Below are 72089 nucleotides of genomic sequence, written 5' to 3' on the forward strand. Positions count from 1 at the left end.
TCCTTCTTCATATATCCTATTATATAATTTCAAGACCACTTCTTTGCCAATCCTACTTAAGTTTATGATCATCTGATAACTCACCTGGTCTTTTCCTGGTGTTGTATTTTTAACCTTTTTCAATATTCAAACCATTTCATTCAAAGAAAATGTCATATCTATAGTGTTGACCTATTATCGTTGTCTTCCATCATTTCCCCAATATTTAAACTAATTGTTTCTTCTCTCTTTTGTTTTTCTACATTTCTCAAATTATCATTACTGTGCACTTTAACAAATGTTTTTGCTAAAAGTTCTGCTTTTTCTTTATTTTCTACCACACACCATGTCCCATCTTTCATTACATGATTTTTAGGTTCATTTCTGATCCCTGACATTTTCTTGATCATTCCCCACACTTGGCCTAAAGGAGTAGTTCTATTTAATGATTCACAAAACTTTCTCCAATAGTGTTTTATTGTCTTTTTAATAACGTACCTTACTTTAGCTTGGTGCCTTTTATATTGGATCATATCTTGGAAATTATGTGTTCTTCTCAATATTCTAAATGCTCTATTCCGTTCTTTTATTGCGTCTGTGCACGCTTGTGTCCACCACGGCATCTTCCTTCTTTTCCCTATACTACTCCTTGGTATGCCCTTTTTGGCTGCTTCCATTATGCACTTTGTAATATCTGTATTCAGTTGTTCAATATCTTGATTTATATCCACTTCCTTTAATGTCATGTTGGTACTTTCTCTAAATTGTCCCCAATCACCGTGATTATACTTCCATCTTCCTTCTATTTTAGTGCTTTCTGTCCTTTGGTTTATGTTTATGTGAATGAAGATTGGGTAGTGATCACTTCCTATAGTGCTGTCTTTATTTACTTCCCACTCTACCTTTCCTGATAACCCTTGTGACACTAGTGTTAAATCTATTGCTGTTTCTTTACCCGTAACTACATCTAACCTTGTTCCCGACCCATCATTCACACACACCAGTTCTTTTTCCTCCAAAAATGCTTCCAATGTTTCCCCATTTCAGTCATCCCTTTCACCCCACATTGTGCTATGTGCATTAAAGTCACCACACCAAATGATATTGCCACTCCAGTGCTCGACTATTGTTTCTAGTTGATGAATTTGTAATGTCTTGCACGGATTATAGAAGTTTAGCACTTTGTATCTTTCTTTATTATTCCATACTTCTACCCCTACTATTTCTAGTTCTTGTTTTTCTTTTAATATTGTATAATGCATGTCTTCTTTAATAAATATGACACATCCTCCTCCTTGCCCATCATTCCTATCTTTACGTATTGTTATGTATCCTTTTATTATAAAGCTCAATTTTGGCTTCAGCCAGGTTTCTTGAATACATAGTATATGTGTTCCTTGTTGTTTATTCCATAGACATCTTATAATAGGCCTTAAGATGAACCCGTTTTCGTTTTATCTCGTTCCCATGTCTAGGCTCTAAATCATTTTTGGTTCTTAAAAACTATATTTTGGTTTTCAAAGAGAAAAAAAAAGTTCTCCACTGGACATCCAGGCAAATGTTGTATATTAGTGTTAAAGTCGGGACTATTTCTTGCTTGGCGTAACAATATTTTCGTCCCAAGAGGTGACGTTTTTGTCACGTGCTTCACATTCGACCAATCAGATAGCCGCGCAGATCCAAGATGGCGATGTCAACAACGTTTAGTGATGAAGAGGAAAAACTCTAAAACAGCTGAAACACCTTAAAAAAGTTCGAAAAAAGAACAACAAAATATGCTACATGCATGTTACGTCTGTAGGAATGAAAAGGTGAATGATTTCACTATCACAAGGTGGGATACTTACAGGAATTGTTTAAAACGGTGGCTTTGCTGTGATGGCGAGTCTCATAAAGTAGCCGAGACATTCAAATCCTATATCGATGTTGAATTTAAAGACATTCCTGATGACGCTGGGCTTCACCCGACTTGTTACCGGCGGTTCATTGATAAGAAGCGTTTGAATTCTGCAGAAAAACTGGCCAAACGGCTGGATGTGGGTCAAGATGAGTTTGTGGCATCGGACAACGCTCAGGCTCGACAAGTGACATTCCAAAGAAAAAACTAAGATCGAAGACGGGCCTGCCTATCGGTTCTGCTGGCCCTGTGCTCCCTGACATTTGGATCATTTGCAAGAAAACGGACAAGAGAGTTACTGTGGGAGGCTAACGGCAGAAGGACCATCTTTCACAGGCACAAACGCTTTCAGCAGGTAAACACACACACTACACGTTGCACTTACACACATACAAACCATTTAATCATCTTTTATGTTTAGGCCAGTTGATGAACGCTGCCAGGATAAAGCAAGACAGTAGCATTCTCTTGCATATTGAAGACAAAGACTGTGTGGCCATGGAGGTGCGGTACCACAAGTCCTGCTACAGACAGTACACCAGGTTCATGACAAAGTCTGATGTAACAGTTACTGGAACCGCAGATGAAGTGTGAGTTATTAAATTGCATTATCAATTATATACACATTATAAATTACAATTCATATTATAGATGCATGACAGATACAGTGTCAATAATTATGAAATGAATATAGAATAAATACAAGTTTAACTTTTTGAATGGACTTTTCTATAATATTACATTTGTTTTAGATGCACTTGTAAAGGCTATGTAGTAGTGATGGGATCGGCAGTTCTTTTGACTGTACTGAATCACTAGAATCAGTTCCTTAAATTGAGTCGTTCAAAAAATGTGTTCAACGAAACCCCCCCCCCCCCCCCCCCCCAAAAAAAAAAAGAGGGGGAAAAAGGAGAGGGGCGGGGGGCGTGCGTAGTACAGTACAGTGCAGACATTCGCGGGAGAAGCAGCAAATAGGGTGAACGCGAGTCCTTACACAGCTCTGTGCATGCAGTACACCAGGCAGTACAGCGCCACAGTTCAGTACGTGAACCTGAATCACTTCTGCAGCAGCAGTTCTGTGTGCAGGTCGGCGAATCATGAGTCAGTCAATAACAGCTTCCCCAGCGGCAGATCTCGGTGTGTGTCAGTTCGCGAACGACACAAGCCCTCAGCACCCAATGAACGTCGCGCACAGTGACTGAACGAGAGCCTCAATGTGACGTCCTCCTCCGCGACACAGTCAGTTCTCTGTGTCAGTAGGTTCGCGAGTCCTGATTCTGAATGAGTGACTGAGTGCAACGCGAACCTGAATCACGTCCTCAGCGACAACCAGTCAGTTCTTTAGGTTCGTGAAGCGAACCTGAATCACTCAGCTACAGTTCTGTGGGCCAGAGGGCGACAGACGTGAATCGCTCTCAGCCCTGACAGACTCCCCTTGACGTTCGCAAACAGACATTGCAGCTGTAGTAGAGATTCTGTTACTTTTAAAAACACTGTGTGTGCGTTTCCGGCCTGTCCAATAAACAAAGTGTGACTAAATGTCTTGGTTGTTAAATATGTTTTATTGCACTGAAATTAAAATAAGAAATATATAAAAGTGGGAAATAAAAAAAATAGTAATAGCCTATACTAAAATGCTTGCATTCAACAGTTAAATAAATAGGCCTCGTTTGTTTAGTGCAAAAATAAACATTAAATTAAGAAACCCTTAACATATGCCAACATAAAAACTAAATGTTCTGTAGCAAAGAAAATGTAAACTTAAATATGCAAACAAAAAGAAAATAAATACCTTCAAAATAAAACAAATAAATTAAGAGCCAGAAATGCCAACATAAAAACTAAATGTTCTGTAGCCTACGTTTAAAAATATAACAAAGAAAATATCAACTTAAATGTGCAAACAAAAAGAAAACAAATAGGCTACCTTAAATAAAACAAAACAAATATTAAACCAAGTGCCAGAAATGCCAACATTAAAACTAAAATTTCTGTAGCTTACATTTAAAAATATAAAAATGGAAATATAAACTTAAATATGCAATAAAAAAGAAAATAGCTTAAATAATATAAAAAGTCAAAATGATAAATATAGTATATATTATAAAATAGTACATACATTAGTTATTATTTTTATTTTAAATCTTCTCAAACAGCCTGCCCTACACTTTACCCCCCGCCCCTCCCCCTCAGCCTTGCCCTGCTTGCACTGACTTTCTTTCTGTCTCCTCTACTCTCATAACTTTATGTGTTGAGATAATGGGGACGGGGCGCGTGTGTGTGTTTGTTTTCAATGTGGCTTGAGTCAACATTAGCCGTTAGCTTGGAGAATGAATGGAGAACGGATGCCAATGGCATGGAACATATCCCCGCGACAGGAGGAGAATCACTCGCGGCATTGGGGCAAGCAGAGCAGAGAGCGAGAGCGTTGTCGTTCACTGAGTGATTCATGTCGTTAATCCGCGGTGAACGAATCGTTCGCTCAGTCCCTCCCCCCGCCCCCATGATGAGTAGCTGGCTGCGTCGTTCGCCGACGTCGAGGGTTCAGTGAGTCACAGAATGCGCCAGTTCCACTCATACCGGCATGGTCGCGGCGGAGCTCAACTGAACTGAGAAAGGAATGAATCAGTTCATGAAGTGATTCGGTTCAGTACGTTCACTCAAAAGATTTGTTCGTTTGAACGAATCGTTTGCGAACGACACAACATTACTATGTAGCAACAATCTTGACTGCATACCCTTTGGCACATATTAAATGTGTGTGTGTGTGTGTGTGTGTGTGTGTGTGTGTGTGTGTGTGTGTGTGTGTGTGTGTGTGTGTGTGTGTGTGTGTGTGTTTCTTTTCAGAAGTGAACCAACCTTTGATGCCAGCTAATACATATTCTGCCAAAGAGTAATTGTTAATCAGGAGGTGCTGAGAATGAACCAGCTACGACAAATGTTTTTAAATACGGTGCAAAAACATGAAGATTGTGATGCTTCAAACTACAGGTAACAACAGAAGCTTTTTTTGTCAGCGATTTAAAACACGTTTATGCTGGAAAATATCAAAAGAATAATAAATAATTTAAAAAAAGGCTTTGATAGTATATTTAAACTACTAATACTTTTCAGTATGAATATATCTTTATTTACACCCTTGTGCTCCTCTTTCCCTGTGTTTTTATGTTGCAGGCAGGATCAATTAAAGAGAAGGCTGACTCTGGACTTTCCCCAACTGATCAGGAAAGCGCAACATCTGCGAACTGGTTTTTGTTGAGACATTGTCTGCAAAGCTGATAGACAGGCTACCTCATCCATCAGGTACAGACACAACTGAGTCAACTGAAGTAAGCCAAGGTGAAAGTGACACTAAACACATGGCAAGAACAACAGCTGGTCCGCAAACTACTGAGAACACAAGGACACTTAATAGTGCAGCGCTGATTTTGAAGCAGCTACTATGTGACTCTCCCGGTATGACGTGCCCCTGGCCACCCACATCAGATGAATTAAATGTGTCCGATGCAAAATCTGTTGTGCCACTTGAACTGTACAATGTTATTGCTTGGATTGTAGGTGCAACAGAAGAACCAACTGTATGTTGATATTCCAGAAGATGTGAACCTAAAAGTGATATCTGTTTGTCAAGACATTATGTATCTTGCATCTAGAGGTCGGAGGCAAATCATTATGTCTTGGTCTAAGTATTCGGCATTTAACAGGTTCCTCACAAGTGGTGTTACTGCTGAGTGGACTAGGACATTGTGCTTCATGGGACACAGTTCTCAGTCTAGACACTAGCCTTGCCCAACTACAACTACTAGAGGGCAGAGACAAAAATCCCGATTGGATTCTCGAAGAAGACTCCTACAATACTGGTGTGGGACAATATTGACTTTGGGGAGGAGACACTGTCAGGTTGTGGAACTACTCACCATTCACCCAATGGCAATGGATGGCCCATTGAGGATGGGGAGTTAAAAGTTACATGGATGACTACAAATCCTGCCCCTGATAGTGTGTTAAAGGTAATCCACTGCAGCTGCAAGCAGAGCAAATGTGAGACAGGAAGATGTTCTTGTATGTCTGCAAGACTGTCCTGTACTGATTTGTGTCAGTGCCAAAATTGTGCCAATATTTCCATGGAAACAGAGGATAAAAGCACATGAAAAGATGGCTCTGATGATAGTGATAACTAAGAGATGAACAATGTCTCCCTCTTTCAGAATACGCAAAGTCACACTTAATCAGTTAGTCCTCTAATAAAAATTTTAGTTTTTGCCACATTTGAGAAAAATCCCTCAGAGTATTTTACTATTTCTTTTTTTTTAGTTACTTAAGTTAAATACTTTAAAAATAGAATGTGAGGTTACAGTGCACTTGACCTTAAAACAATTATAATAATCATAGTTTGAGTTTGTGCCAAATTTGAGGAAAATCTAATCTAAGAATTCTTGAGATATGGCTTTTACAATGTGCAAAGTTAAGACAAAATAATTAAAAAAAAATATTTAAAAAAATACCTCAGACCTGCTGTGACATCATCGCATTGTTTTGTTCACGTAAATATTGTTTTATACCATATTGTGTACAGATTCTAAACTGTAATACAGTTTTTGTTGTATTTCCATTTTTCGGCAATATTCGATATTTTGATTGATGTCAGCCATTTTGGGCCTAAGTGTTATTTATTTTATTTTATTTTTTACTTCCTCTTATCAGTATCTACTGAAATTTTTATTGTATAAAACATAATTGTTTAGCAAAATGTACCATGTGTATGGTACAGGTTGTATTCACTTATTTTGAAGCGTTTTTTCATTTTTTTCGTATGTTTCATGGTTTAAATTAAAATTAAAGTATACCAATGCTAAAATACTTGTCTCAAATGTTAGGTATATGTATTAATGTCAATTTGTGAGAGAGATTCTGTTTCCAGAATGAATGTAAATACATTTACAAGAAAAATCAGCTGCATAAGATTTTCGTTTTTTTGTAATTCCTATTTTTATACATTTATGGCTCTAAAAAAAACGCCAGGATATTTTGCGGAGAACTTTTAACATAATGTCCACAATGGCATTGTCTATGCAAAAATGCAAAAAAAAGAGTTGTGCCCAGACGTGGGAACGAAAATCACTTTCTAGCCACTTTTTCCTGGTTCACCTCATGGCCTATAAGTAGACGCAGCATCGACCGCTACTGCCTACGTGGACGCATGTGAAAAAGTGCAATATATTTATCTGTACAGTAATCTATTTATTTATTTATATATATGTATATATATTTATTTATTTTATATATATATATTATATATATTATTTATATATATTTATTTATTTATATCCATCCATCCATTTTCTACCGTTTATTCCCTTTGGGGTCGCGGGGGGCGCTGGAGCCTATCTCAGCTACAATCGGGCGGAAGGCAGTGTACACCCTGGACAAGTCGCCACCTCATCGCAGGGCCAACACAGATAGACAGACAACATTCACACTCACATCCACACACTAGGGCCAATTTAGTGTTGCCAATCAACTTATCCCCAGGTGCATGTCTTTGGAGGTGGGAGGAAGCCGGAGTACCCGGAGGGAACCCACGCAGTCACGGGGAGAACATGCAAACTCCACACAGAAAGATCCCGAGCCCGGGATTGAACCCAAGACTACTCAGGACCTTCGTATTGTGAGGCAGATGCACTAACCCCTCTGCCACCGTGAAGCCTTATTTATTTATATATGCATCTTATTGCTTTTTTATCCTGCACTACCATGAGCTTATGTAACAAAATTTCGTTCTTATCTGTGCTGTAAAGTTCAAACTTGAATGACAATAAAAAGGAAGTCTAAGTCTAAGTCTAAGATCCACTATGGACTGGACTTTCACTAATATGTTAGATCCACTATAGACTGGACTTTCACAAAATTATGTCAGACCCACTGGACATCCATTGCTTTCGGTCTCCCCTAGAGAGGGGGGGGGGGGGTTCTCTCCAAGGTTTATCATAGTCATTCACATCGACGTCCCACTGGGGTGAGTTTTCCTTGCCGTTATGTGGGCTCTGTACCGAGGATGTCGTGTGGCTTGTGCAGCCCTTTGAGACACTTGTGATTTAGGGCTATATAAATAAATGTTGATTGATTGATTGATTGATTGATTTCAACTTTATTTTATTCAAGTATGACATTTTTACATTTAATTAATTTCATTGACAAGCAATTCTATTATGGTCATACTCGTGTTTGCTTGCGGCTACGATTTCAGTACTATTGAAGATCTTTGCTCCTTCTCAACTCTGTGGTAATATTATTTTCACAAAATACAACCAATAGTACGTTAATGTTAAATCTTACTTGTGAAAAGTAATCCCCCGATTTCTATTTTCAACAGTCTGCTCATTTGAGCAGGAAAACGCTGAACACCAGCCCGGCATCTTTGTTTTCTACCTGTCAACTGTCAGTTTAGGCTGCTCGCCGGCTCCTCATCACCACTTCAAAATGGCGGCCGAATTTCTCGCGTCACAGCAGCCAATGCTTGATTGATTGATTGAAACTTTTATTAGTAGATTGCGAATACGTTTTTTAACTTGTTTAAATCGGGGTCCACGTTAGTCAATTCATGCTGCGTCTACTTATAAGATGTCTATTGTTTATTCCCCTAAAAATCGAAATTATGAGATCAGAAAGTCGAAATTGTAAGATAAAAATCATAATCATGAGATAAAAAGTCGAATTTATGAGATAAAGTTATTATTTTTAGTTTATTATTTTCTTCAGTCAGTGGTCAACAAAATACATAAACAGTTGTACATTCATAAATTGACGATGTTACAGACCGAAAAGCTGAAGTTGAACACTTATTGCGCCTAACCCTATAAACAATGTCAAATACAAAAAAATTATGAGATTAAAAAAAAAAAGTAATAAGTATGAAATTAAAAATCGAAATTATGAGATGAGGAAAACGAAATTGTGAGGTAAAACAGTCAATATTATGAGCTAAAAAAAAAAAATCGAAATTAAGATATAAAAGTCGTGAGGAATAAAAATGTATATATCGGATTTTTATTACTTTTAAACTAATGATTTTGACTTTTTATCTCATAATTATGACTTTATATCTCATAATTTCTGTATTCTTCTCATAACTTTTCATCCGATAATTTTGACGTTTTATATCATAATTTCGACGTTTATCTCTTAATTATGACTTTTTATCTGACAATTTCGACGTTTTATATCATAATTACGACTTACCATTGGGGTATTTTTTAGTGGCGGAAACGGGCTTCCGTACTTTCAACTTAAAAGTCTAATAAAAATATTTATGTACACGTTTTAAAAAAATAGTTTTTTTGTTTATATTGTTGTCATTCTGAATGACGTTGCTTGTTTTGTATCATACTGTTAAAATTAAGCTCTGTAAAAAAAAAATATTTCTACTGTACATCGCAACAAAACGAAAGTCAGTTAAATTCACACATTTTAGTAAAAATACCCATCAAGGAGAGCTTTAAGTAACTGTTATGTTTTCCTTTTTTCTAGCGTGTATTTTCTTTTAATCAGATTTTCACAAATATTGCCACTAAAACCCATTTAAACATAAACAGCTACATTGTATATAATAAAATGTGCACAATATTTAAAAACTGGTTTCAGAAAGCTGAATTTATACAAAAGGACAATTTTTTTTACAATTGTAATACTTTGTATTGTAAGCTTCCAACTTTTCTAGAATGCCCACATAAAGCTCCGTCCGTAACAAAAAGCCAACCAACTTTTTGGATGAACCGCCTTCCTTTCTTCTATATATATACCCAAATACTTTTGTCTATATATTTAATGCACACATATTAAGATCCTTTTTTAAATGAAAACACATGCTTATTGTTGTTGCCAGCAGGCGACATACTCCAACAGGTTGTCAGATGTCACAGGGAAAAGAAACCAAAACAAGTCCTGCACAACATCTACAAAGCTACATTTTTAATGAAGTCTGACCTCTCCAGTCTGCTCTTAACGGACAAATCAAAAGCGTCGTAATTTACAGTATAAAACAGAAGAGGAGCAACATTTAGCAAAAGGGAGATATAAACGAATGCCACACTATTCAAATGTTAGGACTGTCCGGTAACTGATTTACATAACCAATAAATTCTAGTGAATAATTTATTGTCATAGAAAAACTGGCGTATACCGAAACATTTTGGTGACTTTTAGCTGGTAAACCTGAATGACGTCCACACCTTTGAGTGACAAACACTTCCTGTTTAGGTGCATTTCACATAGTGGTGCCCGTTTTTAGTAATTAAAAATACCAAATATAACCAATTTAAACCAAATGTGTTGATTTGAGGAGGAAAACGAAAACAAAAACTGGTCCATCTTGCAAACTAACAGTTGAATGACATCACAACAAGCAAAACAGATGATTGAATATCCATATTTCATCACTTTAGAGTAGAAATGTTCAGTGTGTAAAATCCTTTTTCTGTGAGCGTGTGGATCGGCCTCTGACCAGATGGAAACCACAGAGGATGCAGGGGGACGTTTCAAGCGCGGTACCAGACTGGACCTAAATCTTGATGCGGAAGGCGGTGGACTGCGAGCTGGCGGGCTCGGTGCTGGAGGTGGACTGCGCCGTGGACTTGAACAGGGCTTTGAGGATGGTCTGGGGGTCCACCTCGGCGGTCGGCTGAGACGTTCGCTGGCTGGCGGAACGTGACAGGGAGGCGGGCAGGCCGTCCTTCTTGGGCGCGCTGCCGGCACCTGGGGTGTCGCTGAGCCGTCTGGAGGCAAAAAGGCAGAAAATATTTTGTCACGTTTGCTGTAAATTCCAGACTATAAGCCGCTGCTTTTTTCCTGCGGCTTATGAAATGGTGCGGCTAATTTATGGATTTTTCTTTAAAAAAACATTTTGTATTAAACACGTGCAAAGACACTGAAATGGTGTGTTATTGTTTGTGCTAGGGCAGTGGTCCCCAACCACCGATTGGCACCAGACCAAAAAAAAATAAAAAAAATTTTTTTAGTTAAAGCAACATAAAAAACACAAGATACACTTACAATTAGTGCACCAACCCAAAAAAACCTCCCTACCCCATTTACACTCATTCACACAAAAGGGTTGTTTCCCTCTGTTATTAATATTTCTGGTTCCTACAATATATATAAGTATAGATCAATACAGTCTGCAGGGATACAGTCCGTAAGCACACATGATTGTATTTTTTTATGACAAAAATAAATCAAATTTTCAAGCGTTGACCGGTCCGCAGTTACAAAATGGTTGGGGACCACTGTGCTAGAGCACCATCTTCTGGACGAGTTCGCTCACTGCAGATGGAGCTGGGTGAATGCCGACAAGTGTTTCCTGCTGTTTAAAGCTTTGAACAGTCTATAGCAGACCTGGGCATTCTGCGGCCCGCGGGCTACATCCGGCCCTTTGTACGTCCCTGTCCGGCCCGTGTGAGGCCAATCATAAATTACAAAATACATTTAAAAAAGTATTTATTTCGAGTGTGCAGTACAACGGTGCTGCTTTTGTTTTGAAAAGCGTTATTTGTATTACTTCCGTGTGGACGTATGCGCGTGTGTGAGTGAGTGAATATGAACAGCGGCAATCACAAATTACAAAATAAATGTAAAAAAAACATCTATGTCGTGCGTGCAATACAACTGTGCTGCTTTTATTTTGAAAAGTGTTATTTATGGGCATATGTCCGTGTGTAACCTGTGAGTGAAAGTGCCCAGCGACAAGTGATGCCCGGTTACCCCCGAGACGCTAAAAAGAGAAAAGTTGATGACGAATGGCGTGTTTTCAACAAGACATGGACTGCCAAGTATTTATTTACAGAAATTAAAGGTAAAGCCGTGTGCTTAATTTGTGTACACATGTTGCTGTGTTTAAAGAATATAGTGTAACGACCTGCTGAAGTTGATGTTGTGTTCTTGAGTTGCGGAAATGAGGAGTGAGGATAGACGTGCGTGTGGAAGGAACGAGATAAGTTGAGCTGTGTTAGTATAGGTTGTTCAATAAAAGTTTAAAATGAGCGTCAGACTTGGTGTGCACTTCTTCTGGACGCTACAATTGGTGTCAGAAGTAAAACTTTGCGCATACTGCCGCTGCTTGTGTGAGCATACTGTGCTGCTTGTGTGCTCAGCCTGCTACGTCATCGGGAGGTACGTGCCACGATGTTTCCTGGCGACTTTGTCAAGATTGAACGGGAGGGGAAGGACACTGAGTGGGGACTTAAGGTGCCGTGTCTGTGTGAATCCCGGACGTGAGGAGCTCGTCGCAAAGAGAGAGAGGGGGTGGAAGGAGAGAGGCAGCGTCTACAGGTGCAGCGCATGCTGCTTGACATGGGGGAATTCCACCCTCAATGATGACTCCCAGGTTTGATGGCAAGGCGAACTGGGAGGCATTTCATCCCACTTCTGACACCAATTGTAGCGTCCAGAAGAAGTGCACACCAAGTCTGACGCTCTTTTTAAACTTTTATTGAGCAACCTATACTAACACAGCTCAACTTATCTCGTTCTTTCCACACGCACGTCTATCCTCACTCCTCATTTCCGCAACAGCAACGCTTCCTCCTTCTTTGCCAATCACTTTACAGGCGTGATATGTTCACAACAAAGAGGATGCAGGATAAAGTGACAGAAATTGAAATTTTTGCATTTTGCATACACCAGGAAGTGTTGTGGAAGAAAGTGTTTAAAATAAAAACATCAAAAGCCATCTGCTTTTTTATAAAGATAAGTTAGGTTAAATGAAAATATTATTATTAGTATTATTTATCTTACAGTATATCAAAAATTAATTAGAGCAACATTTAATTGAAATATTGTCGGTGTGGCCCTCCAGCAGTGCTCGAGTTGCTCATGCGGCTCCCGGTAAAAATGAATTGCCCACACCTAGTCTATAGCGTATCTACTCGGATGGATTCTTCATTCATCACTCCAAGTAACGTTTGTAAGTTTTACAATATAACTAAAACAATTCACACTTACTAAAGCGTCCATGTCTGTAGGAGTGTTTTCATGCATATAACGTAATCAAGCTAGCGCTGTTAACATTAGCTAATATGCTAACACGTTTATGAGTGTCTATGTTAGTATTATTAACTTACAACGGCATTCTTTTTGTATTGTTTCAGTTCCACAAATTCCTCAGTAAATTCACCAAAACGTCACGGTGGAGTTATTGAGTCTGTTTAGCTGATTGGAGAGCTGGCTTGCGCAGCTAGTGGGTCCTTGACGATGACTTCTGTTTTGTTTGATCAGCCGTTTTTCTGCCGTGTTACAGAAACTGTTTGGAAACAATTAAGTTATGTAAATAAACATTTACAGAATATTTCTGTGTAAATAACTCATTACACAACGTATATATCTGCGACTTTAAGTCCGGTGCGGCTAATATATGGAAAAATGTTTTTCTTCTAAAATTTAGTGGATGTGGCTTATATATTTGTGCGCTCTATAGTCCAGAAAATAAAAGGTACTTCAAGCATTTATTATTTACCATTTGGACACAATTAAGGTATGTAAATAAACATTTACAGAATATTTCTGTGTAAATAACTAATTTTACAACGTATATATCTGCGGCTTATATATGGAAAAATATGTTTTTCTTCTGAAATTTTTATATATTTGTGCGCTCTATAATCCAGAAAACACGGTACTTCAAGCATTTTTTATTCACCTTTTCACTTAATGTTTATTAAGTTAATGAACATTAACAAAATATTTGTGTAAAAAATTAATTTCGCAACGTATACAGAGTGAGAAGGGGATTCATATGGCCACATTCATCACGGTTTATCTGACTCATTAAACGTGACGAATCTACTTTAGCCACCAGAGGGCAGTGGAGTGTTGAACATCTTAAAATGTGTTTGGTGGCAATTCAAACTTGACTACCGTGTCAGTTGCTAAGTAGCGTGGCGCTTTCCATCATTTAAGCAGATTCAAGGATGACGTTGGTTAGTGTTTACTTACAAGAGAATAGGCTGATCAGAAGTGATGACATTTCCCTGAATATGAAGGTTGCACTTCATGGGCTGACCTGTGTGTGGGTGAAAAACAACGTGATTAGGCTTGTCCCCATACCAATATTTTAGTACCGGTACCAAAATGTATTTCCATACATTTCTAAATAAAGGGGACCACAAAAAACATTATTGGCTTTATTCTAACAAAAAAAATCTTACGGTACATTAAACAGATGTTTATTATTGCAAGTTAAAATAATTAAATAAAATAGTGAACATACTAGACAACTTGTCTTTTAGTAGCTAGACAACTTGTCTTTTAGTAGTAAGTAAACAAACAAAGGCTCCTAATTAGTCTGCTGACATATGCAGTAACATATTGTCATTTTCCATTCTATTATTTTGTCAACATTATGAGGGACAAACTGTAAAAATGTATGATCTACTTGTTCATTTCCTGTTAATATCTGGTAATTTGTTTTAAAATGTTCCATCTACACATCTGTTAAAATGTAATAATCACTTTCTGTTGTTTGGATACTTTACCGGTACATTAGTTTTGGATGATACCACAAATGTAGGTATCAATCCAATACCAAGTAGTTACAGGATCATACATTGGTCATATTCAAAGTCCTCATGTGTCCAGGGATGAATTTACTGAGTTTATAAACCCATCCATCCATCTTCTTCCGCTTATCCGAGGTCTGGTCGCGGGGGCAGCAGCCTAAGCAGGGAAGCCCAGACTTCCCTCTCCCCAGCCACTTCGTCCAGCTCTTCCCGAGGGATCCCGAGGCGTTCCTAGGCCAGCCGGGAGACATAGTCTTCCCAACGTGTCCTGGGTCTTCCCCGTGGCCTCCTATCTGTTGGACGTGCCCTAAACACCTCCCTAGTGAGGCGTTCGGGTGGCATCCTGACCAGATGCCCGAACCACCTCATCTGGCTCCTCTCGAAGTGGAGGAGCAGCGGCTATAAACATAATATGAATTTAAAAAAAGGAAAAAAGATTTTGTGATGCTAAAAAATATCGATGTTATCATAGTAGTATCGACTAGATACACTACTGGACTTGGTATCCTTACAGTGGATGTTAGGTGGAGATCCACCCATAATACCTGGGATTTATATAGCGCTTTTCTAAGTACCCAAAGTCGCTTTACATGTAGAACCCATAAATCATTCACACCTGGTGGTGGTAAGCTACTTTCATAGCCACAGCTGCCCTGGGGTAGACTGACGGAAGCGTGGCTGCAATTTGCGCCAACGGCCCCTCCGACCACCACCATCATTCATCATTCTATTCACCGGTGTGAGTGGCACCGGGGGCAAAGGGTGAAGTGTCCCGCCCAAGGACACAACGGCAGCGATTTTTGGATAGTAAGAGGCGAGGAGCGAACCTGCAACCCTCAGGTTTCTGGCACGGTTGCTCTACCCACTACGCCCATGGCATTTGTTTACATTCAGGAGTGCTAGCTTGTTAGCGGTGAGCTATTGTGTCCTCCTACAGTGTGTAGTGAAGCAGGTTTAGCTATTCCTCGTCCTCCAGTGACAATGGTGCTTGTAAGAAACTTACTTTATTTGTCGCCATGGAGGCGAGGATTAGTCATTTAGAAGTAGCTAAAACACTGCCGACTGTGGATGATTGTTAGCTGCTAGCTAGCTAGCCATGTTTTAAAGCACCTCTTCCTGAGGGGGTTTCAGTGTTATAGCTTCACCTTTATCTTTAGTTTTTAGGCCAAAATGCGTCCGTTCACCCTTTTCTGTCTACACACTGTGTCTGCTTGTAAGTACTCCGTACGTGTGCTCTGCCGAACATGCTCCTCTACTCGTAAAACCAGCAATGTTACGACGTGCCGTAATGCTCGTTTAAAAAAATAAATAAATAGAGCAACCGGTGCTTTTCAAACAGAGTATAGTACCGTTTTTGATTCATTAGTACCGCGATACTATACTAGTACCGGTATACCGTACGACCCTAAACGTGAAGATGGATTGTGTTTCCATACACCCGCAATCTATAAACAACACCCACCATCCAGGCAGCGGTTGTTGTACTTCCTGTACGCGCTCACGGCGTCCTCTTTGCGGACAAACACCACTTCAGCGACGCCCACCTTCACCAGGCGCGCCCGCTTCAAGGCACCGCACACGCAGAACAGCTCCTGAGAGGACAAAGTACACAGTGAGTCACTAAACAGCAGCGTGGAACGCCGAACGCGCGGATGTGTGGTGTTTACTCACCACGATGTCTTCCTCCGTCACCCGAGGATGCAAGTTATTCACCGTTATTTTGGTTCCCTCCAGAGGGCTGAACACGGGCTGCAAATGATACAAACACAGCATGCCACTTAAAGGGGTGTCAGAAAGAAAGAAACAAAGTGACATGAGCAGGTTGCTAATCAGGACGGCGTCGCTAGTTTCAAGAAGGCCATTGAGGAGTGTGTAGTTTCCGAATGAAGCCTTAGCTTGACACTCCGTTTTGTGACACATTTACTTGTAAACTTCATCATTCCAAGATGTCAGACGACGACAATGTGACATGAAAAATGTATCGAGAAAAATAAGACAAAGATGAAAAAACTGTGTGGCTCCATTCTGCTATACCCATAATTCAATGTCCAAAACCATATCACTACACAGATCCTTCCGCCATAAACGCAATTAAACAGTTGCATGTCCTTCACTATAATACAAATGATAAAATTAATTAAAAATTATAAAAAATATAATTGTAAAAAAAAAGGACATTGGTCATATTCAAAGTCCTTATGTGTCCAGGGACAAATTTACTGAGTTTATAAACCCATCCATCTTCTCACTTCTCATTTGCGTTATTCACGCAAATGTAATAATTACAAATAATTAAAGAGTCCCTTATAATTACTCTGAACATGCGATATGTACAGTTTCATATTATTCAAATTAAGTAAATCAAGTCAGCTTAAAGATCAGAACAGCCGCACTCTTTGCCCTTTCACAACAACATTTGGTCTGACTGCACTGACAAAATAAAGGTTTCAAAAAAGTAACTTACACTAGCATTATATACTGTAAACGCCAGACTACGAGCTACTACTTTTTTCCTACACTTTGAATCCTACGGCTTATAAAAAAAAGCGCTGCAAATTTAAGAATTTCCCCCCCGCTAATTGCTACAATATTTTGTGTTCAATAGTTTTCATAAAACCCAAACAGAGGACTGAAATAGTGTGTGGCGCCATCATTTAGACGAGTTCACTCACTGCAGGTGCTGTGAGTTGAAAATGTACCTCCTGATTTGCCTTAAACCGAAAGTAAAACCGTCCATAGTGTTTCTGCTTGAAATGATTCTTCAGTCATCACTCCAAACGTTTGTAAGTTTTACAATTTAACTAAAACCGTTTTTACTTACTAAACCGTCCCGTGTGTGATGTCTGTAGGAGTGTTTTCCTGCATATTTGTACATGCTGTTGTAATGTAATCAAGCTAGCGTCATTAGCATTATCTATAATGCTAACACGTTTACAAGTGTCTGTGTTAGTATTATTAACTTACAATGGCATTCTTTTTGCATTGTCTCAGTTTCACAAATTCCTCAGTAAATTCACCAAAACGTCACGGTGGAGTTATTGAGTCTGTTTAGCTGATTGGAGAGCTAGCTTGCGCAGCTAGTGTCCATGACGATGACTTCTGTTTTGTTTGATCGGCCGTTTTACTGACGTGTTATTTGGAAACAATTAAGGTATGTAAATAAACATTTACAAAATATTTCAGTGTAAATAACTAATTTCACAACATATATATCTGCGACTTATAGACCGGCACGGCTAACATAAGGAAAACATTTCTTTCTTCTAAAATTTAGTGGGTGTGGTTTATATACCAGTGCGCTCTATAGTCCAGCAAATACAGTACTTAAAACATTTATTGATACAATTACAAAAAAGATTAGGTTTTGAATTAAAATACTGGTGAACATTGTTGAAAAAGATGTTTTGAACCAATGAACGTGAGAATTTTTGCATTTAATTAAACATTTGTGAGTTTGTAAATCCCTTTAAATAAATTATGATATGTTTGATAAATATTGCAAGTATGACACAAAAGCACAGATAAAGACAGACAAGCACAAGATAAAAAAATCAAAATGGAAAAATTAATTTTATTATGTTTTCTTATTGCTAATGTTATTTTAATTTATTGTTGTTACTCTTATTTCAGCTGCTTGTTATTCATTCATACCTAGTTGTTCTTTAAAATTATATTTAAAGTTGAGTTTTGGTGGTACAATAAACGTTTTCACATTAATGAATAATCGTGATATTAATATCAACTAAAATAATCGTGATTATAATTTTTGCCATTACGGTCCGCCCATAATGGGACCTGTGCCTTGCCAGGTAAAGGATGTTTACCTGAGGGGCAGCAGGTGCTGCGCTGGGCTCGGCTGAGCTTTGCTGAAGAGCCCGAGAAACAGGCCGCAAGGCTATAGCGCAGGGCCGGGGGGCCGCTTGGCCAGTGGTGGGCCGAGTGGGAGCAACTGGGACAGGAGCCCGGGGGGCGGAGTAAGCATCATTTTTAACCACCTTGGTTATGGGGCCTGACATGGAAAACGGGGATCCTGCTATGCCATCCTGTGAAATGAACAAGGCGAAAACCAAGTTTTAAGTACCGTATTTTCCGCACTATAAGGCGCACCGGATTATAAGGCGCACCTTCGATAAATGGCATATTTTAAAACTTTGTTCATATATAAGGCGCATAGAATAGACGCTACAGTAGAGGCTGGGGTTACGTTATGCATCCATTAGATGGAGCTGCGCTAAAGGGAATGTCAACAAAACAGTCAGATAGGTCAGTCAAACTTTATTAATAGATTACAAACCAGCATTCTGACAACTCTGTTCACTCCCAAAATGAAAAAACAGCTGTTTTATTATTTTCCCCGAGGTAAAGTCAGTGAACATTTATATCACATAGTGGAGGGGAACTTTTCCCTGATTCAATAAACACGTAGAAAACAGTGATACTGTTACGGTAAATCAAACGTTACTTCAATCACAATATAGTAACACTCGAAATAGTGCAGAGCAATAACAATATATCAATAACTCAACGTTGCTCAAACGTTAATGTCACACAACACAACACACAAAATAAGCATGTAAAGCTCACTTTATGAAGTTATTCCTCATCCATGAATCCCTCAAATTCTTCTTCAGTGTCCGAATTAAACAGTTGGGCGAATACGGCTCCGTCTCGTCGAAGTCGTCATTAATCGAGTCAGTGTCGCTGCTGCTCTATTCTTGTGTTCTACTGCGTGACTGATCGTCTTAAGTTTAAACTCTGCGTCGTAAGCGTGTCTCTTAATGGGAGCCATTTTGGGGTCTTTATATAAACAAACAAATGGAAATGAAACGGCACACCTCGCGCAGTCATATATCCCAGCATAGCATAAACGCGCGCTTCTTCTTCTTCTACAGGGGAAAATGAAGTCGGCGGCTGCTTCCCGTAGTTGCGATTGATTGATTGAAACTTTTACCTGTTGGAGGCTCAATATTGGTCCATATATATAAGGCGCACTGTCAGCTTTTGACAAAATTGGAGGTTTTTAGGTGCGCCTTAAAGTGCGGAAAATATGGTAAGTGAAAATATGCAATTGTGTCAAAAGGTCACGTAATTCGAAGGCTAATGAATGACAAGGTGTAAGCAAATATTACCGTATTTTCCGCACTATTAGCCGCACCTAAAAACCACAAATTTACTCAAAAGCTGACAGTGCGGCTTATAACCCGGTGCGCTTTATATATGGATTAATATTAAGATTCATTTTCATAAAGTTTAGGTCTCGCAACTACGGTAAACAGCCGCCATCTTTTTTCCCCGTAGAAGAGGAAGTGCTTCTTCTTCTACGGTAAGCAACCGCCAAGGTAAGCACCCGCCCCCATAGAAGAAGAAGCGCGCGGGTATTATGTTTCATTTCCTTTGTGTGTTTACATCTGTAAAGACCACAAAATGGCTCCTACTAAGCGACACACTGTGGTTCTAGCTTGCCATGCTAATGGCCAGAAACTTCCACCCATGGTGATATTCAAAAGGAAGACCTTGCCAAAAGAGAACTTTCCAGCCGGCGTCATCATAAAAGCTAACTCGAAGGGATGGATGGATGAAGAAAAGATGAGCGAGTGGTTAAGGGAAGTTTACGCGAAGAGGCCGGGTGGCTTTTTTCACGCAGCTCCGTCCATGTTGATATACGACTCCATGCGCGCCCACATCACAGATGGTGTCAAAAAACAAGTGAAGCACACAAATACAACACTCGCCGTCATTCCGGGTGGATTAACCAAAGAACTCCAACCGCTCGATATTGGTGTCAACAAGGCATTTAAAGCATGACTGCGAACGGCGTGGGAACAATGGATGACCGAAGGCGAACACACCTTCACTAAGACAGGGAGACAGCGCCGGACGACATACACCAACATCTGCCAGTGGATCGTAAATGCCTGGGCGGATATTTCGGTCTCAACTGTGGTCCGAGCTTTCCGGAAGGCAGGATTCACGGAACTGCTGGAAAAACAACAGCGACACTGACTCTGATGACTTCGACGAGACGGAGCCGGCCATTTTGGATCCCGTAATTCGCCCAACTTTTTAATTCGGACACCGTAGGAGAAGAATTCGAGGGATTTATGAATGAAGAATAACTTCAGAAAGTGAGTGTTATGTTTATTTTGTGTGTTGTGACATTAACGTTCGAGCAACATTAAGTTATTGCTATTGCTCTGCACTATTTTGAATTTTACTAAGTTTGTGATTGCACATTTGCACATTACCGTACATTTTGGGAGTGAACAGAGTTGTTAGAACGCTGGTTTTTAATATATTATTAAAGTTTAACTGACCTATCTGACTGTTTATTTGACATTCCCTGTAGCGCAGTTAGATGCGGCTTATAACACGGGGCGGCTTATAGGTGGACAAAGTTTTGAAATATGCCGTTCATTGAAGGCGCGGCTTATAACACGGGGCGGCTTATGGTGCGGAAAATACGGTACCTGTGGTAGCATATGGTTAGAAGTAGCCATTTTCAGTTGTTTACTGGGGGCGCAATCTTGATCGTTTGACAAAGGCTGTGGGAGAAAAGACAACTTTTTAAACATCTCAGTGGGAAAAATAGGGGAAATTGTACTACATATCGAGAGTATATTTATTCAAATATACGGGGGGGGGGGGGGGGGGGGGGGGGGGGTGTAGTTAAGATAAATGTCGACCTGTGAGGGAAGACGCACTCTACCAAGAACCACACCAGGACGTTGCTGTAAAAGATAATGGACATTTATTTTCAGCTCCTTCATTTAAAGGGGAACTGCACTTTTTTGGAATTTTGCCGATCGTTCACAACCATTATGAGAGACAAGAACACACGGCGAGGTATTTTAAAGATGATAAAAACGCTTGGAAGATGTGGCTAATGTGAGACACTGTTGTAGCCTTTAAAACCCTCCATCAACGATTTATATACACACAAGGGGTGTAACGGTACGTGTATTTGTATTGAACCGTTTCGGTACGGGGATTTCGGTTCGGTTCGGAGGTGTACCGAACGAGTTTCCACACTAACATATTAAGTAGCCGCCTCCGCTTCCTTCTGCCTCTGTTTCTGTCAGTACTCTACACAGCACCCAGCATTGTCCGACCCACACAACCATCTGATTGGTTACAAACAGAGCGGTAACAGCTAATTAGCAGATTGGTTACAAACAGAGCGGTAACAGCCAATCAGCAGTGCGTATTCAGAGCGGTAACAGCCAATCAGCAGTGAGTATTCAGAGCGCATGTAGTCAGTGCTTAGCGTTTAGCAGGTAAGCATCAGGCAGCAGACTCTCCCCAAATTATAATAAACACCTCCCAGTCAACTTCTAGTAACATCACTATGAGTCCGTTGACCTTCTAGAAATATAAAAGGCAGCTCAGCTCGCTCGCAGTCCTGGCTTGAGGTGAAGGCTAATTCGCTTTTAGCGTAACGCTAGCTCATTTTGCGGTGTGTGTGCGCGTGTGTGTGTTACGGACAGCAAAGCCCTGTCTGTCAGTTATTGCACTTTACCTTTTTCTGTGTTGATTGAGCTGTGTTGAAGCAGCAAAAAAGGACATTATGTTAAATGAAGAGTTTCTGTCTCTGATAGTTAATATAATAATGTAACTGCATCATTAAGCCTACATGAACTCCATGGTGTTCAGGGATGAATAGTCTCTCCTATTGCTATTGTACCATTTTTTCAGCTTACGTTACATTAATCATTAGTAATGCAGCAGCCTAGTTTTGAATGGCAGGGTCCCTGCTATCACATGTTGATATAAATAAAACATTTACATAATAAATCAACGACAGGCTTCTCAAATGCTGTAATAAATTAAGCATGATGAGTTGACTTGAAACTGTTTAATGTTGCTCTTTTTATATGTAGAAGAACATTTTTGTCATTTTATTTAGCAACAACTTGAGGCAGTTTAATGTTGATTAACGTGGGCAGAATTATTACAGTGTTCCCAATGTTAAAGGATAAAGCCATTGTTTACAAATTTGGTAAATAAATAACCAAAAAATGTGTATTTTGTTGTTTTCTTACTGTACTGAAAATGAACCAAACCATGACCTCTAAACCGAGGTACGTAGCGAACCGAAATTTTTGTGTACCTTTAAACCCCTAATACACACTGCAAGTATGTATTACACAATACACAATGTAGTGACAGACACCTCCATAACAATATGTAATATGTACAATACACACACTGCAAGTATATATATAATGTAGTAACAGACACCTTCATAACAATATGTAATATGTACAATATACACACTGCAAGTATATATATGATGTTGTAACAGACACCTTCATAACAATATGTAGTATGTACAATATACACACTGCAAGTATATATATAATGTAGTAACAGATACCTTCATAACAATATGTAATATGTACAATATACACACTGCAAGTATATATATAATGTAGTAACAGCCACCTTCATAACAATATGTAATAGGTACAATATTTACCCTATTTTGATCATTTTAAATCATTGCCAGAACTAATTCCATTGATTTCGGTTTCCATATCAAGACACTTCCAACTTTTGGCAACAAATGTGTGTTCCTACTTCCGGAAACAAACACGAGTGTGTCTTCTAATCATGGCAGATTCGGTAACAGACAACAAAGACAACTATTTTTGGACAAATGAGGATCCAGGACCTTATCTTTTTGAAGCTGTATATAGGGAGGATGAACTGCTGCTTATAGAAGCGAGCAGAAAGAGGAGTGAGACGTTGGAGCAGACGGAAGCCGAGAGAGTGAAGCGAAAGTGACTATGCTGCAAAATGTGAAATTTGACGCCAAGCTATTTCGACATAAAAGTGATTTAGAGGTAGAATTGATTGCTCCCATTGACCAAGCTGATTTTTACATGTTAGAATGCAAAACCCCCCCAAAAAACGTTGGTCTTTTTGTCTCTCATAAGGATTCTGAACAATAGGCAACATTCCCCAAAAAAGTGCAGTTCCCCTCTAACATTTATAAATTCTCTTCAGCATATTTTTGCTCACCTGGATGGTCTTAGTTATTTTGAGGGGCAACATAGCATCCGCCTGTGTTTGTGTCGCACCAATGCTCCTCTTCAGGCTCAGCCTATCACGAGCGTCCGTCATTCTGCTGTTAAGATGATGGCTCATTGTGCCATCGCGCCCACTCAGTCCTTGTACGTTGGACGCAAACAGCCTGGCGTTCACCCCCGCGAAGCTGCTGTTGGCTTGGATCTTCATCTGTGGCACGAGCATGGGGCTGTGGAGCGGGTGTGTCACGGCGGCCTTTTGGGCTATCTGCACAGGGACGGTGAACACGTTCTGCCCTTGTTTACGGGAGTTGATCATCTGACGGGCGTCCTGGACCCCCCCTGCCCCGCCCCTGCCGCGGATTTTAAACCGAGCGTCTTTCTGAGCCAGCTTTTCGCGGGCATCTTTCACTGGAAAACCTGTAGAGAGACAGAACGAAAGTGAAGACAGTCTGATGCAGAAGTCTGCATTTATTTGTCAATTATGCACTGTCTTAAGAAGGACTCCAGGTAGAATTACAAATATCTATGCAATATACTCCTCCACCCCCTGGAAGACACGTCGACATCATATTGGGAGTGTCCGTGAAGGTAGCTTGTCGTTACAACACCCAACCGCTTCCAGACATAGCCCATATGCATCTGGACAGCCAGAAAATAAAAAGACACCGCAGGAGGAGTCTGTGTTGCCAACTTTACGACTTTGTCACTATAATTAATAGGTTTGGGTAGGACTGGACAATAAAACTATCAATATATATCAGGTTAGTCAAGGGGTCGGCAACCCAAAACGTTGAAAGATCATGTCGGACCAAAAATACCACAAAAAAAAAATATCCGTCTGGAGCCGCAAAAAAGGAAAAGCCTTATATAAGTGTTATAATGAAAGCAACACATGATGTAAGTGTCTATATTAGCCTACTATCAAAGGCTGACGCAAATCTTCGTTGACAGAAATGTTGTATTTTAATTTTTATTCTACACATTTTTGCAACATTGAAAATCATTAGTAAAATGGAGGCTTCTCACAGGATGAGATAACTCCTGGAAATGACTGTCTTAGATGTGTATAGATGTATAGATGTGTGTGTCCAAGTTTATGGAAACGGCGGGCTGTCTTCTTCTAATGAATTTATTACAATCTTTGCAAGCTGGGTAACGTTTGCTGTGGTCTGGAACAACATAACACACAAACAATTAAGAGAAATGCAGCCAATATTACATACAGATAATGTGTCATGAGACATGCAAATATAAATTAAATACACAGAGGACATAAGTAAAGGAAATTAAATGAGCTAAAAAATACCTACAAACGAGGCATAATGATGCAATATGTACCTACAGCTAGCCTCAAGAGCATGTTAGCATCGATTAGCTTGCTGTCATGCACTGACGAAATATGCCTGATTAACACTCCAACAAGTCAATAATATCAACAAAGCTCATCAATGTGCATTCACGCACAGCATAACACGTTTGGTGGACAAAATGAGACAAAGGAGTGGCATAAAACATGTTTTTCTGTGGCAGCGTCGGAAAAAGTTGTACATGTAAACAAACTACGATGAGTTAAAGGATCGCTGAAATTAGTAGGACAAAACGGTGCTTGCCAAATCTCTCATCAGTGAAGCATGTATAACAAACAGTGGGATTTCCAACAATTAGGAAGGTTTGTGTCATGTTTTTTCTCCTACAGAAAACATATTAAACAAAAAAAAAATTTTTTCTTCATCTCTTTCCATTTTCACACATCTCTGAAAGAGGTCCAGGGAGCTACCAGAACAGCGCTAAAGAGAGCCGTGGGTTGCTGACACCCGGGTAGGGCTGGGCGATATGGCCTTTTATTAATATCACTATATTTTTGGGCGATGTCACGATACACGATATATATCGCGATATTTTGCCTTAACCTTGAATTAACACTTGATACATAGAATCACACCAGTATGATGATTCTATGTGTCTACATTAAAACATTCTTGTTTATACTGCATTAATATATGCTCATTTTAAACTTTCATGCCGAGAGAGAAATCACAACTAAGTCACTTTAGCAAAACTGTATTTTTTTAAACAGTTATTAATCAGTGGCACAAACATTCATGTCATTTCCAAAACAGAAAGTGCAAGCTTGTCAGAGACATTTTAAAACAAGCTACTAGTGCACTTTTGTGCATGATGTCACTAAGATGACATATCAAACCAACACTAAATTAAAGTGCACTTTTTGTAAAGGACGCCACTACAATAGTTAAAAACAAATAAAGTGCACTTTTGTGCATGATGTCACACAAGATATTTCAAAAACTGTCAAATAAAAATGAGCTGCATAATAGGAAATCAAAGTGTATGTCTTTAGTTCTGTGGTAGGTTCCAGCGGACATTATCTCCTTCGGTTGTTGTTTTTTTTTTTTCATACGGTGTTGATCTGGAAATTGTTGCTTCGGCATTTTGTGGGTGTGGCACCGAACGGAGATGTTGACATGTAGTTTCAAGCACTCTTCATTCTCTAGCGGGTGACTTTTCAAATGATGCTACAAATGAGCAGTGCTGCTACTTTTTGTAGCAACGCTTTTGCCTCATAATTGTTCAACATATTCCCGCATGAAGCCAAACCACGGTCAGACGATGCAACCCGTGCTGTTTTTCTTGGGAATTAATTCTTCCTCCAATTGTTATCAGATTCGCACCTTCTCTCTCTCGTACTACCACTCGCAACGCACCGTTAGCACCACAGCTAATGTTACCCATGTTACCCTCTCTGCTCGGGGAGGGCATGTGACGTTGCACGCGTATGTAAGAAGGTGCGCTTGTTTTAAGTCTCTGTGAGAAGGAGAGACAAGAAAGAGTAGGAAACGCATGTAGTGTAATGCCCGCAGCTAAAAGCAACTGTGTGAGAACGTATACTCGAATATCACTATATAGTAATTTTCTATATCGCACAGAGACAAACCCGCGATATATCAAGTATATCGCCCAGCCCTACACCGGGTTAGGGAAATAATCGATATAGAAAAATGTGTTCGATAAAATTGAGATGAGTCCCCCTCCTTCTTTATCGGGGAGAGAAAACAGATATTGGGAAGCAAGGTTGGTTTCATGAACAAAAACACTCGCTCTCTGGTAACCGAGTGACACGCTAACAGCCAATTAGGGCACATTATCAACCATCTCATTGTCTCGCGGTTGATGAAGAAATTGTGGATAAAACCGAAAAAGTCACCTGGCACTTTTTTGTGATTTTTTTCCAAAAGGGACCGTAGTCAGACCAATGTGGTCTGTAAATGATCCAAGGCAAGACCACGAATATCGCACCCCCTTAGCTGCGCTCACCCTTTAGAGCACAGCCGTAACTTCCTGGCACTAAACCTGCAGAAAACAGTTCTCAGGTTTCTCTGTTTACATTTTTACACTTGTTTCTTAAACTTTAAGCATTTCTTACTCATTTCTTATTTTTTAACCATAATTTTAGGTTATTTTTCAGTGTTCAATGTGATTTTACAATTCTGTTTACATTAAGTGTTTTTCATGCTTGTGTTGACATTTCCTTTCCTTTCGGCCTTGATAGTTGAAAGGATTATGTAGATTCCTAATGAAGCCTTAGCTTGACGCTCCTCTACTTTCTCCTGCTCCTGACTTGCTGCGGCAATAACAAACAAAACTCCAGACGCTCCTCTTCGTTTTGTATCGTTTACTTGTGAACGTAATCATTCAAAAACGTAAAACAATAAATATGTGGGAACAAATGAATGGCAAAATAAAGAGAGTTCGTTACAGCAAGAACGAGTTAGAAAAAGTAAGAGTAAGAAAAAGTAAGAGTGAGGTCAAAAAACTGTGTGGCTCAATTCCCCCGCACCTGACTACCATTACGGTACCCATAATGCAGTGTGTCCAAAAACCAACCTACCACACAGATCCTTCCGCCATATATGCAATCAAACAGTTACGTCATCAAATTATTTAGACAAATTTTATAATTAAAAATAAAGTGTACCTTATGATTATTCTAAGCATGCAAATAAAGTAAATAGTCTCATTTTGGCTGAATAAACAAAAAGCCCCTTCCATAAAAAGTAAATTAACTTAAACAGCTTTTAGGCTCCTACAGATTATATTCAGAGGAAGGTTACATTTAAAATAAATGTTTACAGTAATATATTTTTCTTGTAATTCTTATTATCGATACCAATAATTATCGATATACCTGTATATCAATATGAAGCACTTACTGTATATTGTGATACAGTTTTCAGCCATATTGCCCATCGGGCATCGAACAACAATATGTTTCAATTCTCCCAGAGTCATCCAAATTTCTAAATGTCAATTCCCAATTGCGATGCTCAGTCTCACGACTGAAATAATTATCTACCACAGCTGCTCACTGTTTATCTCCTCTAAGTCAAACCTCTATTTGGGCAAATAAACTGCATTTCTTAAGTTGTATTATCACTGGAAGACTGGGGGACAAGGCTAGCTCATGTGACAACCCATGTTACACACAGACGACAAGCAAACAAGAACAGGCAAACTAAAAGCTATGTTAGCGTGAAACAACACAATAAAGAAGTCTTTAGTCAATTTTGACAAGTGTAGATGGGACATGTTACAGAAAAAGTACAGTTATTATTCTCTTGTCCTCCATAAAGTGACTCTTTGTGCAGCGAAGTAGAAGTGGGAATCTTTGTGCACTTCACGATTCGATTATTTTTACAATTCAAGAGCTTTGATTTGATTAAAAATCGATTATTGTTGCATCTTTAATTAATGTTTATTGATGCAGTTTTACATTTATTTTCATATCGCTAAATAAACATTCACCACTTGCAACTTTTAAAAACAGTGTATTTGTAATAGGAAACAGTTGAATAAATTCCCATCACATTTTTTTTAAATTAATGGAAATGTGTGCAAAACTGTAAACATAAGTGCCCTAAAATAAAGGAGCTGGTCGAATCGCTCTGTAAGATAGCTCGCAGCAGTCAGGCAAATTTTTAGAACTTTCTGAATTACATTATTTACAATAAATACATCAATTATCGACGCTTACTAATCTATTTTATAATCGTCCAAGTCCGAATTGCGATGCATGATAAGATTGGTTATTTCGCCCCCGCTTTATTCCTAGCATCACACAGTGCAACAAGTTAGCATGTAGCAGCTAACATGGACAAAATGATGACAAAATCAAATGCCATGCACCAATGTGGGAATCTTTCACTTGAAACCTTTGGAACAAGATGAGACTATCAAGACTGAGGAGCAAGTTTGCAGAATGTGTGCAAATACCACAAACCTGCACGCCCACTTGAAACAACCACCCAACAGTCCACATTCACTTTGTGTTTGGTGAACAAGACGAGTGCAAACAAAACAGTGTGCGCACTGCGCTCATATAAAGTCTGGTAAAGTACATCACCAAAGACATGCTGCCATTTATTACTGTTATAAAACTAGCATTATTTTTAAATGCTTGAAAGACATTTGTCATATCGTCATGTCGGTGTTTTCTCACCACACTTAAAGGGGAACTGCACTTTTTTTGGAATTTAGCCTATCGTTCACAATCATTATGAGAGACAAGAACACACGTCTTTTTTAATAGGATTTTACATGATAAAAAAACGCTAGAAAGATGCAGCTAATAGGAGTCACGTTGTAGCCTTCAAAGCCTCTAAAACAACTTCAAAAACCTCAATCAACATTTTATATACACACTTCAAATATATGTATATAATGTAGTGACAGACACCTTCATAACAATATGTAATATGTACAATAGTTACCATATTTTGGTCATTCTAATCATTGCCGGAGCTAATTCCTCTGCGCATTTATTTCAGTTTCCATAGCAGCGCACTTCTGGCAACAAATGTGTGTCCTACTTCCGGAAACAAATGCGAGTGTGTCTTCTAATCATGGCAGATAACAGACAGCGAAGACAACTATTTTTGGACAAATTAGGTTTCACAACCTTATCTTTTTGAAGCTGAATGTAGGGAGAATGACCTGCTGCTTCTAGAAGCAAACATGAAGGAAGAGAGACGTTGGAGCAGACAGAAGCTGAGAGAGTGAGGTGAAAGCGACTTTGGCGCTGTAAATGTGGAACATGACCCATGCTATTTCGACATAAATGGAGTGCGTACCCAAATAAACCGGAAAAAATGTCCATGGTCAGCTGGACCAAACGCACAACTGTCCATGGAGTGAGTCACGTTGATATTGATCATGCTACACGCAGCACGTCATCGTGTTATTACAACTACAGTACATATACTGTCTGGCTAGCTGTGTACAAACAAAACATGAAATAATACTTTACAGATACTGTTATATGATTGTTCATGTTTTTCACTCAGTACAGATTAGTGTCCTATCACAGTGTTGTGCATTACAAACTCAAACGTGTTTCGGGCTGATGTAGAAGCTTGCTTACCTCTTTCCGTAGTTAGCTTTTACGGCTAATACCATAGCACGCTGATGTGTTAATACACTAGAAAAATTATTCCTCAGTGTTCACTCTTACAATAACAATGTTGCTACATTTTGGTTATAATACAGGTTACAGAACCTAAATGAAGTATTGTTGACGGTTTTTAAATGCATTTTTAATTGATTTAGAGGTGGAATTGATTGCTATTATTAGCTGCATTGCTAACCACCAAGAACAAGCCGATTTTATGCAAAAAAAACATTTTGTCTTCTTCTCTCTCATAGGCAAAATTCCAAAAAAGTGCAGTTCCTCCGTAGGTGTTTTTTTTCATATGACATGCTAATGCATCTGCTTATACGTGTAGTGTTTATATTGTTACTCTGCACTTTTTGTTTACAAAGGTCCTAATTTGATTGTAGGGTCAATAATGTACTACTCGACCTCTGCCTACATGTTCAATATTGAAATGCAACTTTGTCTGTCAATACTTTATTTAGCCATTTTATTTATTGTTTTGCTTGTGTATATTTGAGGGACCCTGAACTCCTTCCTAACCTGTTAATATTGCTTTTGGTTGGAATGTTTATTCAAGTGCAAAATGTTGATAACAAAGTATATTTGTTTTGTTATCGTTTCTTTTATTTAACTTAGAGATTTAAAAGTTCACATTTCAATTACAATGTTAAAATATGAGTAATACAAGTTTATGGCATTTAAAAGGATACACATGTATTATTATTATGTAAGGGTTAATTTAGTCGCAAAGAAAAATTGGCACCAATATTGTTTATCGGCATTAGTTTGTAGGTCAATATAATTTGTTATCAGTCCAGGCCTATGCGCACATCGCTCTTCTTAACAAGTAGCGGGCTTTGCTCCCTCTCACACTAAACGCACTTACAGGCAGATCAGTCTTGCTCGGTATGTCAAAGTAAAGAATATACACTTATTCTGAACGTTTTTCTCTCACTTTTAGTCCCTCCCACTGCATTCATAAAGTCATAGCAAAAAACGTAACAGTAAAAGGTTACCAAACACATGATGTAAGAGATAGCAGATAGCAACTAGCAGGAATCCACCAGCAATGTAGAAGTGTTATGGTGCGGCGTTTGTCTCTGAGTTACTAGTCGGAATTTAAACAGGAACGCCCCTTGAGGTGGGATTTCCAACTCGGAAAGTCGGTGTATTCTCACCACCTTGGCTTCAAAGATGGCTGCTCTTGATGTAAACAATAATATAAGCTCATATAATATTATAATACAATACAAAACTGATTAGTTTGTATCCCATCAAATCAGCCACATTCGATGTATTGTTGGACGTTTCTACATGGTAGCGTTACTGTAGTGTAAACTATTTTTTATGTTGTATATACGTTCTACATGGCTAGCAATAGCATCTGTGTTTCCTCTTCATCCACCGCGTTTGAAGATTGCAGAAACAGTCCATATTTTCACATTAGTTGTTTATATTTAGTTAATGCAAGTACAAAGAATAGCTTTCGTGGATGTGGCCATCTTGATTTTCTCATAACTGGAACGCTCATTCCCAGCTCCGACTTCCGAGGTAACTTGAACACACCGTTTACGGGCGAAAAAGCGCACCGTCGCCCCTTCGTGTTTCGGAGGCAGTTTGGGCCGACAATCGCATTGCAAAAATGCGTGACAACATTGAGCAATCATACAGTGGTCTACGTGTAATCAAACATGCTTCACCATACAAACAATCTTTATGAAAATGTACCGTATTTTTCGGACTATAAGGCGCACTTAAAAATCTTTTCATTTTGGTTGTGCTTACCGACCCTGACGCTATTTTATTTGGTACATGGTAAAATTATAATTATGACCAGTAGATGGCAGTCACACATAAGAGATACGTGTAGACTGCAATATCACTCAAGTAAACAACACCAACATTTTACATGTTCCATTGAAAATATAGAACATTACTACACACGGCGCTCAAAAATCTATCAAAATGACTTTGGTAAGCTATGAAGCCGCACTGCTTGATGGATTGTATACTCGTATGCTTCAACATACGAGTATTATTATGGTGTGTGTATAAGGTAAGACATTATCTGGCGTTTTGTTTCGCAACATTATGCAAAATCGACTTTTCTTACCTTCTGGTACCTGCTAATGTGTATTTGGGATCTGCATAAGTCCTGAAAATATACACGCGTCCGCCTTTGTAGTCCGTGCCGACACCGTAGTCGCTAAGCTTCTTCTTTTTCTCTATATTCTTGTTATGTGACATTCATCCTCCGCTGTTGCCAATTCTAATATAAAGTAGTATAACGTTCTTACTTATAACTGTCATTAAACTCGCCATGAACGCACTAAAACATACCGGTGTAGTGAGTTTACATTATTCACCCAAGGAACTTTAGTTATTAGAGAGTTCCGGACGGATGGTTTTTCACAGGACACATTTCTGGCGTTGGTTCTTGTGAGCCACGGATAAGGCAATGCTGCTCTGTTATTGATTGAAGTTAGGGCTGGGCGATATATCGAATATACTCGATATATCGCGGCTTTGTCTCTGTGCGATATAGAAAATGACAGTATTGTGATATTCCAGCATACGTTCTCACGCAGTTGCTTTTAGCTGCGGGCAATACACTACAGGCGTTTCTCACCCTTTCTTGTCTCTCCTCACAGAGACATAAAACAAGCGCACCTTGTTACATATGTCACATACTGTCGCGCGTGCACGTCATACACTCTCGCGGAGCAGAAAGGTAGCGACATGGGTAACGTTAGCTGTGGTGCTCGCGGAGCGGTGCGAGTGGTAATACGAGAGAAAGAAGGTGCGAATCTGGTAACAAATGAAGGAAGAATTAATTCCCAAGAAAAACAGCAGGGGGTCCACCGTCTGCCGGTGGTTTGGCTTCAAGTGGGAAGATGTTGAACAGACAACCGTAATATGTAAAGTATGCGGCAAAAGCGTTGCTACAAAAAGTAACAACACTACTAATTTGTAGCATCATTTGAAAAGTCACCCACTAGAGAATGAAACTCTGCATGTGAACATCTTCATTCGGTGCCACACCCACAAAATGCCGAAGCAACCATTTCCAGATCAACACGGTATGAAAAAAATAGTCAACAGCAGAAGGAGATAACGTCCGCAGTAACCTATTACAAAGCGAAGGACATACACTATTTGATTTCCTATTATGCAGCTAATTTTTATTTGACAGTTATTGAAATATCTTGTGTGACATCATGCACAAAAGTGCACTTTATTTGTTTTAAACTATTGTAGTGGCGTTCTGTACAAAAAGTGCACTTTAATTGAGTGTTGTTTTGATATGTCATCTTAGTGACATCATGCACAAAAGTGCACTAATAGCTTGTTTTAAAATGTCTCTGACAATCTTGCATTTTCTGTTTTGGAAATGACATGAATGTTTGTGCCACTGCTTAATAGCTGTTTAATAAATACAGTTTTGGTAAATTGACTTCATTGTGATTTCCCTCTCTGCATGAAAGTTTAAAATTAGCATGCATTAATGCAGTATGAACACGAATGTTTTAATGTAGACACATAGACTCATCATACTGGTGTGATTATATGCATCAAGTGTTAATTAAAAATAGAGATATATTGTGTTTCGTGACATTTCCTAAAAATATTGAGATATTAATAAAAAGCCATATCGCCCAGCCCTAATTAAAGTAAAGTCTGAATGTCATTAAAACAGTTAGCTCCATCTTTTGACACTTCTTCCAGTCCCGTCCTTGCACGCTACACCGCTACAACAAAGATGGCGGGGAGAAGGCGCTGCCAAAGGTGAGCCACGTAAATAAGACCGCCCACAAAACGGCGCATCCGGAAGCGACTGTCAGAAAGCGACTTGAAGATGATCTGTAAAAAATGATCTATGCAACATTTTGACCAAAGAACCACCATCACATGTTATGTAGAAGACAAGGAAGTGTTTTACAAGTTGAAAAAAATAATAAAAAATAAATCATTTTTTAATGCGCCCTATAATCCGGTGCGCCGTTTGCATGAAAGTAGACCAGACCCGATCATCGGCAGTGCGCCCTATTGTCCGCAAAATACGGTACTATGGATACGCTGACTTTCATTATTTGACACACATGAAACACATTTTTACCTGTTCCTCCACCAAGTCGCTGCCGAGCATCAATATTGCCAATCCTTTGACGAGCATCGAAAGTCTTGCCAACTCCTCCAGCGCCTCGCCCAAACATTGTTCTGAAATTACAATTTCAAAAATGTTACAACAGAAATCAGACAGACAATTGATCAAACCAACAATAGCAAATGTTTGCAAAAAAATGGCGGTGGTGATGTTAGTATATAATGGCAGTAAAAACACGGTGCTAGGAGATAAAACGTTATCAATATATATGGGCATAGACACGTAATCGATATAAATAAAAATTGCATTTGATAAAACTAAGTTGCGAAGCAAGGTTGGTTGCATGAATAAAGGCACTCGATCCCTGGTAACCAACCGAGCAACGCAGGAAGTGATCACTGATCAGTGGGAGTGACACGCTAACAGCCAATCAGGTAACAGTATCAACTATCAAGTTTGGTTGCGCCATCTTGTTGCCTGGAGTTGATTCTTTGCATGACGTGAGAAGAAAGTAAAAAAGAGCACCGCAGAGAGCAAATACATTGTGATTAAAACAGTAAAAGTCAACTGGACAGTACGGCAGTTTTTGGATTATTTTTTAAAAACAGATGAGCTCTCCTCTTTTCTTCTCAACCCGTGTCCGTATTCAGGTATACAGAAACCACAGGTAGTAACCAAAGTGTAGGACTGTATGAATAAAATTACAAAATATAACAAGTGTGCTACTTTACAATAATAGTAATTTGGTCCAAAAATATTTAAATAATAGTTACTGCATACCATGAATTCCTTTCCATACTTAAATAGGAATAACATACCAAATTAATGTTACACAGCCTTAACTTCCTGACACTTAACCTCTTCTCAGATTTCTCTAGGTTTCCATTTTCGCACTTTGCACTGTAGTCAGTGGCCTTGCGGTAAGAGTGTCCGCCCTGAGATCGGTAGGTCGTGAGTTCAAACCCCGGCCGAGTCATACCAAAGACTATAAAAATGGGACCCATTACCTCCCTGTTCAACATTCAGCATCATGGGTTGGAATTGGGGGTTAAATCACCAAAATGATTCCCTCACCTCCCAGGTGGTGATCGAGGGTGATGGGTCAAATGCAGAGGATAATTTCACCACACCTAGTGTGTGTGACAATCATTGATACTTTAACTTTTAGTGCAAAATTACACTTTATTAAGCATTTTTTACATATACCGGTAGTCCTTATTTCCACTTTCATTTTCAGAGGTTATGAAGCGTTCTATGTGATTTTAGAATTGTGCTTACATTGAGTGTTACCTTGTCTGAGTTATTGTGTAAAAATATGGGGCAATACTTACAAAGGTACACTTAATTTCCTAATTGTGTTAGAAAACAGGTCAGAATAATACATAATGTTGCATATAGAGAACATACAAACCCTTTATTTACTGAAATTCAATGATTTGGTGCACTAGCAAACAGCTAACATTATGTACAAAAACTATAAACTGTTACCCAATAATTGTTCTCAACAAAAGAGGAGAAATATAACCTCAGAGGAAAAACTAATTTAAAATATTTGTATGCACGTACAACACCTAAAACCTTTAGCATATCAGTATGTGGAATTAAATTATGAAACAGATTACGCATAGATGTCAAACAATGTACTAATATATTCCACTTTAAGAGGCTGTACAAACTACAAGTGTTTACAAAGTACAAGGAAGAAGAGTCTTAATAAACATCTTGAACTTTGTTGAAAATTAGATATTCATTGGTGTAAATTTTGTTACAATTTCAAGATCAGAACAGGAAGTGACCAAATATGTTAGTAATTGCTATAACTTAGAAACGGGGTAGGATTAAATAAGTGTTGCTTCTTCCTACTACTTAGAGAAATGAACATAGGTAATTATATAATGCATCACAATGTATTTGTTTACATGTTCGAAATAAATTAAACCATAACCATTGTTTTCCATGGTTGTGTTGACTTTTCCTTTCCATCTTGATAGCTGTGTGGATTATAATCAGAAGAAGGTTATATTTGAATGTTTTATACATTTAATTCATTTTCTATAGGTCAAAAAATACTAACGGATATCGATATCGACCGATATAAAACTTTTTTAAATTATTATCAGTGTTGGCGTTAACACACTTTTTGTGTCTTTTTATGCATTGAAATCAGAAAGGACGTGAAATTCCGGAAGTCTGTGCGTCTCCCGGACGTGGGCATTTTTTTTTTACCGATTATCGCTTTCGCCTGTGTTTTGTTTTGTTTATATTTGCCGGGTCAAATTATTGATTAATGGTCAACTTCAAAGTAATGCACTTTCCGGTACAATTTCTTAAAATTTTGAATCGCTGTTTTATCGATCACAATTACTGCATTTCCAGTATTAGGACTCCGGGTGTTGTTGTTTTCGTCATGGCGAGCAATAAACCCAATAAGCGAAGTTTCAATGAAAAGTGGCTTCAGGAGGCACTTTTCAGCAAATGGTTCACTTATGACGATGGAAAGATGTTTTGCACGCCATGCAAACGGGCTAAGCAAAAGAACACTCTTACGAACGGGTGCACTGATTTTCAAAGATCCAGCCTCACCAGGCATCAAGAAACAACCTCCAATTTGGATCCCTACAATTCCGCTATTTGGTCGTAATGACGAGGCCGTCGAATTTTTTATTTATTTATGTTTTTTATGTTTTCCACAAAGCCAAGCGGACATCTACCATGCTATTAACACTCCTGAACATGCTAGCGCTCCCTCTCCTAACTTGCACACTCACTTACACACGTCACTCACCCCACATATTGCCATTCTTAAAGGGGAAACACAGCTTATGGCCATCACCAAGCCAGAGATGAAATGCTAGAGGCATTGAGTGCCACTGTATTAAGTGACATTGAAACTAAATTGCAAAATTTTAAGTTTTTGGAATTATTTGCCATGAAAGTGTAGATGTGGCTGTTTTTAGAGGACTGGTGATCTACATACAGGTGAGAATAATCAATTAAATGTGTCATATGCATGTATGCCCTGGCACACTATTATCATCATTACATGACCGAAGCAAAAAATATTTTACACATTTATACTGAAATAAATACACCTACAACTTATTAAATAAAAATATAGAGAAAAATACCGGCAGCGGTAAAGTTTAGATCCATGAATGAAGGAAAGAAGAAAGTGAATGAATGATCATACATTTACATATGGATAAAAATGTGTTTTCTTTTGTATTATTTTATAAATGAATTAAGTAACGTTTATGACAACACTTTTCCAAAACAATATAGAATGTGATGTATAACATGATAATGCATACATTTATCATTTGTTTTCAAAACGCTTACAAAAAAGTGGGACCCCATTTTGAAAATTCCTAGCGCCAACACTGATTATGATACAGTTTTCAGCCATGTCGCCTAGCCCTATGAACACATGATATTTAAAACGTTAGCCTGGTATGTTCCGAACTAACAGTGCAAACAGAGCAGTGACTTCGTCATTAAATGTTATCTTGCAAATACATACTTTGGGACTCTGAAAATCTAAAATAGTATGCAGCATTATTTCATTCAAAGCAGGCCAGAAACAAGGCGAAGTTGTAGGAAAGCTAACTGCTAATTAGCTTATCAGTTACGACAACAGACGCACGACGTGACTTGCAAGCTAGCACTGCCAAACCACGTAATGAATCTACCGTAATTAAAACAGTTATAATTCCCAGGGTGTATCACTTGTTGAACAGCAAACTCATTCTATTTAAAACTGGATTAAAAAAAAAAACACACGAGCGTGAAGGCCTAACATTAAGCTAATGCTAATAAGTTTGCAGTGTATGAGCTAACATTTGCTAACATTAGCCAGCAAACACTCATATATAAGGAGTTAATAATGCACGACATGAAATATTTTAGCGACTACTGAACAATGGCTAGAGTAATAAGTGAGCAGTTGCGTTACCGTTTAATAGGCACTTTAACGTTAATTCCGCGTTGTCGTATCACTTCATCCAAAGAGACGTCTGCCATTTTCTCCGCCTCTGCCCGACTGCGCATGCGTGTTGGGCCACAGGACGGACGCCCAATTGATCAAGACGTCGTTTTTAAAAAATAAAATAAAATGTATTCTTTGCACGTTTATACTAATAATACCAATATAACAAATCTAGCACGACGTAGGTGAAAACAAATAAAGTTACGATATATGCAATACAATCGATCGTTCTTGAATCGTCGAAGTGTCTTGCTACCCATGAGCCTTTGCGAATACCAAAAGATAATTCACCGCTTAACTATTCGCGTAGAGGCAAAGAAAAACACAATTCAAAATACATTTTAGGCAACCAAACGTCATTTTATAAAAGACTAAACACACCAACACGCAATAGATTTGTGGCAGTGTTGCTTGGTGGGGATATTTGTCACACTCTGACTGAGCCGGTGTAGTGTCTGTTCACATAGAAGCTCTCAGCACTCTACTCAGCATGCCTTAAACTGATGAGTAAGGAAAATAACGACCCGGGTTGACGCCCGTGTCCTCGTTCAAACTACGAGAAGAATTTTTGAAAGGGGATAGGTCCTCCTGCTGAGGTGACTTGTCTACTTTGCGAGATGCCTTGCGGGATTTGGATCTTCCCTGCCACCCAGAATATGTTTAAATCAACATGGTAGAACCGAATGTGGAGAAGGGCCAAACCGACGTCCTACTGTGTACATACCATTGTCGCCCTATCGACAAAAACACTCTAATAAGTATGTACGTTTAATCTACTACATAAACACCCCGAAAGGTCCATCAAAAAAATACAATTGACATTTAAAAATAATTAAATATTAATTAAAATGTGCAAGTCAAACTTAAATACTGACGTTAGCATGCTAACAGTGAGAATCTTAGTACCAAGTTGTGTGTAGTGATGGGATCGGCAGTTCCTTTGACTGTACTGAATCACTAGAATGAGTTCCTTAAATTGAGTCGTTCAAAAAATTCGTTCGCCGAATGCCCCCCCCCCCCAAAAAAAAAATAGGAGGGGGGGCGGGGGCGTGCGTAGCACAGTACAGTGCAGACATTCGGGGGAGAAGCAGCAAATAGGGTGAGAGCGAGTCCCTACACAGCTCTGTGCATGCAGTACACCAGGCAGTGAGTGACACAGTCAGCACACTTCAGTACGTGAACCTGAATCACTTCTGCAGCAGCAGTTCTGTGTGCAGGTCGGCGAATCATGAGTCAGTCAGTAACAGCTTCCCCAGCGGCAGATCTCGGTGTGTGTCAGTTCGCGAACGACACAAGCCCTCAGCACCCAATGAACGACGCGCACAGTGACTGAACGAGAGCCTCAATGTGTCGTCCTCCTCCGCGACACAGTCAGTTCTCTGTGTCAGTAGGTTCGCGAGTCCTGATTCTGAATGAGTGACTGAGTGCAGCACGAACCTGAATCACGTCCTCAGCGACAACCAGTCAGTTCTTGTAGATTCGTGAAGCGAACCTGAATCACTCAGCTACAGTTCTGTGGGCCAGAGGGCGACAGACGTGAATCGCTCTCAGCCCTGACAGACTCCCCTTGACGTTCGCAAACAGACATTGCAGCTGTAGTAGAGATTCTGTTACTTTTAAAAACACCGTGTGTGCGTTTCCGGCCTGTCCAATAAACAAAGTGTGACTAAATGTCTTGGTTGTTAAATATGTTTTATTGCACTGAAATGAAAATAAGAAATAAATAAAAGTGGGAAATAAAAAAAATGCTTGCAATCAACAGTTAAATAAATAGGCCTCTTTTGTTTAGTGCAAAACAAATATTAAATTAAGAAACCCTTAACAAATGCCAACATAAAAATTAAATGTTCTGTAGCAAAGAAAATGTAAACTTAAATATGCAAACAAAAAGAAAATGAATACCTTCAAAATAAAACGAATAAATTAAGAGCCAGAAATGCCAACATAAAAACTAAATGTTCTGTAGCCTACGTTTAAAAATATAACAAAGAAAATATTAACTTAAATGTGCAAACAAAAAGAAAATAAATAGGCTACCTTAAATAAAACAAAACAAATATTAAACCAAGTGCCAGAAAAGCCAACATTAAAACTAAAATTTCTGTAGCTTACATTTAAAAATATAAAAATGGAAATATCAACTTAAATATGCAATAAAAAAGAAAATAAATAGCTTAAATAATATAAAAATCAAGATAAATAATAGCCTATGTATATGTACATACATTAGTTATTATTTTTATTTTAAATCTTCTCAAACAGCCTGCCCTACACTTTACCCCCCGCCCCTCCCCCTCGCGTCGCTGCTGCTCAGCCTTGCCCTGCCTGCACTGAGTTTCTTTCTGTCTCCTCTACTCTCATAACTTTATGTGTTGAGATAATGGGGACGGGGCGCGTGTGTGTGTTTGTTTTCATGTGGCTTGAGTCAACATTAGCCGTTAGCTTGGAGAATGAATGGAGAACGGATGCCAATGGCATGAAACATATCCCCGCGACGGGAGGAGAATCACTCGCGGAATTGGGGCAAGCAGAGCAGAGAGCGAGAGCGTTGTCGTTCACTGAGTGATTCATGTCGTTAATCCGCGGTGAACGAATCGTTCGCTCAGTCCCTCCCCCCGCCCCCATGATGAGTAGCTGGCTGCGTCGTTCGCCGACGTCGAGGGTTCAGTGAGTCACAGAATGCGCCAGTTCCACTCATACCGGCATGGTCGCGGCGGAGCTCAACTGAACTGAGAAAGGAATGAATCAGTTCATGAAGTGATTCGGTTCAGTACGTTCACTCAAAAGATTCGTTCGTTCGAACGAATCGTTCGCGAACGACACAACATCAGTTGTGTGACTCTGAGGTGTTCTGCTGCAAAAATGGCTAAACAAAAGTCACCATGCTAATGATATTATGCCAAAATGCCAGAGGTGGGACCAAGTCATTGTTTTGCAAGTCACAAGTAAGTCTCAAGTCTTTGCCCTCAAGTCTCGAGTCAAGTCTCGAGTCAAGACAGGCAAGTCCAGAGTCAAGTCCAAAGTCAAGACTGGAAAGTCTCAAGTCCCAAGTCCTGCATTTTGAGTTTCAAGTCCTTTTAACCACAGACTAATACCTGTATATTTACAGATTGTGTATGCCTTTAAAACACTGTATTTATTTATTAAAACAAGTGCATTTGAAATTGCAGGAAAAAAATAGTGCTGACATTGTACTTTATAATAGCACTATCATCATAGTCATTTTAAACATTTAACTTATTCCTTTACAGAATAAACACATTTGAAAAAACAAGTGCAACTGTACTTATTTGCACAAAAGTGTTAACATTGTATTTCCATGGCATATTGCATTGTAACTAGTTCCACAGCAGTTTCTATCATTTTCTTACCTTATCTCATTGATCTCATCTCATACTGTATGTGTGTTTATGTGTGCGTACACATGAAAAACATAACAAATACATGAACATAACAATGAACAGAGTTGTACTTTTTAGATGACAGGGCCCTATGCAATAGGTACACATATTCTTAATATAGCATACATTTTAACTGACCTTTATTTGACTATGTTTGTCTTTTTGTAGGTGGCTAAAATACGCGGTGCTGCTGACCGCCGTCTAACGTTACGTTACTGTGTGTGATACATTGACTTACGTAACGTTATGTATAGGTACCTCATGCAACCCTGCTTAAAAAAAATCACTTGACAAAAAGTATGAATAAGGTAGCGAACTGCAGTGGACGCAACCGATTGCCGTGTTTGAAATTACGTTATAACCATAGACATCTTATAAGTAGACGCAGCAATGGCTGCTGTGAGGTGGGATTACTTTTCACAAGTAAGATTTAACATTAACGTACTATTGGTTGTATTTTGTGAAAAGAATATTACCACAGAGTTGAGAAGGAGCAAAGATCTTCAATATTTGCATGTAAAAATCACAAAGAAATCTTCTGGGGGAGGATGACCCTCCTACGGGGGTTTGGTTTACAAACTTTCAGCCCCACCTAAAACAAAATTCACCAGCCGCCACTGATTATGATATGTTCTCATTTTAGGCAAACTATAAGACAATACTTTCTTAACAGTATAATTGTAACCAGGAATACGTCTTCAAGTAACAATATTCAAATACTAACATTGTTGGGTAAAACAGAATTTGGTTTTATTCTGAATCCAGTGAAACAAATTGGTGGTTTTAGCTGATATAAAGACTTTAAGGTGTTTATATATGCTTATGTTTAAGTATTTGGCAGACACTTTTATCCAAAGCGACATACATAAAAAATACATACAAAACAATCACTGTAAACATGATCATTTAAGGGAAGAATGTAATACAAAATATCAATACAAAGTGTCAAGACAGAATAAACTCTCTGCTGTGCAGCAACACAGATACAGTCTATAGGTCCCTAAGATATATAGATATCTAATGTATTCATACATTGTTTATGTAGAATATACGCATGTTTATAATATAACCTAATCATATTGTTTCTTGAACTTAAAAATAGCTGACCGTTTTTTCCCCCTTCTCTGGGATTATATTCCCAGTTTTGATCTCGGACGTCTGTTCACTTATAGCATATAAGAATATTCTATTACTGTTAAGCAAACTATGAATAATAAAACATGCTAAAACATGTGTCCTTTATCATAGCTACACGTATCACTCAAAACGCGTGAAAATCAGTGGTATTCAGTGAGGTAAAATGAATTAAATGCACTGACAGTTCATTGCTCCTGCCAAATGAATTGCAGTGAGTGGAGCGGATCACCACTCCAACATGGCGGCCCCGCGTCTCGTCAGCGGCAGTAGGCAGTAGCGCTCGATGCTGCGTACCCTTAGAAGATGTCTATGGTTATAACGTTAGCAGTGAGTTTACAGCCTCACTGATTTAACTACACAGCAAATAAAAGTTACGTTACTTAGCCAATAAACTTTAGCTTACATTCAAAACTTACCGTTCTGTGTGCAACTTCAAATGTCGAACGAAGTTGGAAGTTGTTGCAATTCGTTTTTTGTTGACCAAGTCGTAGTTTTAATACCCGAACGAAACTATCTTTGGCGTAATTTTTCCTCACTGGCGTGTTGTTTGAGAGCTATTCTTCGTTGGGTGTTCTGCAATTTGATTGGATGAATGCTGTGGGATGAAAACAACGTGGATCTAATTTGATTGGCTGTTGTACTGACAGGCAGCACACAAACTGACACACACACACGTACACGATGGAAGATACGGAGCGCTGCTGAATAACTTTTTAATCGTTGGGTTTTGGGGAAAGTAGCAAGTCATGTCAAGTCAAAAGGCTCAAGTCCAAGTGAAGTCACAAGTCATTGATGTTAAAGTCCAAGTCGAGTAGCAAGTCTCTTTACATTTTGTCAAGTCGAGTCCATCCATCCATCCATCCATCCATCTTCTTCCGCTTATCCGAGGTCGGGTCGCGGGGGCAGCAGCCTAAGCAGGGAAGCCCAGACTTTCCTCTCCCCAGCCACTTCGTCCAGCTCCTCCCGGGGGATCCCGAGGCGTTCCCAGGCCAGCCTGGAGACATAGTCTTCCCAACGTGTCCTGGGTCTTCCCCGTGGCCTCCTACCGGTCGGACGTGCCCGAAACCCCTCCCGAGGGAGGCGCTCGGGTGGCATCCTGACCAGATGCCCGAACCACCTCATCTGGCTCCTCTCGATATGGAGGAGCAGCGGCTTTACTTTGAGCTCCCCCCGGATGACAGAGCTTCTCACCCTATCTCTAAGGGAGAGCCCCGCCACCCGGCGGAGGAAACTCATTTCGGCCGCTTGTACCCGTGATCTTGTCCTTTCGGTCATGACCCAAAGCTCATGACCATAGGTGAGGATGGGAACGTAGATCGACCGGTAAATCGAGAGCTTTGCCTTCTGGCTCAGCTCCTTCTTCACCACAACGGATCGATACAGCGTCCGCATTACTGAAGATGCCGCACCGATCCGCCTGTCGATCTCACGATCCACTCTTCCCTCACTCGTGAACAAGACTCCGAGGTACTTGAACTCCTCCACTTGGGGCAAGATCTCCTCCCCAACCCGGAGATGGCACTCCACCCTTTTCCGGGCGAGAACCATGGACTCGGATTTGGAGGTGCTGATTCCCATCCCAGTCGCTTCACACTCGGCTGCGAACCGATCCAGTGAGAGCTGAAGATCTTGGCCAGATGAAGCCATCAGGACCACATCATCTGCAAAAAGCAGAGACCTAATCCTGCAGCCACCAAACCAGATACCCTCAACGCCCTGACTGCGCCTAGAAATTCTGTCCATAAAGGTTATGAACAGAATCGATGACAAAGGGCAGCCCTGGCGGAGTCCAACCCTCACTGGAAATGTGTCTGACTTACTGCCGGCAATGCGGACCAAGCTCTGACACCGATTATACAGGGAGCGAACCGCCACAATAAGACAGTCCGTTACCCCATACTCTCTGAGCACTCCCCACAGGACTTCCCGGGGTACACGGTCGAATGCCTTCTCCAAGTCCACAAAGCACATGTAGACTGGTTGGGCAAACTCCCATGCACCCTCAAGGACCCTGCCGAGAGTATAGAGCTGGTCCACAGTTCCACGACCAAGACGAAAACCACACTGTTCCTCCTGAATCCGAGGTTCGACTATCCGGCGTAGCCTCCTCTCCAGTACACCTGAATAGACCTTACCGGGAAGGCTGAGGAGTGTGATCCCATGATAGTTGGAACACACCCTCCGGTTCCCCTTCTTAAAGAGAGGAACCACCACCCCGGTCTGCCAATCCAGAGGTACCGCCCCCGATGTCCACGCGATGTTGCAGAGTCTTGTCAACCAAGACAGCCCCACAACATCCAGAGCCTTAAGGAACTCCGGGCGAATCTCATCCACCCCCGGGGCCTTGCCACCGAGGAGCTTTTTAACTACCTCGGCAACCTCAGCCCCAGAAATAGGAGAGCCCACCATAGATTCCCCAGGCCCTGCTTCCTCATAGGAAGACGTGCTGGTAGGATTGAGGAGGTCTTCGAAGTATTCTCTCCACCGATCCACAACATCCGCAGTCGAGGTCAACAGAGCACCATCCCCACCATACACGGTGTTGACACTGCACTGCGTCCCCTTCCTGAGGCGGCGGATGGTGGTACAGAATTGCTTCGAAGCCGTCCGGAAGTCTTTTTCCATGGCCTCACCGAACTCCTCCCATGTCCGAGTTTTTGCCTCCGCGACCGCTGAAGCCGCACACCGCTTGGCCTGTCGGTACCTGTCTGCTGCGTCAGGAGTCCCATGAGCCAAAAGAACCCGATAGGACTCCTTCTTCAGCTTGACGGCATCCCTCACCGCCGGTGTCCACCAACGGGTTCTAGGATTACCGCCACGACAGGCACCAACTACCTTGCGGCCACAGCTCCAATCGGCCGCCTCGACAACAGAGGTACGGAACATCGTCCACTCGGACTCAATGTCCAGCGCCTCCCTCGGGACATGTTCAAAGTTCTTCCGGAGGTGGGAATTGAAACTCTCTCTGACAGGAGACTCTGCCAAGCGTTCCCAGCAAACCCTCACAATGCGTTTGGGCCTGCCAGGTCTGTCCGGCATCCTCCCCCACCATCGCAGCCAACTCACCACCAGGTGGTGATCGGTAGAAAGCTCCGCCCCTCTCTTCACCCGGGTGTCCAAAACATGAGACCGCAAATCCGATGACACAACTACAAAGTCGATCATGGAACTGCGGCCTAGGGTGTCCTGGTGCCAAGTGCACATATGGACACCCTTATGTTTGAACATGGTGTTTGCTATTGACAATCCGTGACGAGCACAAAAGTCCAATAACAAAACACCACTCGGGTTCAGATCCGGGCGGCCATTCTTCCCAATCACGCCTCTCCAGGTTTCACTGTCGTTGCCAACATGAGCGTTGAAGTCCCCCAGTAGAACGAGGGAATCACCCGGGGGAGTACTCTCCAGTACTCCCTCGAGTGAATCCAAAAAGGGTGGGTAATCTGAACTGCCGTTGGGCGCGTAAGCGCAAACAACAGTCAGGACCCGTCCCCCCACCCAAAGGCGAGAGGCTACCCTCTCGTCCACCGGGTTGAACTCCAACGTGCAGGCTTTGAGCTCCTCTCTGAGCTGCCACCTTAACGTGGTAGAGGAGTTTGCGTGTCCCAATGATCCTAGGAGCTATGTTGTCCGGGGGCTTCTATGCCCCCTGGTAGGGTCTCCCAAGGCAAACTGGTCCTAGGTGAGGGATCAGACAAAGAGCAGCTCGAAGACCTCTATGAAGAACACTAACAAGGAACCCAGATTTCCCTCGCCCGGACGCGGGTCACCGGGGCCCTCCTCTGGAGCCAGGCCCGGAGGTGTGGCACGATGGCGAGCGCCTGGTGGCCGGGCCTGTCCCCATGGGGCCCGGCCGGGCACAGCCCGAAGAGGCAACGTGGGTCCCCCCTCCAATGGGCTCACCACCCATAGCAGGGGCCATAGAGGTCGGGTGCAATGTGAGCTGGGCGGAAGCCGAGGGCAGGGCACTTGGCGGTCCGATCCTCGGCTACATAAGCTAGCTCTTGGGACGTGGAACGTCACCTCGCTGGGGGGGAAGGAGCCTGAGCTAGTGCGTGAGGTGGAGAAGTTCCGGCTAGATATAGTCGGACTCACTTCGACGCACAGCAAGGGCTCTGGAACCAGTTCTCTTGACAGGGGCTGGACTCTCTTCCACTCTGGCGTTGCCGGCAATGAGAGGCGAGTCTAAAGTCATCAAATTCATGACTCGAGTCTGACTCGAGTCCAAGTCATGTGACTCGACTCCACACCTTTGCAAAATGCTAATGTTAGCATGCTAACAGTTAACTTAGACTTAGACTAATAGTTAGCATGTGTCAAGTACTGTAACAAGTTCCATCAGTCTGAGGTGTTCGGTTGGAAAACTGGCAAAAAAAAAAAAGTTAGCACGTTAATGTTAGCACTCTAGCATGCTTACAGTTAGCACATACTTGCCAACCCTCCCGGGAGACTCCCGAAATTCAGCGCCTCTCCCGAAAACCTCCCGGGACAAATTTTCTCCCGAAATTCAGGCGGAGCTGGAGGCTACGCCCCCTCCAGCTCCATGCGGACCTGAGTGACGTGTCGACAGCCTGTTTTCACGTCCGCTTTCCCACAATATAAACAGCGTGCCTGCCCAATCACATAACTGTAGAATGATGGAGGGCGAGTTCTTGGTTTCTTATGTGGGTTTATTGTTAGGCAGTTTCATTAACGTCCTCCCAGCGCGGAAACACACAACAGCAGTCACGTTTTCGTCTACCTTAAAGCAGTTCGTCTGCCGTAAACAGCAATGTTGTGACACTCTTAAACAGGACAATACTGCCATCTACTGTACATGCATATGTGACAATACCATCCAGGGCTTTTAGAGAGTGCAGTGCGCAACTGCGCACACAACAAGGAGACGAAGCAGAATGCATCATCAGAGAGGGTGTTCAGCATGGTTAAAAAAATAGTGACAGAGAATAGAACAAGGATGGACAATTCAACCCTTAACTCAACAATGAGTAGATGAGTGTTATGTGTGTGTATATGTGTAAATAAATGAACACTGAAATTCAAGTATTTCTCTTATTTTTATATATACATTACACACACACACATATATATACCGGTACACATACATACACAGAGGTGGGTAGAGTAGACAGAAATTGTACTGTTACTTTAGAGATGTATTACTCGAGTAAAAGTAAGGAGTAGTCACCCAAATATTTACTTGAGTAAAAGTAAAAAGTATGTTGTGAAAAAACTACTCAAGTACTTGTTGTGTAATACTAAAGGGGAGGTGACGGCAAACAGACACCAGGGGGCAGTATATATATATATATATATATATATATATATATATATATATATATATATATATATATATATATATATATATATATATATATATATATATATATATATATATATAATAAACAATACTACTACTGAACTAAAGAAATGGAGTGTGAACTAGAATACAAGAGTGTGTAGTTAGCTGAAGTGTGTTACCAAGTGTTGACGAGAGCAAACGAGGCAGTCCATGGGCATGAGTCAAGTACCAAGTACATGAGTTAAAGTTAAAGTACACATAGTCACACACACACTAGGTGTGGTGAAATGATCCTCTGCATTTGACCCATCCCCTTGTTCCAGCCCCTGAGAGGTGAGGAGAGCAGTGAGCAGCAGCGGTGGCCGCGCTCGGGAATAATTTTGGTGATTTAACCCCCAATTCCAATCCTTGATGCTGAGTGCCAAGCAGGGAGGTAATGGTCCCATTTTTATAGTCTTTGATATGACTCAGCCGGGGTTTGAACTCACGACCTATCGAGTCTGAGGCGTGTGTCAAGCACCGTACCAAGTTCCTTTAGTCTGAGGCGTTCAAATGCAAAACTAGCTTTAAAAAAGTCAGCACGTTAATGTTAGTATTCTAGCATGCTTACAGTTAGCATGAGTCAAGTACATGAGTCTGAGGATTGGCTAAAAAAAGTTAGCCCGTTAATGTTAGCCTTCTACCTTGCTAATATTTAGCATGTGTCAAGCACTGTACTAAGTTCCATCAATCTGAGGCGTTCGGTTGCAAAACTGGCTAAAAAAAAAGTTAGAACGTTAATGTTGGCATTCTAGCATGCTTAGAGTTAGCATTAGTCAAGTACCAAGTACATAAGTCTGAGGCGTTTGGCTGCAAAATTGGCTAAAAAAAAGTTAGCATGTTAATGTTAGCATTCTACTATGCTAATAGTTAGCATGTATCAAGTACTCTACCGGGCTGAGAGCGAGGGACGCAAACAGACTGGACAAGTTGGTAGAGAAGGCCAGTAACGTGGTGGGAGTGGAGCTCGACTCTCTGGCGGTGGTGTCAGAGAGGAGAAGTCTAGCAAAACTCCTAGCCATTATGGACAACACCTCCCACCCACTACACTCGGACCTTGCGGGGAGAATGAGCACGTTCAGTGGAAGGCTCAAACTCCCAAAATGCAACACGGAACGACACAGGAGGTCCTTCATACCGACAGCCAAAGGCGCCGCTAGGGATTTTGGGCCCCATGAAAAGAATCTTTACATGGCCCCCAACACAGTGTCCTTATTTTTTCTGTATTATAATTTCATCATCATTAGGGGCCTCTCTGGGCCCCCTCCATCATGGGTCCCTAGAATCCGTCTCCTTTACCCCCCCTTTTCCGCGCCCCTGCCGACAGCCATCAGACTGTATAATGCATATGTTCCTTCTTGACTGCACTTAAATGTAGAGTATATGTAGTATATGTAGAATATATTTATATTATTTATATGTTATATATATAATATATTATATATATTATATTATGTGTTATTATTTTTGTCTATTGTGAGCTAACTGTGGTGCTGAATTTCCCCCAGGGATCAATAAAGTACTTTCTATTCTATTCTATAAGTTATATCAGTCTGAGGCGTTCGGCTACAAAAATTGGCTAAAAAAAAAAGTTAGCATGTTGATGTTAGCATTCTACCATGCTAATATTTAGCAGTCTGAGGTGTTTGGCTGCAAAATTGGCAAAAAAAAGTTAGAATGTTGATGTTAGCATTCTACCATGCTAAAAGTTAGCATGTGTCAAGTACTCTACCAAGTTATATCAGTCTGAGGCATTCGGCTGCAAAATTGGCTAAAAATAACTTAGCACGTTGATGTTAGCATTCTACCATGCTAATAGTTAGCATGTGTCAAGTACTGTACCAAGTTCCATCAGTCTGAGGCGTTCAGTTGCAAAACTGGCTTTAACAAAAGTCAGCACGTTAATGTTGGCATTCTAGCATGCTTACAGTTAGCATGAGTCAAGTACCAAGTACATGAGTCTGAGGCGTTCGGTTTGAACACCCCTGCCCTAATAAGATTGGTGAAATGTCATACACTCTTCTCCCCGGCAGAGGGCAGCATTCGTCCGTTCAAAACCCCGCCGGAGAATGGCTGTCAAGCGCATGTGCATAACAAACTCCAACTCCCACAATGCATCACTTCAGACACAGCTCCAAGCAGTCGGTACCTCGGAGCACATCACTGTGGACTCGCCGTGCTCAAGAGCAATGGCAGCCGCCTTATCCCGCGCCCTCAAACTGCCAGGTAGGATTCCACACAAAATCATTTCAACTGCCTAAAAAAGAAAGAAAAAAGAGGCAGTAAACCGCCGTTTGTTACGCTAGCGTCTTACGTCATGACATGCTTGTCACGTCTAATGAATTGGTGCGTCGCATTGTTAGCATACGTCAAATGCGTAGCGTAATTGTGTTGGCACGTGCCCCCGAATGATGCCACACACGAGAAATGGACACACGATGAATACATTCACGTAGAAACGCTCGTTTGTACTGTAAGCCTTGTTTTGAGTCTGCTGTTTGCTAGCAGGCTGCTGGAGCTAACAGGCTCAAACACGGAGCGGAGTGAACATCATCTCGAATACGACATCTCTGACACACCAACATAATCAACGTTGGAAGGTGAATAGCGTAATTATCCCTAATAGTTAAACAAACACCAAAATAAAATTGACTCTTAATATTTGTTAGCAACAATTGCACGTCAATGATTATTGAACATTTATAAGTGCATTTTCCCCCCAATTGGAAAAAGTGGGTCAGGTGGTTTGTTTTGTTGTCTTTTTGTTGCCAATTATAATTGTATGATTTTTTAAATGCCTTTTGGATAGTCTTTAATGCCTTTTCTGAAGATATCAACACATTTAATCATTTCATGCCCATGTCCGACTGCTAAAACCTCACCTGGATGCTGCCATTTCTTTTTTGTTTTGCACCTTTTCAGTTATATTTTCTTGATTGGTTGATTTAGTTTTTTCACAAATTAAAATGGGCCTTTTATTTAAATTATATTTATGTATATGTTATGTTTATTGATAAAGCCATATAATACTATATATATATGTTATATTTGATTTACATTAGTTACTCATTTTACAAATAATTTGGTAATTAATTAGTTTTAGTAACAAAAATTCTGAGTAGCCACTTGGGAGCGGCTTTTTAGTGAGCCGAGCCAAAGTGCCGACTAGCAGCGATACGCTCTAATTGCTTCGCCAAGTTGGCTCAATAAATACAAAACCCAAAACCAGTGAAGTTGTCACATTGTGTAATTTGTGATTTGCAAATCATTTTCAACATATATTCAATTGAATAGACTGCAAAGACAAGATATTTAATGTTCGAACTTAAAAAGATATATTTTTTTTGTGTGCAAATAATCATTAGCTTTGAATTTAATGGCAGCAACACATTGCAAAAAAGTTGTCACAGGGGCATTTTTACCATTGTGTTACATGGCCTTTCCTTTTAACAAAACTCAGCAAACGTTTGGGAACTGAGGAGACACATTTTTGAAGTGGAATTATTTCCCATTCTTGCTTGATGTACAGCTTAAGTTCAATCACAGATGCTGGCTTTTCAACTATGCGCCTATAACAATCTGACTATAACAATTTGAAATGTAGACTCGTCAGACCACAGAACACTTTTCCACATTGCATCAGTCCATCTAAGAATCAGGCCCAGCGAAGCCGGCGGCGTTTCTGGGTGTTGTTGATAAATGGCTTTCACTTTGCATAGTAGAGTTTTAACTTGCACTTACAGATGTAGCGACCAACTGTAGTTACTGACAGTGGTTTTCCGAAGTGTTCCTGAGCCCATTTGGTGATATCTTTTACACACTGATGTCGCTTTTCGATGCCGTACCACCTGAGGGATCGAAGGTCACAGGCATTCAATGTTGGTTTTCGGCCTTGCTGTGATTTCTCCAGATTCTCTGAAACTTTTGATGATATTACGAACCGTAGATGGTGAAATTCCTAAATTCCTTGCAATAGCTTGTTGAATAATGTTGTTCTTAAACTGTTCGACAATTTGCTCACGCATTTTTTCACAAAGTGGTGACCCTCGCCCCATCCTTGTTTGTGAATGACTGAGCATTTCATGGAAGCTGCTTTTATACCCAATCATGACACCCACCTGTTCCCAATTAGCCTGTTCACCTGTGGGATGTTCCAAATTAGTGTTTGATGAGCATTCCTCAACTATCTCAGTCTTTTTTGCCACTTGTGCCAGCTTTTTTGAAACATGTTGCAGGCATCAAATTCCAAATGAGCTAATATTTGCAAAAATTAACAAAGTTTACCAGTTCGAATGTTAAGTATCTTGTCTTTGCAGTCTACTTAATTGAATATAAGTTGAAAAAGATTTGCAAATCATTGTATTCTGTTTTTATTTACCATATACACAATGTGCCAACTTCACTGATTTTGGTTTTTGTAGTTTTAGTAACAAAAATTCTGAGTAGCTACTTGGGAGTGGCTTTTTAGTGAGCCGGAATTCCCATCAACAGTGCAGACGAGCAGCGATACGCTCTAATTGCTTCGCCAAGTTGGCTCAATGAATAATGAGCCAAAAGCTAATGCTAGCTAGCAAGACCAGATGTTTTGGGCGGATATTTACAGGGTTCACTAGGGATGATGCTCGAAACCGGTTTTCCGGGTTGTTCGATAAGAAAAGAACCGAGTCCTCGGACACAAATCCCTTTTTGAGAACCGGTACCCGTTATCGAGACCACTATAGTAAAGAAAAAGAGTTGGTTCTTTATTCGAATCCCTGGGAACGAATCCCGTCCCGACAAGAAATGCCCCGTAGGACATCACAAGAAATGACCTCACGTAGCTCAGTCATTTGTCACGGTGGGGTGCAGCGTGCTGCGGTTTGTTCTCCCGGGATGCAAAACTGACTGCTCCGGACGAAAGCGTGCAGGTAGGAGATGATTTATTTCTCATAAATCATACACATTACAACAGACAAGAACGAAACAAACGGAAAGCGTGCCGTTCGCACGAGAAGCTAAAGCAAAAACTTACTGAGCACAGGAATACTAGTATGGCGTCACATTAGTGCCAAAAATCCGAGCGCATAAAAACTGTTATCGCGCGCTGATTCTCCACTTCGTGCGCGCGCGACGCCTTTCTGCGCGCTCTCTGTGTACTCCTGGCATCTCTCCTCGCGCTGTCATGTTTCTTTTTGGCACTTGGGGGGCGGGTATGCTTGGACGGCCCCTTCTTTCTGATTGGTCAGGCGAAAAATGCTGAAAAATGCTCAGAGCCAATCAGAAGTATAGCAGGGCGGGTCATCGTCAATATGTATCAAGATTTACAGAGGAAGAAGTGGATAAAAAAATGTCGCGCGCTGATGAAGGTTATTTCATACCACATAAACACAATACAGGGTAATACAAAATGTGACCCAAATAAATAAGACAACAAACACCATAATCACATCTTTCCTGGTCCACCAGCAATAACATACAACCATAACATTATTTTATATTTTCACTTCTTCTTGAACATTTGTTTTCTAATTTATGGAATTTCTTTTGATTCAGCCATAAAATTAATGAAATAATTTTTGAATTTAGTTTTTAAAATGTTAAAAATAGCTTTTAATAATGTATTCTGAAACAGTTTAAAATAATCAGAGAACTGACTAACACTGACCCTACACAACTATGTTGCACAATTAAGTCTTTTTTTTTTAAAGCGAAAGAGGTAATTTCAACAGGTACAGCATCCTATGTCATATCTACATGTAATAAGATTTGTAACAAGGCAAACCGTTTGTAAATTGGTCGAAAATCGGGCAAGTTATGATAATTTAATTAGTACATGTACCATTGACATCAATTGAGGCTAGATGTCCGAGGTAAGATGGCTACAACGTTGCTACGCTGGAGAATGATTGGTCATATGAAAAATGCTCAGAGCCAATCAGAAAGGAGGGGCCGTCTAAGCATACCTGCCCCCAAAGTGCCAAAAAGAAACATGACAGCGCGAGGAGAGATGCCAGGAGTACACAGAGAGCGCGCAGAAAGACGTTGCGCGCGCGCGCGCGCGCGCGCGCGCGCAGAAAGGCACCGCGCGCGCACAAAAAGGCACCGCGCGCACACAGAAAGGAACCGCGCGCGCGCAAAAAGGCACCACGCGCGCGCACAAAGTGGAGAATCAGCACGCGATAACAGTTTTTATGCGCTCGGATTTTTGGCACTAATGTGACGCCATATACTAGAAGCTAAAGTAACTTTAGCACAGGAATCATGAGCTCGAAAACCAGAATGCCAACGTAACTATTGCAAATGCAAACAATGAAGCCACGACGAGTGACCGGAAAAGGCAGGCTTAAATAGTCTCTGATGAGCAACAGGGGGCAGCACGGTGGAAGAGGGGTTAGTGCATCTGCCTCACAATACGAAGGTCCTGAGTAGTCTTGGGTTCAATCCCGGCTCGGGATCTTTCTGTGTGGAATTTGCATGTCCTCCCCGTGACTGCGTGGGTTCCCTCCGGCTACTCCGGCTTCCTCCCACTTCCAAAGACATGCACCTGGGGATAAGTTGATTGGCAACATTAAATTGGCCCTAGTGTGTGGATGTGAGTGTGAATGTTGTCTGTCTATCTGTGTTGGCCCTGCGATGAGGTGGTGACTTGTCCAGGGTGTACCCCGATTGTAGCTGAGATAGGCTCCAGCGCCCCCGCGACCCCAAAAGGAATAAACGGTAGAAAATGGATGGATGGATGAGCAACAGGTGCGCGTACAAGGCAGGTGAAAATCATAAGTAACCATGGTGACTAAAACAAACCCCCGAAGTGCACAAAACAACTAAGTTAGTCCAAAACTAACAGAACATAACTAAACAAAACATGATCTGACCACGGATCATGACATCATTAGGCATCACTAGTGCTTTCTTTATTTCTTTAGTTTATTTGGAACATGAACACACATACAGTATAATACATCACAGTTTCATATCATTTCACTTTACAGGAGTAGGAAGAAGTAAAGCTTATTTAATCCTACCCCTTTCCCACTTCATAGCGTTTACAAATATATACATTAGGGATGGGCGATATTGCCTTTTTTTAATATCGCGATATTTTAAGGCCATATCGCGATACACGATATACAGTATATCTCGATATTTTGCCTTAGCCTTGAATGAACACTTGATGCATATAAACACAGCAGTATGATGATTATATGTGTCTACATTAAAACATTATTCTTCATACTGCATTAATATATGCTACTTTTAAACTTTCCTGCAGAGAAGGAAATCACAACTAAAAAAATCGCTATTTTTTTCATACGGTGTTGATCTGGAAATGTTTGCCTCGGCATTTTGATGGGGCACCGAACGGAGATATTGACGTGCGGAGGAAGCACTCTTCATTGTCTAGCGCATAGGTGTCAAACTCTGGCCCGCGATTTCATTTGGCCCTTGAGGCAATATCAAATTAACATTAGAGCCGTTCCGCTGGTATTATTTTCAGTGCCCCTCTCGAAAGTCTCCCGGGGCAACCACTCTCCCGAATTTCTCCCGATTTCCACCAGGACAACAATATTGGGGGCGTGCCTTAAAGGCACAGCCTTTAGCGTCCTCTACAACCTGTCGTCACGTCTGCTTTTCCTCCATACAAACAGCGTGCCGGTCCCTATCACATGATATATGCGGCTTCTACACACACACATAAGTGAATGCAAAGTATACTTGATCAACAGCCATACAAGTCCATCCATCCATCCATCTTCTTCCGCTTATCCGAGGTCGGGTCGCGGGGGCAGCAGCCTAAGCAGGGAAGCCCAGACTTCCCTCTCCCCAGCCACTTCGTCCAGCTCTTCCCGGGGGATCCCGAAACGGTCCCAGGCCAGCCGGGAGACATAGTCTTCCCAACGTGTCCTGGGTCTTCCCCGTGGTGTAACGATCTGGTGTGGTGGATCCCAAGGATGCAGAGACGTTTAGTGTGCTGTCAAAAGTCTTTCTCTTTATTCAAGAGGTAGCACACAATAGCAAAAACAAAGGCGATGGTGGCAAACACACACCATGTAAAAACTACCAATATAAATTACCTACAACAAAACAAAAGCGCTAGACAAGGCTAGGAGATATACTTCATGAAAGAAGTAATACTGAAAAAACAAAGTACAAAATAAAAGCGCTAGACAAGGCTAGGAAAAATACCAGCAAACCTGAGATGTTTCACGAGACGAACTAGTGAGTCCGCTGGCGAGTCAAAATACAAATGTGCCTGAAGGAAGCAGTCGACAAAGTTCCGGCGCTCACAGGCCGTCAGCAGCCAGGTTAAATAGGCTGCCCCTAATCAATGTCAGGTGTGTGCTGCTGCCTCGCACCAGCTGCACTCCATACTGAGGATGAGAGAGAGAGTGAACATTGTGTGCAAACAACAACAGAAATGAACAGGGAAATTTCAGATTACCACAGTACCCCCCCCTCAACGGACGCCTCCTGGCGGCCTACCTGGTTTGTCTGGAAATCGAACGTAAAATTCCTTGATCAAGTCCTTGTCAATTATAAGCGATCTAGAAATCCATGACCGCTCCTCCGGGCCGTACCCCTCCCAGTCTACCAGGTATTGGAAACCCCTGCCCCTTCTTCTTACATCTAAGATGGTGTTTACTGTAAATGCTGGGTGACCTTCAACCAGCCTGGGTGGAGGAGGCGGTACCTCAGGAGGACTGAGCGGGCTGGATGCGACAGGCTTGATGCGGGACACGTGAAAAACAGGATGGCACTTGAGAGATTTTGGGAGATGGAGCCTGACTGCAACACGATTGATGATCTTGACGATGGGGTATGGTCCAATGAACCTGGGAGCCAGTTTCCTAGAGTCGGTGGCCAATGGTAGGTCCCGGGACGATAACCAGACCCTCTGTCCCAACTGGTAGTGTGGGGCTGGTGTGCGATGGCGGTTGGCTAAGAGTTGGTTCCTGGCCGATGTTCTTCTTAACGCCGCCCTGGTGTTACGCCAAGCCTGATGAGCCCGGCGCAGGTGTGCCGTTACGGATGGAACGTCAGCATTGGGTTGGGTAGAAGAAAAAACTGGGGGTTGGAAACCATAGGCGACGTGAAATGGAGACAGGCCGGTGGCGGAGCTAATGAGGGAATTGTGAGCGTATTCGATCCATGGGAGATTCTCAGACCAGGTTGAGGGTTGCTGATGACAAGTGCACCTGATGGCCGCCTCCAGGTCTTGGTTGGTCCGCTCGGTCTGTCCATTGCTCTGAGGGTGGTAGCCGGAGGATAGGCTAGGGGAGGCCCCCAGAGACTTGCAGAATGCCTTCCAGACAGCTGAGGAAAACTGTGGCCCTCTGTCGGATACCACATCAGTGGGGATGCCGTGCAGCCAGAAAGCATGGAGCACTAATAGTTGGGCTGTTTCCAGAGCTGAAGGCAGCTTGGGGAGGGCGACGAAGTGGGCCATCTCCGAGAACCGGTCCACAATGGTCAAGACAGTGTCATTTCCCTCGGAAGGGGGCAGTCCTGTGACAAAGTCCACAGCTATGTGTGACCACGGGCGGGAGGGGATGGGTAATGGGTGTAACAGTCCTGCTGGAGCCTGGTGGGATGCCTTGTTCCGGGCGCAGATCCGACATGCTGCCACAAACGCCTTCGTATCTGCAAGAATGGATGGCCACCAAAAACGCTGGGAGAGGACAAAACTGGTGCGACGAATACCTGGATGGCAAGCGATCTTCGACCCATGTGCCCAATCCAGAACGTTGGAACGGAGCCGAGGAACCACAAATAACCGACCTGGTGGACAGCCCAGAGGAGATGTGTCCGACTTCAGGGCCTCCAAGACTTGCCGCTCGATGTCCCACTGGAGTCCCCCAATGATGTAGGTATGGGGAACAATTGGTTCCTGTGAAGAATTCTCAAAGGACGAAGAGTAGAGACGGGACAGGGCATCGGGCTTCCCATTCTGAGAACCAGGTCGGAAAGTGATGATAAAATTAAAACGGGTCAGAAATAGTGCCCACCTGGCTTGGCGGGGGTTCAGTCTCTGTGCAGTCCTTAAGTAGGACAGGTTCTTGTGGTCCGTGTAGATGATGAATGGTAGCTCCGCCCCTTCCAGCCAATGTCTCCACTCCTGAAGGGCCCAGATGACCGCCAGGAGCTCCCTGTTGCCAATGTCATAATTTCTCTCAGCAGGGGATAGGCGACGAGAGAAGAAAGCACAGGGGTGCAACTTCTGGTCGGAGATAGATTGCTGGGAGAGTACGGCCCCTACACCTGAATCAGAAGCGTCCACCTCAACAAAAAATTGGAGAGAACGGTCAGGGTAACAAAGAACAGGAGCCGAAGTAAACAATCTTTTCAGCCTCAAGAACGCGGAATTGGCTTCGGGTGTCCATTCAAACGGAACCTTAGTAGAGGTTAGCCTCGTAAGTGGCTCAGCGACACGACTAAAATTACGAATAAATCGCCGATAAAAATTAGAGAAACCCAAGAATCTCTGAAGGTGCTTCTTGGAAACCGGAGTGGGCCAATCTACTACTGCTTTTACCTTAGCAGGGTCCGGTCTGAGTCTACCCTCCTCAATGATAAATCCTAAGAAGGGAATGGAGGATGAGTGAAACTCGCATTTTTCCGCTTTGACGAACAGTTTATTCTCGAGCAATCGTTGAAGGACTAATCGAACCTGCTGCACATGTTCGTCAAATGTTGATGAATAAATTAATATATCGTCCAGGTAAACAAAGAGAAACCGACCCGTCATGTCCCGAAAAATGTCATTAATGAAGCCCTGAAAAACACCAGGTGCATTTGTAAGTCCAAAAGGCATGACTAAATACTCAAAATGTCCGAGAGGAGTGTTGAATGCGGTCTTCCATTCATCCCCCTCTCGGATGCGAACTAGATGGTACGCGTTACGTAGATCGAGTTTAGTAAAAAACTTTGCGGACTGTAAGGGAGTAAAAGCAGAATCAAGGAGTGGAAGAGGATACTTATTCTTGACAGTAATCTGATTAAGAGCGCGGTAGTCTATACAAGGCCGTAGGGACTTGTCCTTCTTTTCGACAAAAAAAAATCCAGCAGCTACCGGTACAGTCGAAGGGCGAATGAGGCCCGCAGCTCGTGATGTGTTTATGTATTCTTCTAGTGCTTTGAGTTCGGTATTAGACACCTTGTACAAACGGGTCGATGGTAAAGCCGCGCCGGCTAGCAAATCGATACCACAATCGTAGGGTCGGTGGGGGGGAAGTGAGAGTGCTCTATCCTTGCTAAACACCGCTTTTAAGTCATGGTAGTTTGTGGGCACGTTTGTCAAGTCTATGTTCTCTATAACGGAGGTAGGTGGCGGTGTGTGGGATCCTGCTGCGGAACGAAGACAATGTATGTGGCAGGTCACACTCCAATTAATAATGGCCGAACGAGGCCAGTCTATGTGCGGGTTATGCTTATGTAACCAGGTTATCCCCAAAATGACGGGCGCGGACCGTGATGGCACGATAAAAAAAATTATTTTCTCACAATGATTACCAGACAAGCGCAGGTTGAGCGGGAGGGTCTGGTGGGTTATACTGGCTAATAGGCGCCCACCTAGAGAATACACACTCTTGGGCACATACAGTTTTACAACTGGAATCTTATGGAGTCTCATGAACTCAAAGTCCAAAAAGTTATCATCTGCTCCTGAGTCAATGAGAGCGCAAATGTCTATTTGCTGGTTAGACCAAGAAAGAGTACCTTTTAGCTGCATTCTGCCTGCGGCCAACGAAGGAGAACGGCGACCTCTGGTGGACGTGTCCTCTGGTGAGTGAGGGCGCACTCTTGGCCGTGCGGCGGGGCGCGGCAGTTCCTTGCAGCGGGAGATGAGGTGATCAGCGGCCCCACAGTATAGGCAGAGTTGGAGGCGAAAACGGCGTTCCCTCTCGGCAGTGGTGAGTCGACGACCTCCCAGTTGCATCGGCTCATCTATCGGCCCCGGATGAGAGGTGTCTTCAGGAACGAGTTGCTCAGTCTTGCAGATGGCAGGTCTAGAAGGCGCTGATTGGCTGCTAGGTGGGGCGTGTCTCCCTCGTCGATCCCTCCTCTCCTCCAATAGGCGGAAGTCGATTTGCACCGCCAGTTCGATGAGATCATCCAGGTTCGTCGGGAGTGACAGCGGGATCATCATGTGACGAATCTCGTCCGCGAGACCCAGGAAGAAGGCGTCCAACAGCGCCGAGGGACCCCAGTCACAGTCGGCGGCCATGGTGCGGAACTCGATCGCGTAATCTGCGACCCGTCGTGAACCCTGTTGTAGCCGGAAAAGGGATCTCACTGCCTCTCTACCTGGGAGTCGTCGTTGGAAGATTTGCTTCAAGGCTTTGGAAAAGTTTGCATATGTGGAGCTGGAGGTGGTCTGACGGTTCCATTCAGCAGTCGCCCAGGTGCCCGCACGGCCAGACAGGTGGGAGATAACAAACGCTACCTTAGCCCGCTCAGAGGTGAAAGCGGAAGCGTTTAGCTCGAAATGTAGTTCACACTGAGTCAGGAATTGTCTTACGTCTTCCTTTTCTCCGGAAAAACGTTTGGGTCGGGATAGCCGTATGTTGCTGGTACTTACGGGTTGTGTAGGCTGGGTGGATGTCTGGTCAGGCACGGTGGTCGAGGTGGGTACAACGGTGGCTAGCAGCATGTTGACTCGCTCCAACATGGTGTCTTGATGCTCCGACAGTCCCTGTAGACCTCGGCTCAGGTGGTCTAGCTGGTCCCCCTGCTGGTTGATCCGTTGAGCCTGGCCTTGTAATGCTCTTTTCCAGGCATCTGTCTCTGCGGGTTCCATAGTTTGGCCGGAACTTTCTGTAACGATCTGGTGTGGTGGATCCCAAGGATGCAGAGACGTTTAGTGTGCTGTCAATAGTCTTTCTCTTTATTCAAGAGGTAGCACACAATAGCAAAAACAAAGGCGATGGTGGCAAACACACACCATGTAAAAACTACCAATATAAATTACCTACAACAAAACAAAAGTGCTAGACAAGGCTAGGAGATATACTTCATGAAAGAAGTAATACTGAAAAAACAAACTACAAAATAAAAGCGCTAGACAAGGCTAGGAAAAATACAAGCAAACCTGAGATGTTTCACGAGACGAACTAGTGAGTCCGCTGGCGAGTCAAAATACAAATGTGCCTGAAGGAAGCAGTCGACAAAGTTCCGGCGCTCACAGGCCGTCAGCAGCCAGGTTAAATAGGCTGCCCCTAATCAATGTCAGGTGTGTGCTGCTGCCTCGCACCAGCTGCACTCCATACTGAGGATGAGAGAGAGAGTGAACATTGTGTGCAAACAACAACAGAAATGAACAGGGAAATTTCAGATTACCACACGTGGCCTCCTACCGGTTGGACGTGCCCTAAACACCTCCCGAGGGAGGCGATCGGGTGGCATCCAGACCAGATGCCCGAACCACCTCATCTGGCTCCTCTCGATGTGGAGGAGCAGCGGCTTTACTTTGAGCTCCCCCCGGATGACAGAGCTTCTCACCCTATCTCTAAGGGAGAGCCCTGCCACCCGGCGGAGTAAACTCATTTCGGCCGCTTGTACCCGTGATCTTGTCCTTTCGGTCATAACCCAAAGCTCATGACCATAGGTGAGGATGGGAACGTAGATCGACCGGTAAATTGAGAGCTTTGCCTTCCGGCTCAGCTCCTTCTTCACCACAACGGATCGATACAGCGTCCGCATTACTGAAGATGCCTCACCGATCCGCCTGTCGATCTCACGATCCACTCTTCCCTCACTCGTGAACAAGACTCCGAGGTACTTGAACTCCTCCACTTGGGGCAGGGTCTCCTCCCCAACCCGGAGATGGCACTCCACCCTTTTCCGAGAGAGAACCATGGACTCGGACTTGGAGGTGCTGATTCTCATCCCAGTCGCTTCACACTCGGCTGCGAACCGATCCAGCGAGAGCTGAAGATCCTGGCCAGATGAAGCCATCAGGACCACATCATCTGCAAAAAGCAGAGACCTAATCCTGCAGCCACCAAACCGGATCCCCTCAACGCCTTGACTGCGCCTAGAAATTCTGTCCATAAAAGTTATGAACAGAATCGGTGACAAAGGGCAGCCTTGGCGGAGTCCAACCCTCACTGGAAACGTGTCCGACTTACTGCCGGCAATGTGGACCAAGCTCTGACACTGATCATACAGGGAGCGGACCGCCAAAATCAGACAGTCCGATACCCCATATTCTCTGAGCACTCTCCACAGGACTTCCCGAGGGACACGGTCGAATGCCTTCTCCAAGTCCACAAAGCACATGTAGACTGGTTGGGCAAACTCCCATGCACCCTCAAGGACCCTGCTGAGAGTATAGAGCTGGTCCACTGTTCAACGACCAGGACGAAAACCACACTGTTCCTCCTGAATCCGAGGTTCGACTATCCGGCGTAGCCTCCTCTCCAGTACACCTGAATAGACCTTATCGGGAAGGCTGAGGAGTGTGATCCCACGATAGTTAGAACACACCCTCCGGTTCCCCTTCTTAAAGAGAGGAACCACCACCCCGGTCTGCCAATCCAGAGGTACCTCCCCCGATGTCCACGCGATGCTGCAGAGTCTTGTCAACCAAGACAGCCCCACAGCATCCAGAGCCTTAAGGAACTCCGGGCGGATCTCATCCACCCTCGGGGACTTGCCACCGAGGAGCTTTTTAACTACCTCGGCAACCTCAGCCCCAGAAATAGAAGAGCCCACCACAGATTCCCCAGGCACTGCTTCCTCATAGGAAGACATGTTGGTGGGATTGAGGAGGTCTTCAAAGTATTCTCTCCACCGATCCACAACATCCGCAGTCGAGGTCAGCAGAACACCATCCTCACCATACACGGTGTTGATAGTGCACTGCTTTCCCCTCCTGAGGCGGCGGATGGTGGCCCAGAATCGCTTTGAAGCCATCCGGAAGTCGTTTTCCATGGCTTCCCCGAACTCCTCCCATGTCCGAGTTTTTGCCTCCGCAACCGCTGAAGCCGCACACCGCTTGGCCTGTCGGTACCTGTCCGCTGCCTCAGGAGTCCTATGAGCCAAAAGAACCCGATAGGACTCCTTCTTCAGCTTGACGGCATCCCTCACCGCCGGTGTCCACCAACGGGTTCTAGGATTACCGCCACGACAAGCACCAACTACCTTGCGGCCACAGCTCCAATCAGCTGCCTCGACAATAGAGGCGCGGAACATGGTCCACTCGGACTCAATGTCCAGCACCTCCCTCGTGACATGCTCAAAGTTCTTCCGGAGGTGGGAATTGAAACTCTCTCTGACAGGAGACTCTGCCAGACGTTCCCAGCAAACCCTCACAATGCGTTTGGGCCTGCCAGGTCTGTCCGGCATCCTCCCCCACCATCGCAGCCAACTCACCACCAGGTGGTGATCGGTTGAAAGCTCCGCCCCTCTCTTCACCCGAGTGTCCAAAACATGAGGCCGCAAATCCGATGACACAACTACAAAGTCGATCATGGAACTGCGGCCTACGGTGTCCTGGTGCCAAGTGCACATATGAACACCCTTATGTTTGAACATGGTCTTCATTATGGACAATCTGTGACGGGCACAAAAGTCCAATAACAAAACACCACTCGGGTTCAGATCCGGGCGGCCATTCTTCCCAATCACGCCTCTCCAGGTTTCACTGTCGCTGCCAACATGAGCATTGAAGTCCCCCAGTAGAACGAGGGAATCACCCGGGGGAGCACTCTCAAGTACTCCCTCGAGCGAATCCAGAAAGGGTGGGTACTCTGAGCTGCCGTTTGGCGCGTAAGCGCAAACCACAGTCAGGACCTGGCCCCCCACCCGAAGGCGGAGGGAAGCTACCCTCTCGTCCACCGGGTTGAACTCCAACGTGCAGGCTCTGAACCGGGGGGCAACAAGAATTGCCACCCCAGCCCGTCGCCTCTCACTGCCGGCAACGCCAGAGTGGAAGAGAGTCCAGCCCCTCTCGAGAGAACTGGTTCCAGAGCCCTTGCTGTGCGTCGAAGTAAGTCCGACTATATCTAGCCGGAACTTCTCGACCTCGCGCACTAGCTCAGGCTCCTTCCCCCCCTAGCGAGGTGACGTTCCACGTCCCAAGAGCTAGCTTCTGTAGCCGAGGATCGGACCGCCAAGTGCCCTGCCTTCGGCTGCCGCCCAGCTCACACTGCACCCGACCTCTATGGCCCCTGCTATGGGTGGTGAGCCCATTGGAGGGGGGACCCACGTTGCCTCTTCGGGCTGTGCCCGGCCGGGCCCCATGGGGACAGGCCCGGCCACCAGGCGCTCGCCATCGTGCCCCGCCTCCGGGCCTGGCTCCAGAGGGGGGCCCCGGTGACCCGCGTCCGGGCGAGGGAAATCTGGGTCCTTTATTTTTATTCTTCATGGAGGTGTCATGACAAGTGATAATGTTTAATGCGGCGCTAATTCTGCATTTAGGGGCGGCGTGGCGCTGTTGGGAGAGTGGCTGTGCCAGCAACCTGAGGGTTCCTGGTTCAATCCCCACCTTCTACCATCCTAGTCACGTCCGTTGTGTCCTTGAGCAAGACACTTCACCCTTGCTCCTGATGGGTCCTGGTTAGCGCCTTGCATGGCAGCTCCCTCCATCAGTGTGTGAATGTGTGTGTGAATGGGTGAATGTGGAAATAGTGTCAAAGCGCTTTGAGTTCCTTAAAAAAGGTAGAAAAGTGCTATACAAGTATAACCCATTTACCATTTACCATTTCAATATCTGGCAAATCTCCTGGGAAAATTTGTCAAAATATGACATTTCTCTACTCCATTTTATACCATTTTTTAAACACTTCATGGATTTAATACATTTTGAGGAACCCTGAAATATTGCAAACATTTAAATAACAATTCTGGGATCGTCACATAGATTATTCCGTATTTTCCGGACTATAGAGCACACACCGGTTGTGCAAATATGCATGAAAAGCCGCACCTACTAAATTTTAGAAGACAAAAAAATCCATATATTAGCCGCACCGGACTATTAATCACAGATATATACGTTGTGTAATTAGTTATTTACACAGAAATATTCTGTAAATGTTTATTTACATACCTTAATTGTTTCCAAACAGTGTCTGTAACACGGCAGTAAAACGACTGAAAACAAAACAGAAGTCATCGTCATAGACCCACTAGCTGCTCAAGTTAGTTCTCCAATCAGCTAAACAGACTCAATAATTCCACGGTGACGGTTTGGTGAATTGACTGAGGAATTTGTGAAACTGAAACAATACAAAAAGAAAAAAAAAAGCACTACCTGTAATGAGCGAACTTGTTCATAAGATGGCGCCATAGCATAAACAATAAAACACTTTGTAGGTGTATTTGCCTATATTTTTTGTAACTATTTACAAAAAAATAGTTGTTGTTGGAGAAAAATCCATATATTAGCCGCACCGGACTATAAGCCGCAGATATATATACGTTGTGAAATGAGTTATCTACACAGAAATATTCTGTAAATGTTTATTTACATACCTTAATTGTTTCCAAACAGTGTCTGTAACACGGCAGTAAAACGACTGAAAACAAAACAGAAGTCATCGTCATAGACCCACTAGCTGCTCAAGTTAGCTCTCCAATCAGCTAAACAGACTCAATAAGTCCACGGTGACGGTTTGGTGAATTGACTGAGGAATTTGTGAAACTGAAACAATACAAAAAGAAAAGAAAAAGCACTACCTGTATTGAGCGAACTTGTTCATAAGATGGCGCCATAGCATAAACAATAAAACACTTTGTAGGTGTATTTGCCTGTATTTTTTGTAACTATTTACAAAACAATAGTTGTTGTTGGAGAAAAATCCATATATTAGCCGCACCGGACTATAAGCCGCAGATATATATACGTTGTGAAATGAGTTATCTACACAGAAATGTGTACCTTAATTGTTTTCAAACGGTGTCTGGAACACGGAAGTAAAATGGCTGATCAAACAAAACAGAAGTCATCGTCATGGACTCAATAGCTGCGCAAGCTAACTCTCCAATCTGCTAAACAGACTCAATAACTCCACAGTGACGTTTTGATCAATTTACTGAGGAATTTGTGAAACTGAAAGAATACAAAAAGAATGCCATTGTAAATTAATAATACTAGCACAGACACACTGTTAGCATATTTGCTAATGCTAACAACGCAAGCTTCATTACATTACAATAGCATGCGCAAATATGCATGAAAACACTCCTACAGACATCACACATGGTTTAGTAAGAATAAATTGTTTTAGTTACAGTATATTGTAAAACTTAAAAACGTTGCTTGGAGTGATGAATGCAGAATCCATACGAGTAGAAACGCTATGGACATCTACAAGACTAAACGTCACTTCTACTTCCGCACTTTCTACCACTTTGTAGGTGTATTTGCCTGTTTTTTTAAAACTATTTATATCATGGCTGTTGTTAGAAAAAAATCTATAAACGAGCAGCACAGTCTTATAAGCCGCAAGGTTCAAAGTGTAAGAAAAAAGTGGCGGCTCTTAGTCCGGAATTTACAGTCGAGGCATTTTTCAAGGTGGCTGACTTCATTTTCTTCCTGGATGTTGCAGAAAGTATGAGAATGTGTGAGCTTCTGCCTGATCTTTTTTACTTTTGTAATACGTCTCCTGTTTTTCAAGATATTTACACAAAGTTTGGATGTTTGTCAGCGGTATCTTTTCTGTCGTCTTCATGTCAATCTCTGTCGCGTTGTTATTCCATTGACTTGCGCAACATGAAACTCGCCGCACTACTTCAGTGCGCTCCCACTCTGAGTGTGGCCGAGGCTTGTCGAGCGGACGACGTTACATTGCGGAAAAACAAAGAAGAAAGAACCCAGAACAGAATGAAGGACAGAAACTGGATTCCCCGTCAAAAAAATTTGACGTTTTGACGTGTAAGCAGAAGAGACGTACTGTACAAGCGACCGCTGCAGGAGGGAGGGAGGAGTCAGGGGGGCGTGGGTGAGAAAAAAGGGACGTGGGTATAAAGGGGTGGTGCTTGAGCAGTGGTTACTTCGTGTCATAAAAAAATGTGATCCTCATTTGTGTGCAGGAAAGAAAGGCTCCGAGCTGGGCGAGTACGACCCGCTCACCCAAGCTGACAGCGAGGATGAGAGTGAAGAGGACGACCTGGTCCTCAATTACCCCCGCAACGGTCTGGGCCGGGACACTCACCTGGGCCCCAGAGGGAGAACCGGGCGACTAGTGGCGGCCGAAGACGGGGAGGCGGAGGACGAGGACGAATGGCGAGAGCGGCCCGCCAGCAAGTCCCGCCCGGACAGAGACGATGGGCGGCACTGGGGCCCTTCAGGGGACGACGTGGGGCAAGCGGGAACATCCGGTCTTCGAGTTCGCGGTACCGATGAGGAAGAGAAAAGGATGAGGAGGAAGAACGCTGCGCGGGCTTCCTGTTTCCTGCTGCCTCTGGTGTGCGCCATGGTGTTGGTGCTGCTTGGCGCGTTCCTCATTCCTTGCCAGAAGGGGGCGCTGGCGAAGAGGCCGCAGTGGGAGAGAAGACAGGGAGATGCAGCAGGTAAATAACTATATCACCAACAATACACATAATTGTAGCATTTTATTGTTAAAACTTATGTTTGACCAGTGGAAAATACACCAAATGTAAATAAGTACCACATTTTACCCCAGATATTTACGTTGTGAAAGGAGTTATTTACACAGAAATATTTATTTACATACCTTCATTGTTTCCAAACTTTGTATTACGGCAGTAAAACGGATGATTAAACAAAACAGAAGTCATCGGCATGGATCCACTAGCTGCGCAAGCTAGCTCTCCAATTAGCTAAACAGACTCAATAAATCCACTATGGCGTTTTGAGGAATTTGTGAAACTGAAACAATACAAAATGCCATTGTAAGTTAATAATACTAATACAGACACTTGTTAGTCTGTTAGCATACGACGCTAGTTCATTATGTTACGATAGCACGTACAGATATGCATGAAAACACTCCTACAGACATCACACATGGGACGGTTTAGTAAATAAGAATAGTTTTAGTTACATTGTAAAACTTATAAACGTTGCTTGGAGTTATGAATTACGAATCCATAAGAGTAAAAACGCTGTGGACGGCTAGAAGATGGAACGGCACTTCTACTTCAGGTTCAAAGCGCTAAATGGAAGGACACTGCAGCACCTACAGTGGGCGAATCCATTCAAAAGATGGCGCCATAGCACAAAAAATAACACACCTTTTCAGTGTCTTTGCTTGTTTTTTGTTTTTTTCAACAATGTGCAATATGGCCGCCAGCAAAGAAAATTCCCCTATTTTATAAGGGTTGAAAGTGTAGGAAAAAAGTAGCGGCCCATAGTCTGGAATTTACAGTAGTTCATACCAAGCCTTACATCCTTTATTTTTTTTATATATATTTTTTTTGTCCTGTCCAGCTTCTCAGGCAAAGTTGATGTAGATGCCCATATCGGCTGTTCAGATTTACTTTACAAAAGAGAAGTGTACGATACTTCTCTTGTTGCCTTATTTGTATTTGACTTTATTAAATGTAGGTGTTAGTACATGTGCCTCACAATACGAAGGTCCTGAGTTCAATCCTGGGCTCGGGATATTTCTGTGTGGAGTTTGCATGTTCTCCCTGTGACTGCGTGGGTTCCCTCCAGGTAATCCGGCTTCCTCCCACCGCCAAAAACATGCAACTGGGGATAGGTTGATTGGCAACACAAAAACAAAATAATTGGCCCTAGTGTGTGAATGTGAGTGTGAATGTTGTCTGTCTATCTGTGTTGGCCCTGCGATGAAGTGGCAACTTGTCCAGGGTGTACACGGCCTTCCGCCCGAATGCAGCTGAGATAGGCTCCAGCACCCCCTGCGACCCCAAAAAAGGACAAGCGGTAGAAAATGGATGGATGGATGGATAAATGTATTTATATTATCATTTGCTGCAGCCGGGCCAGAGCAGGAGGGGATAGAAAGAGGAAAAAAAGGAAGACAGAGGGGGAAATTGTGGGCACAAGAGGGGTATTAGACAGAGAGACAAAAACAACCACAGCAAACACAACAATAACAACAACAACAACAACAATAGAGCAACATCAGCAAATACGACATGTACAAATATGATGGTAAAAGTGATAGCAAAGAAGCATTTAGCGAAATAAAAAATAATACAGAAATGACAATGAGCATTATTGTACTACAAATGGAGCAATACAAATACCATAGGAATAGTGCTATTGATAATGAACAATACCAATAATTTACCTCTATTATCAACAATACAGTTTTTCAAATGCAACAATACATATACGTAATGATAACTAGAGATACGAATGAATGCAGAAAAATGGAGGGGAAGAAAGAGAAGCAACCTATATTAACCTTGTAGATTGTTAAAGTAACAATAGGTTAAGCTTTGTCAGTGTGCCATGTGTTACCCAGTTTACCGTAGGGCAACAACGTTAATATATGATTGATGAAACGTGATTATGTGCATGGGTGTATGTATGTATATGTACTTGTATACATACAGAATGTGTATATGTATGTTTGTACAGTGAATGTATATGTACAGTATGTACTGTATATATGTATGTTTGTACAGTGAATGTATAAGTACAGTATGTGTATGTTTGTACAGTGGATGTGCGTGTCGATGTACGAACTTTGAGTATGTAGGTATGTACTGTATTTGTGTATGTATGTAGGAGCGTAGGTACCGATGTATGTATGTGAGTATATGTGTATTTGTATGTACAATATATTTGACTCCCGGTGTGTGTGGGAGCCAGAGTACGGCCCCAGCCACCCAGAGAGCCCAACCCACAAACAGCAGGTGTGGCGCCCAGGGAACCAGGGACCACCGGCCCCACGCAGCCAGGCCGGCCAGCGACAGGAACCCCACAGCCAGGCCCACCGTGCCGCCCGTAAGAGCCAGCAGCAGGCAGACAGACGCACCCGGCAGAGAACAAGGCACGAGAGAAGCAGGGGACTCTCAGACCTAAAGCCAGCGAGAGACCACACCCCACACGGGCAGAAAGGCGGGACGCCCTGCCCGGGGGGCCCAGGGACTCCCCGCAACCGGACGGGGAGACCGCCCCGGCCCCACCAGCAACCGGCCCCCCACAAGCCCACCCCACCCCCGGAGAGCACGGCCCGCCCCCGGCCATCCCACCCAAGTCGGCCGCCGCAGGACAGCCCAGCACGGGGCCAGGGGAACCACCCACCCCACCCGCTGGGACCCCAATGATGGAGATGGAACAACCAGTAACCGCCTTGTCGATTCCTCCCCCTGAGGGAGGGGAAAAATAAAAAATAATATTAATAAAATATATATATAAAAAAAAAAATTAAGTAATAAATAATAATAACAATTATATATATATATATATATATATATATATATATATATATATATAAATAAAAACAAAATTAAAAGATCACAGACATGCTGACACACAACGTCACTACCCCAGCAGATGGCCGACTCGCAGCACCCCGGAATACCTTGCAGCACCAAGCTACCACAATAGACGCGGGGACTAGACCCAGCAGGCCCCAACCAAGACGGGCACCCGGAAGGAATGGACGGTGGGACCCAGGAGCTCCAGACACGCAGTCCGGATGCAGTAGCCTGAGGCGCCGACCCCCGCCTGACAAGCAGGCCCAGAGCGTACACACATATATATATATATATATATATATATATATATATATACAATATATATATATATATATACATATATATATATATACATACAAACATACACATCTATAAACACACATACCTATACTCATACATGCACACACATATACATACATAACACACACACACTCATATATATATATATATATATATACACAACAACAAATCCATACACAGGCCGGCGGGACAGCGATCAAGTCCCGGCACCCACTGCCCACCGAGAACCAGCCAATCTCCTCCCCCAAGCCCCACAGGTCCGGCCGCGCACCCCCGTCACCCAGGGACAACTCCCGAAACCCGCGTCGGCCGAGAAGGCAATGAGGGGTGCGCCGTACTCCCGAACCCCAACCCGCACATGCATGTGTACAAGGCCCCCAGAGTGTAGTTAAAATTAGGAGGTCAGCCGTTACAGCCGACCTCCAGTCCCTATTGATGTGTGTACTGTAGCGTGAGTGAGATATGTATGCTTGTGGGAACTAATAATGCAATTAAAATTGGGGGACATCCTTAAAGACACAAAAAGTATAACATTGTAAGTTAATAATACTAACACAGGCACTTGTAAACATGTTAGCATACTACGCTAGCTTCATTACATTACGATAGCATGTACAAATATGCATGGGACGGTTTAGTAAGTAAGAATTGTTTGTTATTTTATAAAACTTACAAACGTTGCTTGGAGTGATGAATGAAGAATCCATACTAGGAGAAACACTATGGACGGCTAGAAGACGGAATGGATGGACGGCTAGAAGACGGAATGACACTTCTACTTGCGGTTCAAAGCGCTAAATGGAAGGACACTGCTGCACCTGCAGTAGGCCAACTCGTCCAAAAGATGGCGCCATAGCACAAACAATAACACACCTTTTCAGTGTTTTTTTTGTTTGTTTGTTTTTTAACTATTTGCAATATGGCCGTCAGCAAAGAAAAATCCCCTATTTTATAAGTCGCAGGGTTGAAAGTGTAGCAAAAATGTAGCGGCTTATAGTCTGGAATTTACAGTAGTTCATACCAAGCCGTATATCCTTAAAGACACAAAAAGTATAACATTGTAAGTTAATAATAACACTTGTAAACATCTAAGCATATTAGCTAATGCTAACGACGCTTGCTTGATTAGTTTACCATAGCACTAGGAGTGTAACGGTACGTGTATTTGTATTGAACCGTTTCGGTTCGGAGGTGTACCGAACGAGTACACATGCTAGCAGCGACCGGGCTAGGACAACATGTAAAAGCCAGAGCTGGAAGACCCTCCTGCCCCCTTTGGCTGCGCGATACAACAATGGAGGACAGAGGTTTGCCGACATTGTTCAGCAGCTGCTTCTGACAACACGTCAAACATGTGTTGCACCTTTCCTGCTTCCGGCTCCCAGACCGTAGTCGAGGAGCGCAGGGGAGACACTCCTCCAGGGCCGAATTATTCTCGGGGGCAACACTTTTCACTCTACCCGGCAGTGGGTCTCCACAGCTCCGGACTCCAGGGTAAATGACGAGTCCGGCGATTAGTTGCAAATCGTGGCTTTATTGAGGTCTTGCACACAGCCAATCTAACAAAACACTAGCCAC

At 42.4% G+C, this 72089-nt stretch overlaps 2 protein-coding genes, 1 long non-coding RNA gene and 1 other non-coding gene across 7 annotated transcripts in view; 3 read left to right on the forward strand and 1 right to left on the reverse strand.

The window, feature by feature from the left end:
- Positions 1–1318: 1318 nt before the first annotated feature.
- Positions 1319–5535, forward strand: LOC133615411 (uncharacterized). Of its 2 annotated transcripts, none has more exons than XR_009816711.2 (4): positions 1319–2231; positions 2298–2466; positions 4724–4867; positions 5051–5535. It is a non-coding gene; the product is annotated as an uncharacterized lncRNA (long non-coding RNA). The 2 variants fall into 2 exon arrangements; XR_009816712.2 differs by having other exon boundaries at positions 4727–4867.
- Positions 5536–9711: 4176 nt separating this feature from the next.
- Positions 9712–38157, reverse strand: poldip3 (polymerase (DNA-directed), delta interacting protein 3). Of its 3 annotated transcripts, XM_061973567.2 has the most exons (10): positions 37959–38151; positions 34019–34119; positions 23446–23870; positions 21108–21152; positions 20892–20966; positions 18249–18467; positions 16096–16173; positions 15887–16016; positions 13862–13928; positions 9712–10647 (listed from the first exon to the last, which is right to left on the reverse strand). In XM_061973567.2, exons 1-10 carry the CDS (start codon positions 38051–38053, stop codon positions 10434–10436), a joined length of 1449 nt encoding a protein of 482 aa, XP_061829551.1. In that variant the 5' UTR covers positions 38054–38151; the 3' UTR covers positions 9712–10433. The 3 variants fall into 3 exon arrangements, with proteins under 3 accessions (XP_061829551.1, XP_061829552.1, XP_061829553.1); XM_061973568.2 differs by lacking the exon at positions 18249–18467 and having other exon boundaries at positions 37959–38156; XM_061973569.2 differs by lacking the exons at positions 18249–18467; positions 20892–20966; positions 21108–21152 and having other exon boundaries at positions 37959–38157.
- Positions 38158–38481: 324 nt separating this feature from the next.
- LOC133615746 (U12 minor spliceosomal RNA) lies at positions 38482–38635 on the forward strand. Its single transcript, XR_009816760.1, has one exon. It is a non-coding gene; the product is annotated as a U12 minor spliceosomal RNA (small nuclear RNA).
- An 11333-nt stretch (positions 38636–49968) lies between these two features.
- Positions 49969–72089, forward strand: part of fam234b (family with sequence similarity 234 member B) — a 73579-nt gene continuing 51458 nt past the window's right edge. Inside the window, exons 1-2 of the mRNA XM_061973978.2 lie at positions 49969–50096; positions 66885–67364. Coding sequence (XP_061829962.1) covers positions 50060–50096; positions 66885–67364 — 517 coding nt within the window. The 5' untranslated portion in view covers positions 49969–50059. The remainder of the gene's footprint in view (positions 50097–66884; positions 67365–72089) is intronic.

Source organism: Nerophis lumbriciformis, linkage group LG22 (assembly GCF_033978685.3).
Source record: "Nerophis lumbriciformis linkage group LG22, RoL_Nlum_v2.1, whole genome shotgun sequence".
In the NCBI taxonomy this organism is placed as follows: domain Eukaryota; kingdom Metazoa; phylum Chordata; class Actinopteri; order Syngnathiformes; family Syngnathidae; genus Nerophis; species Nerophis lumbriciformis.

Coding starts and splice junctions, on each gene's coding strand:
- poldip3 (XM_061973567.2), bottom strand. CDS start 38,053: ATGCGCAGTCGGGCAGAGGCGGAGAAAATGGCAGACGTCTCTTTGGAT. Junction 16,174..18,248: donor CAGCACCTGCTGCCCCTCAG/GTAAACATCCTT, acceptor TATCATTTGCAG/CCCGTGTTCAGCCCTCTGGA. Junction 16,017..16,095: donor TGACGGAGGAAGACATCGTG/GTGAGTAAACAC, acceptor TTGTCCTCTCAG/GAGCTGTTCTGCGTGTGCGG.